Raw genomic sequence first — 72,089 nt, 5'->3', positions numbered from 1 at the left:
GGAATATCTCTTAAAAAAAAAAAAAAAGAACAAGACAAATCTCCAGAAAACAGCCTTAATGAAATGGAGATAAGTAATTTACCTGACAGACAGTTCAAATAATGGTCACAAAAGAAGTTCGCTGAGGTCAGGAGAGCAGTGCGTGAACAAAGTGGGAATTTTAACAAAGAGACTAAAACCATGAAAAAGCAGCCACCGAAAATCACAGAGCTGAAAAACATAATTCAGTGGAAGGGCTCAGTGCAGACTCCAGACCCAATCAAACAGAAGAAAGGCTCAGCAAACTCTGAAAACAAAGCAATGGAATTCATCCAATGGAAGATCAAAAGAAAAAGAGTGAAGACAAAGTAAAGGACTCAGGGTATATAATCAAGTAGATGAATATACATATCACAGAGGCCACAGAAGGAGAAGAAAGAAACAGAAATTTTACTCAAAGAAATAATGGCCCAAAAGTTCCCAAACCTGGAGGGGAGGAAAACAGACATCCAGATCCAGGAAGCCCAGGAAGTTTCAAACAGGATGAATTTAAAGATCCACACCAAGACTCGTTATAATTAGTCAAAAGTTAAATACAAAGAGAGGATCTTAAACACAGCAGGAGAAAAGCAACTAGTTACATACAAGGGAATTCCCATAAGACCACCAGAAGATTTTTAGACAGAAAATCTGCAGGCCAGAGGGAGTGGCCCGATCCATTCAAAGAGCTGAAAGAAAAAAACTGCCAACCAAGAATATTCCACCTGGAGGAGTTTTCCATCAGTACTGAAGGAGAGATAAAGAGGTTTCTGGACAAAGAGAAGATGGACTTCATAACCACTACTGGCCCAACAGGAAACGTTAAAGGAACATCTTCAAAAGGACACTGATTAGCAACATGGAAACATATAAAAGTATAAACTTCACTGGAAAAGGTTAACATATAATAAAATTTGGAACAATCTAATATTGTAACCAACAGTGGTGACCAAACCACTCATACCTTTTGTATAAAGATTAAATTACAAAAGTATTAAAAATAGCTATAACTAAGATAATTTGTTAATGAATATATAAAATAAAATAATGAAAATTGTAACATCAAAAACAGAAAAAGGAAAGCAATATAAAAACATAGAGCTTTTATATGCATTTGAAATTAGTTTGTTTTCAGCTTAAAACAGTCTATAATAATTACAAGATGTCTTCTATAAGGCTATGGTAACCACAAAGCAAAACCTATACTACATGTGCAAAAGAGAAAGAGAAAGGAAATATGTGTAGACATCTGTGCACCTGACATCAGAGGGCCTAAATTCATAAATATTAACAGAACTGAAGAGAGAAAGATAGCAATACATTAACATGAAGACACTCTGATACCATGCTTTCAACAACACGCAGTTATGCAGACAGAAATCAGTAAGCAAACACTGGACTTAAACTACACATTAGACCAAATGAATTTAACAGATATATATATAGAACATTCCATCCAAGAGCAGTAGAATATACATTCTTCTCAAGTGCACATGAAACATTCTCCTGAATGGATCATATATTAGGCCACAAAAAAGTCTCAATAAATTTGAGAAGATTAAAGTCATATCAAGCATATTCTTTGACCAGTGGTATGAAACTAGAAATCAATTACGAGGAGAAAACTAGAAAATTCACAGATATGTGGAGATTAAACTTGCTATTGAACAACTAATGGGTCAAAGAGGAAACCAGAGAAATCAGAAAGTATCTTGAGACAAGTGAAAATGGAAACACAACACACCATAGCTTACAGGATGCAGCAAAAGCAGTTTTAAGAGAGCATTAACAGCAATAAATTCCCACATTAAGAAACAAGTAAGTTCTAAAATAAACAACCTAACTTCACACTGCAAGGAACTAGAAAAAGAAGTACAAATATACCCCAAAGTTAGTAGAAAGAAGGAAATAATAGAGATCAGATTAGATAAATGAAATAGAGACTGAAAAACAATAGAAAAGGCCAATGAAACTAAGAGGTTTTTTTTTAAAGATAAATAAAACTGCCAAAACTTTGGCTGGACTCACTAAAAAAAAAAAAGAAGATTCAAATAAATAAAATAAGAAATGAAAGAGAAGACATTATAACTAATAAGAAACACAAAGGATTATAAAGACATTACTGCAAACAAAGTTAACAAATTGGACAACCGAAAAGAAACTGATACCTTCATAGAAACATACATCCTACCTAGACTGAATCATAAAGAAACAGAAAATCTGAACAGACCAATTATTAATAAGGAGATCGAATCAGTAATTAAAACCCTCCCAACAAAGAAAGTCAAGGTCTAGATGACTTCACTGGTGAATTCTACAAAAAAATTAAAGAAAAATTAATACAAATCCTTCTCAAACCCTCCCAAAAGACAAAAGAGCAGGAAGCACTTCCAAACACATTTTATGAGGCCAGCATTACCCTGATACAAAGCCAGCTAAGGACACTACAAGGAAAAAAATCACAGACCAATATCCCTGATGAACACATATATAAAAATCTTCAAGAAAATATTAACAAGCGAAACTCAACAGTACAGTAAAGGGATCACACACCATGATCAATTGGGATTTAGTCCTGGGATGCAAGGATGGTTCAACGCATACAGATCAATCAACGTGATAAATCACATTAACAAACAGAAGGATGCAAATCATACAGTCATTTCAATAGATTCAGAAAAAGCATCTGACAAATTTCAACATCCTTCCGTGGCAAAAACTCTCAGCAAAGCCCGTATAGAAGGAGTGTACTGCAACATAATAAACATCACTTCTGATGGCCCTCTATCAATAAAGGGAAGTCACTGACTGAGGAAAGAGGTTCCCAAAAAGCTGTGGTTTTCAAACGTGAGGGTGGATCAGAATCACCTGGAGGGCTTGTAAAATAGCCTCCTGGGCCTCACCCGCCAAGTCCCTGATTCAGGACGCCTGAGGTGAGAACCTGTATTTCTAACCAGAGCCCAAGTGATACTGACCCCTCCTGGCTGGGGACCACACTTTGGAACCACCGGCCTACACAATTTTCAACTATCTCCACTCAACTCAGATCCAATTCTAATGATGCTTTTAGGTTTTCTTGGATTCTCAATGATCAGTTCCTCTATCAAACTTATTTCACCACTCACAATTCTTAAACGTGAAATCTTAATTTTCATTAAAGTGACCTGTTACTGAATCTTTAGCTCATGTTTTAGAAAAAAAGATGACCTTGAATAGGAAATTTTATTAAAATGGACTTTCTCAAAAATAAAACTTAAAAAAAACTCAGCTGTAATTCTGTATAATAATGTGAACGGTACCACCTATTGAAAGAAGGACAGGAGATACATTATTTTAAAATGACATTTTCCACAAGGCTATGTGCCAAACTATAGTTCTTGATATATTTCTAACCATATTATTAAAGGCCAAAATTATTTTTATAAACAACAAAATACACGTTAAGAGAACTGACTTTCTAGTGTCCAATTAATCATAAATGTTGAGTATGTTCTTATTACATATAAGTCTTCAATATGTTCTTATTACGTACAATGAGCACAAAGTGATACATGAGAAGAATGTAAGGTACTATCTCTGCCTACAAAAACTTTAGATCTAACCTAGAAGGGGAGCTGACATTCATGGGAAAAAATTTAGTAAATTCCTAAGATGTGGATAAGACTAATAAGAGAAATTTTTGTATACATTCATTCATTCAAAACACTTAAGTGACAGACACCGTGTTAAATAATGGAGACAAAAGAGGTGATCGCCTGAACAGCATGCTGTGTGCCCTCCAGGAGCACAACACAGCGACCAAGACCAACACAGAGGGACAGCTGCAGTCCAGCGATGAGAGCAGAGCGGAGAGCCACCACTTGGCACAGCTGAGAGGTGCCACTGAGTTCACTGGCCAAGTCTTCACGGAGGGAGTGATTTGGGTTGGGTCTTGAGAATAAGTATGATCTTCCCAGATAAAAGATGGGGGCAAAGGTGTTCCCACCAAGAGGAAGAACACATGCCAAGTCAGGAAGCAGTGAGACACCTGGGAGGGCTCTGCTGAGGGCGTTGCAGGACAGGGTCAGGCACTTTGGGGGAAGGAAAGAAGGTCGGAGGCTGCTCTGCCCTTTGTGACAGCAGCGTGGTCAGATCTGCATTTTTGAGGCTCTCCCTGGCTGTAAGAACACTCGTTTACATGAAAAGGGGAAAATGCAGACAGCAAAACCATCTAGGAGCCTGTAGGAACTGTCCCTGACAAGGTGATAAGCACTGAATAAAGGTGATCCTGGGGAGTTATGGAAAGGGAGCAGGTGGAGAATCATTAAGAGGTAAACCCACATCCGAACAGCATCCACCAGGAGCTCGTCTGACTGCTCCAACACGATCTCGTTGTCAAATACCGGCTGAGCTTCTTCTCCGTGCCAAGTACTAGGAACCAGATGCTATTACCAGGATAGAGGGTCCAACACCTGCCCTCAGGGAGTTCACAGTATAACAGGAGTTACGCAGATAATTAAATAATCACACAAATAAAAATAAAGTTGTTGGGGGTGGGAAAAATAGGGGAAGGGGATCAAAAGGTACAAACTTCAGATTATAAAATAAATGAGTCCTGAGGATGTAATCACAGTTTGGTGATGACAGTTAATAACACTGTCCTGCAAATTTGAAAGTTGCTTAGAGAGTAGGTCTTAAAAGTTCTTACTAAAAGAAAAAAGTTCTGTAACTACGTATGGTGACAGAGGCTCACTAGATTTATTGTGATGATCACTTCACAGTATACAAAAATATTGAATCACCATGCTGTACACCTGAAACTAATACAATGCCATATGCCAATGATGCCTCAAAAGAAAAGGAAAATAAATTTGCAACCACCAGTACAAGGGATTATGAATTTTATGAGCGTGGGGTGGATTTTTATCGCTCCAGAGACATGCACCCCTGGAGAAGCAATGTCTGAACTGAGATCTGAAAGGAGGAGGAGCTCTCCAGGAAGCAGGCCTCCTGGGCAAGTTCCCTGCATCCAGCAAGTTCACGGCAAACACGAGGCTCGAGGAAGACCTGGTTCCCCAGGTCTGCACTGCCCAGCCCGCAAATAAGTGAACTTACTCCCAAATAAGTGAACGAGACTCTGCAAGCACAAGATCTTCGTAGCATCCAGCATCAGGGGCTCTTTCACACTCAGAATGAAGTAAGAAATGATTCTTTCAAACCGAGGTCCCTCAGCCAGAGTTCTCTTGACATCACTTGGTCTTCCCCCAAATTTTACCCACTTTTCATGCACCTGTTCAGTTCACACCCCTGCCTTCCATCTTACGCACAAGGGAGCGGAGGGCAGTCCACTAGGAGAGAGGCTGCCTTACCCTGGCATCTCAGGCACCAGCTTCCTGGACAACACAGCAGTGGAAGGGTCAGGATGACGTCACCCCTGTTCTTAATCCCGCGCATGGCAGGCACACACTTAACAAACTGTTTGCCAGTTGTTTATTTCTTCCCTCGTAGAACTCAGGCTTACAGAGTCATAATTAAATTACAGGAAACACAGAAAATCACACATGTGGTAGACTTGGAAGGCAAATAACACACTCACTAGGTTAAAAGAAAGTTTCTCATTCCAGCATTATCTCTGTGTACTTTCTACAGAAGCATGGCATGGCTGTCCTTGAAACGCAGGGGCCCGATCTCGTAAATGAAAAATGAGTCTTCAGGCTAAGGATATAAAAACCTCAGGTAGGCCTTTCCAAATTGGTGTGGGAGTGTAAGGCCTGGAGGCATTCCAGTCCAAGCACAGGGGAACATTTATCACACACCGCCCAAGTTCATCTTCACTGCTCTGTTAATATGAAGTGTTCAGCAGTTATTTTGGTGGAGCTAGATTTATGACTACTTTTAATTTAAAAGAAAACAATCAAGCAGAAAAGCATCCATTCTTCTCTCTTGCCAGGACACTTCTCTTCCAGAGACAGAGCGGTTAACGATGGAGAAATGAGAGCTCCGTCCATCAGCTGGGAGGAGAGCTCGACCTCCACGTGCAGAATTTCAGAAAGATCCTGAAGCCACTTGGAGATGCTTCCTGTGGGTTTCATCCCGCTGACCCCTCATCAAACACTCGCAGAGCAGTTAGAGACTTGTTTATGTAGCCAAAAAATAAAAATAAAAAGAGGGACTTCTGAAGGCACAGCAAAACCGTTGTGCTTGTTTCCAAATACAACCAGAGGTAAAATTAGATGCTACCCAAAGGAGCGTGTTTGTGCCAGCTTTCACCGACTTCCGGCCGATTGTACCTGCAATTTCACTGAGGACACGCGGCCCAGCAGACGTGCCACGGAAAATCTACGCTCTTCAGGACCCTGTGTTCTTAACGACATTTTCTGCTTTGAAAGCCTCCGACCCTGAAGGCACAGAAACCCATCGGTCATTCCTCACACCACGTTACAAACACCCCCGCCTTTCTGGCCAGATGTCAAAGGGCCCAGCCAAACGGCTACTTTTTCCAAGTACCACCGACAGCGATGACAATGTCCAGCTCTTCTCGGGGTTCTGACAACTATGTAACAACAAATAAAAAACATTCAAATGATTTACTGTTTCAATTCTACATCGTTGAGCTCTGTGTTTCTTTAAGGAAGGAGCAAGTGTGTGAGAGAGTCGTGAACGCTGCGGTTGCCATGGTAATTATCTGTGTTTAGAGAGTGCGTGGAGTAAAGGTCCCTGTCGCGGCTGAAGAAGAGTGCATGTTAACGACGGCTTTTCTCCAGCCTAAATCATGTTAAGTCCCCAGTTTCAAAGAAATGTTAAAAAAAAAAAAAAAGAATGTAAGCTTTTATCTGGAAAAGCCCTAAGTGCCAAAGTGTGCTTTGCTCCAGGGGCGACTCCAATCCCAGCGGTGAGACGGTATCTGAAGACCGGAGTGAGGACCAGGGCTGGTGTGCCGGGGGAGGGGGATTTCTGACCAGAGAGCTGCCCTCACTGATGATTTATGGGGGGACCCACTTGCTCCTGTGCTTCCCACAAAGGGGTGTCACCACTGGACACCCCGCGGTAAAGCCCAGGCCACCAGCCTACGGGAAACCGGCAAGGCCTGTCACCTGGCGGCCACCACCGCGTCACCACCTGAACAGAAATCGGCGCCAGCTGAGCACGCTGCTGCTCGCACAGAGGTTAGGAGACGCTGCATGCCCAGCTGATGGAACTGCTTTCACCCTTTCAGGTCCAAAAAAGCAACTGACAACCACCACCAGAAGACAAACCAACGTGATTCAAAAATGAGCAAAGGGCACTGCTCCAAAGAAGACATACAAATGGCCGACAAGCTCGTGAAAAGACGCTCAACAAGGCTGGTCATTAGGGAAATGCACGTCAAGACCACAGCGAGGCGCGCCCTCACACTCACTAGGATGGCCGTTATTGAAGGGAAAACACAGAAAACAAGTGCTGGTCAGGACGCGAGGGGACTGGAAACCTCGCGCACCACTGAGGGGGACGCAAGATGTGCAGCCACTGTGGAAAAGTCTGGAGACTCCTCAAAAATGTAGTAACAGAATTACCATATCATCCAGAAATCCCACTTCTGGTTATGTATTCAAAGACGTGAAAGCAAGGATTTGAACAGACATTTGCACACCCGTGCTCACAGGAGCATTATTCGCAAAAGCCGAACAGTGGAAGCAACCGAAGCAGCCACCAGCCAGCGAGGGTGAACACGAGGCGGGGCGGCACCCGGTGGGAGACCACACAGCCCTGAAGAGGTAGGCGTCCTGACACAGGTGCCTCAGCAGGAGAACCGAGACCCGTGCCGAGTGAAACGGGCCAGTCACAAAAGGACCAACGCCCTGTGATTCCACTCATAGGAGGTACCTGAGGGGTCAAATCCACCAGACAGGAAGCAGGAGGGGGGGGCAAGGGCAGGAGGGAGGTGGGAGCAGGGAGCCAGTGTTTGGTGGGAACAGAGTTTCTGCTCCGAGGAGGGAAAACTTCTGGAGGTGATGGTGGTGATGGTTGCACAACAATGTGAATGTGGCTTAATGCCACTGACCTGTGTCCTTTAAAATGGTTAAAATGGTTAAATCTGTGTTATGTATAGTCTACCACAAGCTTAGAAAAGCAAGAGGCCCATGGTGCCCAAGGACCCTGGGTGAGCCATGTTTGCACAGCATTGTTACCGACGCAGCGTCGCTGGAGCTGTCTTGTTTGTAACCAGCTGGTCTAAAAATAAAATATGACTTTCCCCAGCTCATGGCTTTCATTATAAACCTCCAAAAAAAAATGCTTGCGGTTGAGCGATACTCACAAAAAAATCCGTCCTCCCAGGTCCTCAGACCAAGCTGCCGGCTAGACAAAAGCGGGGACCTTCCGGCAGGGTCACCCTAAAGAGAGCAGGTCCTTAGCACTGCACCGGACTCAGCTCTGGGAGAAGCCGGAGTTCCTTGCCTGCTTCCAGGGTTTAAAGCAAGGTGGATCGGAGCTGGCCTTCTTTAGGGGCGGGGTGGGGAGACGCACAGGAAGTGAGGAATTGGAAGGCTGCTATAAGATTAGTTTGCAGGACTGGACTGGAAATACAGGAACTAAGAAACTAAAAAGATGCAAAATATTCAGGACCCAGTGAAAACAGTAAATGAAGGATGGGAAATGCCTCTTCTGGGCATCTGTGTGGGCCTGACATCTGAAGACATCCAAGCACAGCCTGATCAGAACACAAGTGATTTGCTTACTGACATAAATTCTGCAACAGGTTGTACACAAATAAACCATCTCTACGAGCACCAGGAATGTGTGTATGCACTGATTCTGCCTCCTGCCCCGCAGGTGAACTACAGGGTCATAGCTCTGGGTCCCACCCCCACCCCCAGGACGGGGACCATCCTCATTCACTTGCGGCCCCAGGAGAGCTGCACACGGGGCCCCACAGAGAGGCCAGGAGACTGGGCTTAGAACAGTATTCATTGCACGTACTTAGCAAATCTTCTTGACAATAACCTTTGGACTGACAATCAAAAAGCCAGTTTTCATGAGCAACTTGAAGCAGGGAGATGTCTCCGGAGACCCGTGCAGGTGTCTCGAGGGTGCTCTGCTGGCTGAAGAATGACCCAGCACACGGCACACAGCAGGTGGAGTTCCAACCACAACATGGACCTGTTCAACTACAGAGGTTTATCGCTTCCTCTCCATGGAACCAGCAGCTAACATGACTGGCTGGTGGCTTCTTTTGTAGTTGACGTTGGAGGGAAACACTTCAGCATGCCGGTCTTCCCTGGAGTAATACTCACCAGTGAAACTGTGCCCTCAGCACGGCTTCCTGAAGCAGCGCCCCGAGGTGATGCTGACCTGGCCGGCTGAGCGCCTGTGGTGTGACCCGCACTGTACGCCTTGTCCCTGCACGGCTGTCTACACCCTAGACCTTCCCAGACACGGCTAACACAGTCTCCATCACGCTGGGGAGGAAACCAAAGTCTGGACTACTCGTAATTTACGGAAGCGCACAGGTATTGCGCTTCAGTCTGAACCGCAGATCCCGGCTCCTGGGCCCCGGACGCAGCACCGCCTTCTCTGCATCCGTGGAAAGAGACGCCCGGGACTAAGACCTTCTCCATGGTGGAATCTAGCATCCTCACTCCACGCAAAGCTCCCTTTCCACAGATGGACCAGCTCTTCCAGGCAGTGAGTAAAAGTACGTTAGAACGTGGCTCCACCCTTGGGGGTCTGGTTAAGATGCAGGTTCTGATTCGCGTCTGGGAGGGCCTGACGTTCTGAGTTTCCGAGAAGCTCCCAGGGGACGTGACGCTGCCAGTCCCTGTCCACCTTCCAGGAGCAAGGGCTGGGGGCTCACGGAGTCAGCATCAGACTGGGGCGGGACCTCAGAAACCAGACAGAGGCAGGGCGTTCGATAAGACACAGAAGGTGTACTTCAGCCCTTCAGGAAAGCTCTCCAGTGGCACCCTGCTTACAGCCCTCCCCCCACAGCACCCCCACCCCGCCCCCATATCCCCCCACCCCACCTGGCCCCCCAGAAGAGACAGCAGCAGTCCCAGGACACAGACAGACACGCAGTGGTCAGAGTAATTTGGGGCTAAATCCAAATAAACATTTTGGACATTGGGTTTGTGATTTTCACAACTCATACAAAAGTAGTCCATTAATTAAATAAATTATGACTCCATCATACAAGGACTAGACAGTCCGATATTGGGAAAAAAATTCAAGACACAAAAAGACATTCGCAGTGAGCAGAAAGAGACAGTTATGATAAAATTACGAGCCAACGCTAGAAGTTTCCACACCAGAATTTCAATGGCAGTTAGCTTGGACTAGGATTTTAAGACAACTTTCTTTCTTTCGTTTATCTGTATGTCATAAATCTTTTACAATTAATATGTCAATTTGGAATGAGAATAAAAATAATTTTTACTATGTATTTTTAAAGATTTTACTCTGAACCCATAATGATTACTGGCAACACTGAGACGGGACGAGGAGACGTCAGCGACAGGAAGCAAACAGAAGCAGCTCTGAAATATTCTTCCAAGAACGGTGAGCCTGCACGGAGCTGGTCCTGAGAGCCGCCTCCACCTGCAGGAGCGTGGCCGGCAGCCGTCTGCGAGCCCAGGAGAGGGTCTCCCAGACCCCGGAGTGGCAGCACCTGCATCTCGGACCTCCCAGCCTCCAGAACTGTGAGAAATCAGTGTCTGCTGTTTAAGCCAGCGTCTACGGTATCTTGTTAGCACAGATCGAGCAAAGACACGCAGCCTCAACTCAATGGAGCAAGCAGGAGTAAGAAAACATTCTTGAGCCAATCAGGGAAATTTAGTTATGTGAGTAACACTAATTTTCAGGTGTGCAGCTGGCCTTGTGACTACAGAAGAAAAGCCCATACTCTTTAGAGATGCCGTCCTAAGCACGTAGGAGCGAAATGGAATGATGCTCCAGGCATCTTCCTCAATTGTGTAAGTGGGTAGCGCCGGCAAAGCAGGAAAATGCCAGTCAGTGTCGCATCTGGGCGGTGGGCACGCCCACGCTCACTGCACCCTCTGTCCCCTGCCTCTGTGTGCCAGACACTGTTCAGAGTGACATAGTTTAATGTGGTCAGGGTTCTGAATCCTCTATACTCGAGCAGAAAACCAGGGTAAACCAGGACCAGGGCCACCTGAGACACACAGGTACCTCCAGGCTGGAAAGAGACATTCTCTGTGCAGACTGAACTGCAGCTCTTTCAAACAAACTCACCTGAACCACCGAGATGGCTGTAGGAACATCCGGATTTCGGGAGCTGTGAAGAGGGAACTACACGCAGGAAATGAACCTACAGAGATACTGGAAAAGGCTGGATTGGGAATTCAGAAACAATTGGCCCGGGCTGTCAGAAACACGGAGGGAGAAACGAGGAGGGTGATAACCAGCGCGTGTGCTGGGCTCCGTGCCGCGTGTGTCCAGGGCCATCATTTTATTTCAGCTACATTCTTCATTTAATCCCCCCTTTACTTTGATTCTAAGGTGCAAGATTACTTGCCACCTTTCATAGACACTTCCACGGACAGTCGCTCATTCATGCAGCCGGTATTTACTATGTGCGGGCGCTGTGCTAGGAGGTGGGAATTCATGAGACAGACACGGCCTGCTGGGCGCTGGCAGCCAGGGGGCTCCCCTGGGTCTCTAAAATGTCAACCTGACACATGGTTCCCCAGGTTCAAGTCCCTCACCTCACAAGGGCCAAAAGGTGGAAGCAGCCCCACTGCCACAGACAGACAAAGGGATAAACAAGGTGTGCTCTCTCCATGCAGTGGAATGTCATTCAGCCATGAAAAGGAAGGAAATTCTGACACAGGCCACAACATGGGTGACCCCTGAGACGCTATGCTGAGTGGAGTAAGACAGTGGCAGACGTGTGACCCGCTTACGTGAGGCCCGCAGACCAGTCGGAGGCATAGGACGGGCGGCCAGGGGCTCGTGGGGAGAGCAGGTGGGGGGCTGTTGTTGAAGGGATCGGGGTCTCAGTCTGGGAGGAGGAAAGAATCCTGGGGATGAATGGTGCTGACGGCTGCACGATGTGAATGTACTTAATGCTGCTGAATTGTACACTTTAAGATGTTTAAAGTGGTTAAATTTTATGTCATGTATGTTTCAGGTCAACTTTAAAAACCCTTCAGTGACAATCACCTAGTGAGAACAGTGAGCTCCCTGGAATCTGAATCAGGACCCTGTCCCGACTGCCCTCCAAGCTCTGTTCAGAAGTCACACTACCTGACTCACAGTTTCCAGAATGTTCCAGGCTCCCTCGCTCCCCACGGCCGTACACAGACCTTGTCCTCTGCCTGGAGGGCACCCTTGTTCCCGGGCCAGAGCCTGGCACCGTGCCTGAGGACCGGGATCCAGGACTGCACTCCCTGCGCTCAAGCCCGCCCTGCCCAGGTCACCACCTCTGGTCCTCGGTTCCCTGACCTGCAGAACCAGCCGCCACCATGAAGATGGCACGAAGAAGTCACACCTCTCTTTTAAGAAACAAACAGTGTCACTGTTTGCTTAAATGCAAGATTGCCACTGAACTGTGAGCCTGCAAGTGAGGCAATGTCTCAGACCCCCGCCCAGCACGGAGCCGGGAGACCCCGGGCAGCCCTCACTCGGTGCCTGTCCATCAGCTCTGAAGGTCGCCTTGGGACCAGGAACGACAGCCCCGCACCCCCGGCCGCACCCCACCTCAAACAAACGTTCAGGTCAGTAAGTGAGGCAGACAGCTTAGCCCCACGCAAGCCGAGCGCTGCTGCGCCTGGGCGCGGAAACGCCGGTCTGGCTGGCCGGGCCTGCGCCCGCGGCCCTGCCCCTCCCGGCCTGGGCCTGGACCTCGCCCTCCCAGCAGAGGAGTCCGGCTGGGACCTCGGGGCGGGGACGGGGGAGAATTTCGGGCACCAAGTTCCCTCGCTGAGCAGGCTGTCGCTGACCCCCCGCGCGTGCCACAGGGTCTCCGTGTCCAGCCTCCCCGGAAGAGGGGCTTCCTCACTGAAACCTCTAGCTGTGACATTACCTTGAACCACAGGCAGAGCTAAGGTTTCCACTCACCCCCTCGCCCCACCCCACCCTCCTCACAGGATATGTTAAGCCTCAGGAAGAATGCCTTAGTAAACACCATTTTCTGTTTAAACACGTTAATAATTGTCGAATTTGGTTTGAGGGAATGTTTTATTATAATGGCTGTTAACAGGAAGGTCTCCAGCTGTCAAATTACCTCACATGCTTCATAGAGAAAAATCTAGGTGTCCCAAGGGTGGTCCAGGACCTCTCTGTGGATCAACAGCTAAGTAGACGGGAGGGGAGGGCGGGGAGAGGGGAGAGGGAAACATTCAGGACAGAACAAAGAGAGAATTTTAGATTCAGGACACAGAGGTACCCACTCTTTTCCAGGCTCCGCTTTTACAAATCCCCTGGGATCTCGTCAAAGGCAGAGTGTGAATCAGCCGTCCGGGGCAGGGGGCTACGGGGGGACCCTCTAACCCCCTCCCAGTCTCCAGTCCAACACCCACACTTTGAACAGCGAGGTTCTGCAATGGGCAAAACTCTCCAGATACATTAATAAGCACTGATCCTTTCATCCTCTAAAAAAACAATAACCAGTTCTGGGGGTGGTTTGAAGAGCTCTGGGGAAAACTGCTTTAAACATCTATTTCCTCAGTGATAGCCCCACTGAGGCCTCTAAAGTAGGACCCAAGTCTTGAATCTTGAGGGAGCCCCTTAATGAGAGAAGAAACTGATCTGGGAACAGGTGCAAGAGGGCTGCCCAAGGAAAGAAGTGAGGTTTTGTGTTAAAATCCAGTTAACAGACACTTTCCCTGTGTTCACACCTGCCAGGCTTCTCTCGGTGGCCCCCGCCCAGATGAAAGACGGCCCCCCATTTTCCAAACCAGATGAGCACCTCAAAAGCTGTCAGATAACCTCTACTTAAGTTTCCCAGCTTCTGGAAAAGCCTAATTATTAGAAGATTCCTGTTGCAAATACTTTTTGTTAAATAAATATCATTCTTGATTTAACTTTATGTACATCTGAGTTGTCCTAAGTTGAGCTGGATGATTTTGAATGAAAAATCACTCTCCTTTTTCCTGTCAAATATTCAAGACCTTTTGACTCTCTCAAACTTAAGATTCCACTAAATCCAGACATACGTTCCCCCAAGTATTTGGCTGATGTCCCAGGAACCGTGAAGCCTTCCACAGCCTGGCCCTCATTTCAGCCCACCCCCAAATGAAATATGAAACATGTGAAAGCAAACAACAGACAGAGCGTGTTTCCTCCCCTCTGTGAAAAAGGGATCGCAGGGCCTCCGCGCTCACCCAGCCGTGAGCACGCGGTCCAAGGTGCCGACAGCTCCTCCCTGGCCCAGGTCGCCACAGGCTCCCTGCCACCCACGTCCCAAGTCAGGCTCCCACCCGACTCTTGCTCCCTGCTGCACCATCCGGCTCACAGGGCCCCCGCACCAGTGGGTGTTCAGCAGGCTCCCCGGAGGCGGAGGCAGGGAGGCTGGGCCCCCCAGGCCCACGGCCTCCAGGCTTTCACCAGCTAATTAGCCTTGGAGCCACTTGCCTTTTGTTCCCCGGCAGTCACGGCAGGAATCTGATGCCAAACGGGGAGCCCACCAGGCAGAGCGCACATTCCAGAAACCTGGGCCGCCTGCCAAGGCCGCCGCACCCGCGCAGAGGTCCCTGCCCCCTGAAACCCAGGCCCGAGGTGCGAGCCCAGGAGCCTGGCCTGACGGCGCGCTGGCACGGCGGGCACAGGGGCTTCGCTCGGGCTATGGACCTGACGCTGAGCCCAGAGGCCAGAGGCCCACCGGGGGTCAGGGGGGCCACCAGGGGCTGCGCAGCCCTCGCCTGTCCCCCAACTTCCGTGGTTTCCCGAGTCCTGGCCCTGAGAAGAAAACCAGACCCCGCTGGGCGCTCGCATCCACAGTTCAGCTGAGACCTTGCCGTTGTCAAGCAGTCCAGGTCTGCTCCTGGGGTGCTGCGTTTGGGGGTCTCTCCTCTCGCTGACATCTGCTCCAAGGACCTGACCCCGACCCCAGGCAGCATGGAACCTGCACCCTGCCTGTCTGCGGAGAGTGAGTTTCTGCTGCTGCTCCGTCCCACCTGCCCTGCTCTTGGTGTGAGATGCCCCAGAGGAGCCCTTCCTCAGCTCCAGGCACCAGCGCAGCCCCAAGATGTTAAGAAAACAATACAATGAGAACGGGAAATTCTCCCAAAGATTCCAACAATTCGTGTCTTTTCCCACATCGTTGGTCTCCCTTCTCTCTCTCTCACTCTCTGCTTTAGCTGAATTTCAGTGAACCCAGACCTAACAGGAAGGCATCTGGGACCCAGTACCCTTCAGGGGTCTGTCTCATCTCCTGTGAGCTCCCCAGGATCCCGTCTCCTTGGGGACAGCGCTGACACTGTGGAGGGTCCCCCTCTGCCCTGACCACTTTCTACTTCTCCCTGGCCCTCCCTCCCGCTGCCCGTCGCATCCCCTTCCTGTCCCTCCCCCTCTGCCCTCATCTGTCTGCATCCAGGCGCCAACACGCCCTGCGCACAGACCCGGGCCTCCCTCTCCAGCCTCAGTGCCCTCCTGAGCACCTTCTGACGACGTGTGAGACACATCCACGTGGACCTGAAGCAGCATGTCTCAGGCTCGATTCACCTTCTCCCCTCCCCACTCCACGGGAACCCCATCCTCCCAGGCAGCAGGGCTTGAAATCCCACCCTGGTCACCCTGTCCTCTCAATCCCAAGCATCCCCCAGCCCTATCTTCCCACCTTCCATCCCCCACACAACCCAGTCTCCTAGACGGCTCCCCAGAACCATGGACCAACCCCAAGTTGACCCCTGTCTTTTTGAATCTGAAAATAGTAGAGCAGAGTTGGACGTGAGGAGACACCTCCTGTCCCCCTCTGTTTACGGTGAGGGAGGGGATGGAGGCCTGGAAGCGGCCTCTGCAAGCAGTCAGAGGTGCCGTCTGGCTCTTCCACTGACTGTATGACCAGACTGCCACCAAGCCCCCGGGGAAGTCAGCCCTGCCCCCATCCCTCCCGCCCCTGCTCTCCTTTCCCTCTTCCACGGAATGCTGCCTCCCCTTACCACTCCCACTTTTCCACCCCCTGGGAAGCTCGTCACATCCCGGGAACCACTCCCCCGAAGCCCACGCTGGCCCTCTGCTGCCCCTGAACCCTGACACAGACTCCTCCAGACTTCTCCCGGGCGCAGCCTAAGCCTTCATCCCAGCACTCTGTGGGACTGGACGCCCTGCTCACTCCTTTTCTGGTGACATGCCATATCTTTTAAGCATATATGTTTCTTGCTTAATCAGGATAATGATCTTTGAATAAATGAAGGATGCGTGGAAAATGAAGAATATTCTCCTATAAAATTACAAAAAGAGAGTGATGGATTGGCGTTAAACTGCCAATCAGCACCTACGAGATAAAGGAAGCGGGGGCACGGAAGGACCCCTGAGCCCCGCTTCCACTGACCGGACGTCTCTAACACACCGACAGCAGTGCCTCCGGGTCGGGAGCGAGCACTGGGTCAGCGGTGCGCCACTGCGGTCACTGCACCATGATCTGGGTTCAAACCCCAGCTTCTGACTTACAAGCCGTGTGACTGGTCAGGCTGCTGCGTCCTGCTGAGCTCAGGGCGCTGACTGTGAGACGGCGTAACAGTGGTCTCACAAGTGCCCCTTCTGTCCTCGCAGGCATCACAGGGATACTCGGAAGTCCCCACCTGCTGGCATTCACTCTTGTTGGCTCTTTTGTGCTCCTTAGGACTGTGGTGAGAATTAAATGAGAGACATGACACCCGGCACAGAACGGCGTTCAGTAACAGTGGCCCTTGTCGGGAAGATGATTACGAATACAGAGGCGGGAAGGAGGAGGGCCCCGAGCTGCCTCAAGCCCAGGGAGGACACCACCCATGCTCTGGGACGAAGGTCGGGGCAAAGGCTGTGACCGCCTAGCCCAGGGGGCTGCCCTGCCGGCCCTGTCACATCTCCGGGAAGGCCTTCCCAACGGGGAGAGGGCTGGGGGGCAGGACTCGTGTCTGGCGTGGGATGTGGGCCTGGACCTGCTTCTGGAGGGTGCACGGGGGTGCCCGCCCCCCGCCACTCCTCTGCGGACACTGGAGCATACAGGATGGTCCACAACCACACGCAGCACGGGACCACACAGCAGGCCCATCCAGCCTCCCGGGCTGTTCCTGGGGAAATATCATGCACCACTGAGTATAAACAGAACCCAGGCCACCAGGGATTGCCTGTCTTCTTTGTCCCTCTACAGAAGCCAAAGACATTCATGCCACACGAAGGAAAGCAGGCGGAGAATAATTTCAGGCACCTCTGAAACACCTGCTTGGGCTATTTTTACTTTTTCTCATTCCACTAAGACAAAAAGTTCTAAAAATGGACGTGGAAAAGCCAAGTTTTAACGTAGCCATTTGGTGCGTGCCTTGAGTGCAGCGCCCACATTGTGTTTCCCGGTGTCCCCCGCAGGTGTCGCGGACAGAAGTGGGTGTAGGGACGGGTCTGGATGCAGGAGGGGTAATGAGGACACGCCCCCCCAATCTCCCAAGAAGCAACCACTGAAGTGGACCAGAGGGAACCGATCGTTCACAAGAGGGAGGACCTGCCCTTAAAGTCGGCAATGAGGGAAGGTAGGGGCTGACTCTATGATGCCAAATTCTAGAAGAGATACTCGTCAGGTCAGGCAAACTCCAGAGTCTCCGCTCCCTCTTCCCCCCAGCGATGCCCCTGTTGCCTCCACACCTGCTCAAACCATCCTCCCACTGGAGGCGTCCTCCCCTCCTCCTGATCACTCTTTCTGAAAATCCACGGAGACGCTCTCGTATAAGGCCTGGATTGCTGCCAAATTCCAAGTGCCCTGTCCTTGTAGGAAGCACCGACTGCTCTGAGGATGGCGATGATGTCTCATACTCCCCCAAACGCCTGAAACAGCGCCACACATAAAGTACTGGTCAGCCAGTGTCCAGCAGACTGGAAAATATGAGTGACTGCTGTGCCTGTTACCCTGTGTACTGGGAACCATCGGTGCCCCCACATCTGACATCCCCCCTTGGGGCACACGACGGTCCTGCCTCCAAACCCAGGGCAGGGCCACGGGGTTGAAACCAGCCAAACATACATCATTCCCAGGCTGGCTCATCCCCTGGGGCTGACAGCGGCGGCTCCTGCAGACGCGGACAGGAGAGAACCTCAAGATCAGACGGGCCGGAAGCACCGGCCCACATGGGGGCAGCCACTCTGGAGAGTGGCCTTGACCCTCACACACCAGGCAGAAGTCAACTGTGCTGTGTCGCGCTCGGGCCCTTAAAAGCATGACTAATGGCCCGTAGAGAGGGCAGTTAGGGGCGGTGGAAATCATGTCAACTGAAACATTCGTGCCCTCAGGAAAGTATAACTCAGTGGGGGAATGGGACACGACCCCACGTAAAGCAATGGTAAACAAGCGTGCTCAAGTTTGTGGGCGAGCGGTACGCCCTACAGAAAGAGACAGGGTCGTTTTCAGAGTTTCAGGACAAGTGGGTTCCGTGAGGAATGTTCTCTCCCGTAAACCCAGGAGGATGAACAGGACTCCAGGCTGAAGCGAGTGCAGGAGAAGGGCCATCCCAGGAGGGAACAGCACGGACAGGACGAAGACCTGAACGTGCTGGACAGTGCGGCCCGAGGCTGAGGCAGGAAGGGTCTCTGGGTTCCAGCCCTGGGTGCAGGAGCTGAGGGAGATCTTCCAGTGGGGGAGCTGCGGTCCACGCTAAGTGCGGTGACTGTATGCGGGGTAAAGGGGGAGGCCAGACAAGCAGGGAGTGAGGAGAGCGCTGCAGCCAGGGTCCAGGGGAGCAGACCCACCAGCAGAGAAGGAGGCAAGGCGCAGATGGCAGAATCAAGGGGAAAAGCTTATGGGATTCGGATTCTGCAGCTGATGAGATGTGAGCAGTGCCGGGGGGCAGGAGGCAGAGAAACCGGAAGTTGCCAAGCAAGGCTGTGAACAGAGGAGCTGGTTTGATGGGAAGGGGTGGTGTGCTGCTCTGCACCTGGGGTCCCTGGAGGAGCTGCAGCTTCACAGGGGGCAGCGGAGCCAGAGCAGGGCCACTGGGAGCACAGCATGGGAGTTGTCAGTGGGCTGGGAAGTCATGGAGGATAGAGGCAGAGGCTGGGCAGAGGGAAGGGAACCAGGGGTCACCAGGGGTCTAGCCACCTTGGGTGGGTCCAGCTCACCCTGAACCTGCCTCTCAAAGTCAAAGCCCCCTGGACCCCAGACCCCAGCTAGCTTGTGTAAGAGCACCTGCAGCTGCTGCTCACTGGCCCTTGGTCCTCCTGCCGCCAAAGCAGCCAGCTGCCCCCAACAGCACCAGAGGGGAGACAGCTCAGTCTGCCCTCCAAGCTCCCTGATCTCAGCCAGACCACCTCCATCGGGGCACGAATACTAAACAGGGGAAAGAATGAAATTACACGGAGCCAGTGATCTCTGTGAAGCCCCACGGTCCCTCCCCTATTCGGTTAACCTTTTATAGAGTTAGAAATTGCCCTTGTTAGCCAGAGCTCCCAGTATTTCCAGCCAATGTCAAATATTCCCTCAGCAATGATCACTTTTACAGGAAAATATTTCCTACCCGAGGTCTTTCTGAGATGTGCATCCTGGACTGTGACTTTTAATGCATTTAGACCCACGTCTACTGAGCAGGACGTATCAGTAGAAGGACCCGGCTTCCAGGATGGAGAACCAGGACCCAAGCGCCGTCCAACAAGCCCGGTCCCGGAGGAGCCCGACAGGTGTCCCACCGCAGAGCAGACAGACACACCGCCTGGCCTGAAATGCGACGGCATATTTGACGATGAGAACAAGACCCTACGGGTCCAAATTATGGAATAAGTAGTGTATGTGGAAGAATTCTTGAAAACTGTAAAATATTATCCAAATGTTAGCCAACTTTATCCACATAATCCTGGTTATCTATGTTCTTAAAGCAGTAAAAACTGAGGCTGTTTTCAAATACTCCAGCATTCAGACTGTTCCCTTACTTTGGACAGGACTTGCTCTCACTCAGTTTTGTTTAATTCTGCTGTGACTGTGTGCCTAGAAGGCATCTGAGGTTCTGGGATCAAAGCACAACACTTCAGAGCTCCTGAAGCACGAGCCCAGGAACGCTGAGGGACCCGCCAAGGTCAAACTGCGCGCTGGCAGCCAAGTTGCCACAAAAAGTCAGTCTCCTGATGGGCCAAGAAGTCTTTTTTCCACAGACTCTGGTTCATGCTCTACTGGAAAATCACTCCGAATGAAGATACTTACAGTACAGATTGCCAAGAAAGGCTCTGTGTGCAGAACATATAAACATCCCCCGCGAGTAAATAAGAAATGGTCAAGAGAGAAAATAAAAACAGGCAAAGCTATCAGCAGACAAGGCCCAAGACAGGGGACCTAAGCCGCAGAGAAACACGTGTGATGTATCGCATCACCAGGAATCAGGAGAATGAAGAAGGAAGCAAAACACAGCTCCGCGCTCTCAGGACAAGCCGGAGACACCTCGTGAGGGCTGCGGCGTGGAGACCACCCCATCTGCAGCGGGACGGGGGCGTCCACAGCCACGCCAGACGGCACCCGGCAGCGCCTCGGAGAGTCGGAGCTGCACCGGGGGTTCCCCGCCCAGAAGGCCCCCAGAGAAGTCTCGGGCGCAGGTGCACAGGAAGCGTGGACAGGAACGCTCCCTGCAGCATTTTAACAGGGAAAACGCGGAAACAACTTAAGTGCATCCTGATCCGCTGGAAAACCAACGGGGAAAGAATAAATAAGTTCTGACTCATTCATACAGTGGCAGAGCGGAGAACGTGCACGATGAACTGACTAGGTCTACATGCACCTACATGACTGGGTCTCAAAAGCATAGTTATAAGGCAAAACAGTGCGAGACATAAGCTGTATGAGGGATACTGTTTGCGTGATTTTTAAATACCCCCCGAAGAACTGTATGTTATTTTCGTTTTCTACATACTTACACAGTAGAGATGAAAAGAGGGGTTTGCTTTGCAGGGGAGGTGCTAAAACGCAGGTGTAAATGGCACAACCTGCGTCAGGGGCAGGCTCCCCCTGGAGGGAGGTGAGAACTTGGCCAGAGGCTGGACCAGGACTGGGCCGGGCTTTCCACTAGACCTCCGTTTTCATTTCCTTCTGAAAAGACAGGGCAAAGGGTCATGTTTTTGCCTGTACCCCTCTGTATGCTTTAAATATTTTACAACCAAATTCAGTTGAAAAAAGAAATTCTTGTTTGATTAGTAAGAAGTTCTTATTTGAGTAACACAACCTGACACTCATTTGTATATAAAACCCAGTGTCCCAAGCCGATGTATGTCTACACAATGAGCGGTGACTGTGGGGGCATCTCTCTCACATGGGTCTCTGCCTGTCTCCCACTGGGGTCCACAAAAGGCGGGATTTAAGGCAGGGCCTCCAAGCACTCCTGTGATTAACTTGAAAGACTCCTGGACCACGTGGCCTTAGTGACTTTCTTTTCAGAAGACAATGTTCCTGGACTCTTACCAAACATGGCACACTGCACTTTCATTCTTGTTTCATGGGTAGACAGACAACAGGTGACGGACCAATGATGGACAGGTAGGTAGTAGGTAGTAGGTAGGTAGACAGACAGACAGGTAGGTAGACAGAATGAACCACCTGTCCCAGGATGTGCCTGCCTAGCTCCTCGGCCTCACATGGGCTCTGCTCCCCACTCCCGGCTCCTATGACATCAGGACTGGCCACATCCTGCCCTCTCCACCCCAGAGCCTTCGAGCCACGGCTGTGCTCCATCTGCCCCTCCCTGGACAGCTTCTTTGGTCTCAGATGCTCATCTCTTCCTCAGAAAACCCTCCCCCGGCCAGTCCCACGCCATGTCCTTGAGCACTGGTCCTCTGTGTCCCAGGTCATTACAAGTTAACTACATGTTCAAGGTCTGCCTCCCTCCACAGGCTACACCTCTGCTTTGTCTAGCCTGCTACCCCAGGGCCACACGCACCATGCACCAGGCCCAGCATGTGACAGATGTCCAGCAAATCACTGTGGAAGGAAACAACTGACCCTCTCTGGGCAGGACGCCCTCAGTACCAACGAGCAGTCGGGGCAGACCACGGAGGCGGGGGAGGGAGGTCATTTCAGGTGAGGGGCACGGGAAGGGCTCACTGACTCAGGAGGGCTGAACTTCACGTGGGAGAGAACACAAAGCCACATCTTTGGGAGAATAAATTAAATGTACCAGAGCTGTGACGTCCCCGCATTACGATCAGATGCCTTAAATACAGATCATAGAAAAACAGGTGGGCAAAATAAGGTAAACTCTTCCCCGTGACCGTGCGCCCCTTCAGGACACCAGGTCCTCTGAAACAGCGGGTGAGAAAGCCGCTCACAGAGAGCAGAGCAGCCGACTGAACCGGACAACTCACTGTCCAGAAGCCTCTGTGCGCCGCCTCCAGCCACAGCTCCTGGCTCCCGGGAGCAGCATGAAGCCCGGCTGGGAATCTAGGCTTTGAAAAATGATCGGAGCCATGAAAACAGTTCCTTCCAAATATTTTGTTTTCTCATACAATTCAACAGTGTTGTTTACTCTGAGAAAAAACTGACACGTTTAGCCTGAAGACCCGGCCCCGTGCATCTAAACACACGAGCCTCAGGTACGTGGAGGCTGAGGAGGCGCGCGTCCGGCAGCAGCCTCTGCGGCACGGGGCGCGGCGTGCGCGGCACCAGCAGTAAGCAGCTGTCCTCGGCCAGGCTGTCACCCATCTCTCCTCCTCTGCCACAGTCGTCAGAGGGAGGACCAGTTCTCCGGGATTCTTACCATGCACGGAATCTGTGATTCCAAACCCCACCCGCCAAACCCCACTTTGGTTAGAGAGGGTCGTTAATATTAACCAGCTAACGCGCCCGCTCGCATCATGTGAGGGAAAGACATTACCTGTTGCCCAAACAGCCACATACCAAATGGATGAATTCACTGTGACTCTCAGAAACAGCACTCGGAGAAATTTCCATCGCTGAGCACAGACTGCTCCATCACTCCTGCCAGGCTCGGAGGACGCAGCAGCTCGCCCACCACCGGGCGCCCCAGGGACACCGGGCCCTGCTTCCTGCGAGGCCTGGATGCCTGGGGTGCCATCTATGTCCCAGGGACTGACCGCAGAGTAACAGACTGTCCCCATCGGTACCCCTCCCTAAGTATCACTGCGCACAGTTTACTGACCTATCACTTCATTCATCTTGCTGTGACTTTCCCTGTTATGATCTGTTACGATGTTACCTATTTTGCTGCGAGGACTCGGATCAGAAGCCAGCCTCCCTGAGGCTTCCCTGCCTTTATCAACACCAGGGCTCCCAGGGTGAAGGAATTTTTTAAAGTTACTGGGTTTCTCTGAACTTTTTTTCATTGAAAAAGAGGACTTGTCTTTGGCCTTCTAATTTACGCATCTTCAGTTCCCATCCCAGCTGTCAGCCCTGGAGAAGAGAACCTGTGAATCTTGCAAATCTGATAAACCACAAACTGATCCACCAAAGCACTTTCCACTCCTGGATGATGCTGCCCCAAATGGAGAAATGATTGTCACCGCTGACCTCAGCTAAAAGCCCTTGATGTCTCCAGCCTCAGTTTCCTTCCCCGTAAAGTCAAGGCACTAAGCCTTCTTAAAGGACTTCACAGTGAAGATTTTAAAAGAGGACACACTTGAAAGCCCAAAGCAGGACACAGAGGGCACTGGACACCTGTCTCTCCTTCACCCTCCCACCCCCAATTCTCAAAAGGACTCTCTCCTAGGAGTCAAGAGGATTCCAAGAAATGCTCAAGAAATCTCACAACCCAAACACAAGTCAAATGAATGTTTTTATCCTCATTTTATAAATTTATAAGTTCACTTGGACTCTTTTAACTCACATGCTGTGATCACTTCATCAAGGACCTTCCTCAGAGAAGACCTGCTTCACAAATAATACGAATCACAATGCCAAGAATATCAAATAGGACAGTAGTGGATCCTGGCAGCACTTCGCAGGATCTCTCTGCCATTCGGAAGCTCTGCTCACACACGCTGACTGTTGGTCCCCTCATCCACCCACGGACACAGGGCAATGGGTGAGCAATGGGTTAATGACTCAGCCAGGTGACCGAAGAGCAGTGAAAACCCATGTCCACAGTGAATTCTATCGCTGGACTATGTGATAACTTGGTCTCAGGCTCATTACAAGCACTCCAAATAAATGCTCACACCTGACAGCTCAGGCTTCCACGGAAGGACAAAGAAACCAAGGGCCACCTCTCACCATCACAGCGCAGCTGGTGTCCCATCCCCACTGGCTGGGAGCTGATGCGGCTGCACCCGCCACGCTGCACCTGAGCACAGGTGCGTGTCACCTTCCCCACCACAACCTACTTGTGAGACCAGATCATCCCGAGATGTGCTCTGACACGCATTCTTCTCTTAGGCAAAACCCTCTGTGATTTATGGGAAACTAAAATCACGTGTTTCCAGTTTATACTTTAAAGCACCAAAATGTTATTCTGTAGAGCTATTTCAACGTCCAAAGAGTTTTTCAAAGACTTTTTTCTTGGAACTATAGGTCAGTATTTTGCCTAGAGAAACAATCCCCATCTAGACCCTAAGAAGCAGGTATGGCTCAAGATCTCAAGTCCTCAGATGAGCAGAAGGCACGCAGTTCAGCCAGCTAGATGTCACACTCCCCCAAAGTACCCCGGAAGCCAGACCCGGGCGCCACGAGGGAAAGTTGACCGTGCCTGCAGGGGCCACAAGGAGCTGGTGTCCATCCCTTGGGGAGCCTGGGTTTGGGCAGCCATGTTGCTCACAAAACCAATAATCCAGAGCTCATTTGTCCACTCAAACACACATCTTTTGAGCACTGCCAGATAATGTTTGAAAAGATGTATCTGAAGAGATGCACATTCTGTTTTGAAATTTTAAACCTGATTACAAAATGTTTTTACTTCAGAGTGCTCTGAGGTTCCTACGTGTTTCTGAGTGTGCTCCTCAGAGCTGTCGGACAGTGTCACCCTGCGTGCCCCTCGTGCTCCGCCTCCTTTACGTCTGGTCGTCGCTCACCATCCTGCCCTGATCATCTCCATCAACACAACCTGCCCCCAGAGCGTAAAGAGGCCATTGCGCACCAGGGAATCTCACAGCTGGTGAACCTGGTGCCCCCGACTTAGCGCACACTGTGGATATTGCCTATACCATCGCTATAAACCAACAGCCTATCGCACATTGGAATCTCTCATTTCTAAACACAGATTCATTTTCAACACACAACAAGTGATTGAGGCTACAAGGTGCATCTCGGCATGTTAAAGAAGACCGTTTCTCTCGGGAACGATTATCTAACGCAAAAGTACTACTATTAACTCCATGCAGGAGCTGTTACAAAAATCAATTGACTTCCCTCTTTGACAAATGCCACAGAATTCACAGCGCATCCCTCGAGGGAGCCACAGGAGGCGCCGAGGCAGCGATAAAGAGCAAAGACGCAGTAAGGCTGCCTCGAAAGAGGCAGGAGACTAACAAGGACACGAGGGACAACCCCATCTGAGAGTGCTCTGCAGCTCAGAAGCGAGGGCAAGGCCAATCTGCAGGGTGTCACCTTACCGTCCAGTGACACTTTTAGACCTGTGCCGTGACACCACGCTCTGCGGGCACTGTCACCAGGGTAGTCCACTTATTTATACTCTGTCTTTTCATAGCAGCGGCTAGCCCTAATTTTATACGTAAGAATTTCAGATGGAGAATGTTGATAAAGGTCGCCATGGTGATCACACATTTTTATCTCCATGGTTGACACTCACAAATGGTAAAGACTCTTAAATTCAATTTTATTTAAAGTTCCAAAAGATTTTTTTTCTCCTCAGACTCAGTCATACAACAAGACTGAAGCTGTTTCAGCTTCTATTACCGCCTATTCTGATGAAGCCAGAGGGAGAAGGTAACAGGGAGGAAGCAGTGAACATTCTCTGAACAGCTGTACTGTGGATCTGGTTTTCCTGACTGGAAAACAAATAAGTGGCCACAATAAAGAATAGTGACAGTGTCCAGTAATGAAGCACCGCCTCTTTTACACCTGTTTTCCTACCGAATCCTCATGACACACGTTTGTCCTGTTCTACAGAGAAGGAAACCGGGCAGCTGAGTTTTCATCTGCCTAGGGTCCCACGGCTGGAGAGGGGCGGGGCTGGGGAAAGGCAAAGCTCTCTGACCCCAAGACTCCTGCCACCCGCCCATCCGAGGGCACTAGCCGCGTCATCGCTCCTGCACCCCACCAGAGATGGGGAGTCAGTCATGAACTTCGCCTCCCAACCCCCAGACAGGAACGCAGAAAGATTCGGTCAGTCACACGAATGCTGGGGAAACGTAAGCAAATGAATGGAAGTTTACAGGAAACAACAGGTCTGCACTCAGAAGCACACACAGCAGGCCAAGACAACCAAAAGGCGACGTGCCAGTGACGTACGAGCCACAAAAATCAGAATCCCCAGGCTGCAGTTCCGGAGAAGCTGAAAACACAGCTTCTGGAAATAAAATCCGATTTTTCATTAACCTTATTTTTCAAGTTTAGCTGTCTTACCCCAAAGTTCCTCTGCTGTTCAGGGGAGACCTGGATGAGCCACAGCGCCCCAGGACAGAGGCTGACTGGGCGAGTCCCTGAGGCCCCTCCACCTGCTCCAGGAGAGCCAGGCCCCGTCCAGAAACCTGCAACCTGAGTGTCCCCATGATCACTGCCTCCACCACCTCTGAGCCCCAGCGTCACATGCACGGTTCCCGGCTCTGTTCCCTGCAGATCCTCTCCACGTTGGGCAGAGCCCCTTGTCCGTATCCCCCGGAAGGAGGAAGGGCCACCTTTCATGATGTGTCCACTCAGGACTTCCCATCTAGGGAGCCGTGAGTATGGTCCACCCAGCAAGTTCTGCAAGGGTCACGTCTAACTAGAACAGACTCACTTACAAGGAAGGACACCTGAAGAGCATGTCCCTGTGCGTCTGAACCTTTCCCTCTGCAAGACTGTTTCGTTCAATAAACAACCTTCAGGAAAAAAGCAGAAGCAACAGGAAAATGGCCGAGGTCCTCACAACCTCCCTTCTCCTCTCCAGCTGTAAGGTCACCCATTTTCTGGTCTCCGTAACAGGGCCAAGAAAATGTGATCAGTAAATGGCAAGAGAGAGCTACACACACGGGTGGCCCTCGGAACCACGGCTGAGGGGTGAGTGACAGGGCCTGGCTAGGGGCACGGGGCATCAGGGGAGAAGCTGTGTGATCAGCCAGGGTAGTAAGTGCACCGGTGACTGAGAGCTCTGAAAGTTACTGGACAGTAACAGGCACAACAGACTGGCGACAAGCGCTTTCCTGCTGTGTCATCAAAGCTTGTGAGACTGTGTGTCCAGACACTTGAAATACGGTGTATCGGGGGCTCCAGAAAAACAGAACAAACAGGAGACACAGACACAGACATGGATATGGGTGACACAGACGCAGACACAGATGTGGATGTGGGTGACACAGATGCAGATGTGGATACGGGTGACACAGACGCAGACGTGGATACGGGTGACACAGACGCAGACACGTGGATATGGGCGACACTGACGCAGACGTGGATACGGGTGACACAGACGCAGACACACAAATACAGACATAGATGATGCAGATATAGATGTTCAGAGAGAGGGGGACAGATTTAGTTTAAAGAACTGACTCATGCAATCGTGTGATTATGGGGCAAGTCTGGAACATGTAGGGCAGCCCAGCAGCTGGAAACTCAGGCGGAGATGCTACTCCAGTCCTGAGGCAGCAGCCTTTCTTCTCCAGGAAACCTCAGGTTTTGCTCTTAAGGCCTTCAACTGATTGGATGAGGCCCACCCACACTGTCAAGCATAATCTCCTTCACTTAAGGTCAATTGACAGTAGAGGTCAGTCACATCTACAAAATACCTAGACTAGTGTTCACCCAACCAATTGGGCACCAAAGTCTAGCCAAGCTGACCCAGAACTGACCACCACACAAGGAAAAATTCATTTTCTTTCAAAGGAAAGTGAGCCGAGAACACAGGGCCGTGAGTGTGCAGGGAGCGTGGTGTGCAGGGGGGGCAGGACAAGACACGTCCTGGTCAGTTCACGAGCCTCCCTTGGAAAGAAAACAAGGACAGGAAGCCGCCGGTGGCCGGGAGGTCAGTAGGACAAACAGCCACACGAGGCGCTGCAGAAGTGAGGTGCTGCCCACCCATCTCCCACCGCCCGCTGCATCTTTGGTCAAAACGAAGACAGCCTTTGAGCCAAACGGCTTTCTGTTTTCCACGACAATGTCTTGACCTCTAATTTCTCCGCTTCTTTCATTTTTATCATGGTGAACACACCACAGAAGACCCAGGGAGCTGCTCTAAGCAACAGATGGCAAGGCCGAGTCTCAGAGTCGGCAGGAAAATGGGGGGCGGTGGCAGCTCCGAGAGGAGACAGGCAAACACGTTCATGCCTTACAGGCTCTTCTGTGGGGATTTCACTCAGTTCAGGCAGATTTAACTAGAAGTGACTGGAATGTATATATTCCTGAAAAGAATAGCTGCATCACAGTAAGAATGCCTTTATTGTCCCAAATTAGCTGCGAAAATCCCTTTAGAGACTTGACAGGAGGTAAAAAAGAGATTTCTCACAGCCTCACAGAAGAGAAAAACCCCAGGATGGGAATGTTCATACAACATGGTTTGTTTCACAACACAGTCACTCAGCCCGTTCACACCCAGCAGTTCGGGCCACAACACAGGCACGGCTGCGGGGAGCAAGGACGGCGCTGCAGAGGGTGCTCGCAGACGTTGCAGAGGAGCACTGGGCAGGCTCGGGGTCCAGGCCGTCCAAGGTCGGCAGAACAAGGTCCGCCCCACACACAGGGGCGGCTCCCCACTCCCGGGGCCTCAATAACCCAAACCGTGCTGAAGCCCCTGCACAGGGCTGAACAACACGCGACTTGCGGTCCCTGCCTTCAAATAGCTTAGAATCTAGTAAACATTCTCTTTTTTTCTGAGCAGCCTTGTAGCTTTCATGGGGTCTTCTCTCTTCCCCAAAGTGATTTAAAACAAAACCCAGGCAGAAACGACATCTATACAACTAGACGTCAGCTGACCTACAGCCACGCACATGAGCCGCACAGACGGGCCCGCCCCCCTCCGGCAAGCCCCGGGCGGCCCCGGGCTGTCTGCGCGCGGAAGGGAAGGCGGCACCTCTGATGACCCCCGACGGCGCGGGTGCCGCCGACACAGACGCGCACACACAACAGTGCTGCCGGCAAGGGAAGAGAGACAGCATCGAGGAACAGGAACTCGGGGGCAAGGGTACCCCCCAGCCAGGAGCCAGGAAAGTTCTCCTGGAGGATGAAGGGCAGGAAACTCACGCTGACTGCCGCTCTACCCTGCTGCTGCCCTTTATGCTGGCACGTAAAGGGGGGCCTGAATTTCAAAGTAGAAGAGGGTATTCCAGGAAAAGGACAGGCCACACGAAGGCCGCAGGCAGGAGAAGATGGGCTCTCAGGACAGACAGACGCAGACGGCAGCCCACCTCGGGGGATCATAGGTCCTCTCCTACCCTCGGCTTCCTCCTCTGCAGACGGCGGATCGGAACACCTACATCCGCAACGGTGAGTCAAGAAAGGCTGGCACGCTGCCTGACACCTCATCAGTGCTATGCGTTTGTTGTAAAAATTAATAAAAATAAATAAACTATGCTACCATCCAACAGATTTTTTGATTAGCCAAATTAAACTCCACTAGCTTAATTTCATTTTCTCCCATTCACTGTTCAACACACCCTGTGTTCTCCATCTGCCACAGTCACACCAAGTGCCCAGGAACATTAGCGTGATCTGCACATTTCCAAACTGCACAGCCACTTCCCCGGGGTCCCGCCATGAGGCTAGCTAGCGTCCCGACATCCCAGCACGTGCACTAAACGCTCAGGAAGATTTGCTCCACCTCTGCTGGGCAGCCAGGGAAGAGACAGGGAGACCGTGAAGGGCAGCCGGCCACTGTGCCCTCCTCGGATGTAAAGATCTCTGCACACAAAGTACTGAACCGCCACAGACAGAGACCTCTGCAAGGTGCTAACAAGGTCTCTGAAAGCTGAGGACGCTTCCCAGGCCAGTGTCCAAACTTACACTCAGGAAGAGCATCCCCTGGGTGTAAGTCACCAGAGCAGCTGCCGCAGTGACAACGTGACAAGTGTCACCAGCCTGTGCTGGCAGCTTTAACAAGGCCTTCACCTTACACGTGACTCTTACAGTATTTGCTCTAAACTCTGGGTGGGAAAATACGAATTTTACTCAACAATCTACTTACGTGCTTGAATGAAGATGGCTCTCAGTTAGCCCATAAGTATGTTTTAAAATAACAAAAAAGATATGAGGCCTGATGACTTGGAGAACGCAAAGCAGCCTAAAGCCTCTTTTTTAATTTAAACATTTTAAACTGCTGATTAAGAACAACAAAAATTTCTCCTGCCCCTTCCGAAGGCGACCACACTTATCTTCCTTCCGAAACTCCATTAACACGCCCTGCTGTCTGAACCACTTCCCTCCTCACACCCAGCAGAAGGGGCCTGCCTTTATTACGACAGACAGACACATAGACACATAGGTAGGTATTTTATAAACCATGGTTTTCCCACAAAAGTTTATACCGACACATCTCCGACTACACGAGTGAAGGTGTGATGAGGGTGTGGTGAGAGTGTTTGCGGGCGTGCAGGGGACACACACTGGGCATCGCCCTCCTCACACACTCGGACGCCATCCGCAGTCTAAGGAAAGAGTGAGGCCAGTCTTCCCCAAAACATGCAGGCGGCACCTCCTCCTCTAGGACCTCGCCTGCATGACGGCAGAGGAAGGAAGGGCCATGACCCAACAGCAGGACAGAGCAGAAGGGGGTTCGGTGGGTTCACAGGAGTGAGACGCTACAGGTGGGAAGACAGGACAGGTGGAGCAGGATGGGGGGCTACAGTCGCGGGGGCAGAGGCGGCCATCCCCCAGGTGGAGCCCAGAGGCCCTCTACCTAGGAGTGCCAGGGCCACGAAGGACAGAGCCTAGGAAACAGTGCAACCAGACCAGGAGAGTGGCGGGGGGAGGGGGTTGTTGAGGGGAGGGAATGAGGAAATAATTGACACTTATTGTAAGAAGTCATCAATTCCGCATACTTTGATTTCCAACCAGGAAAACAAATCTGTAAGTTCACCCTAAAGCATCTGACCACCACAGAAGAAAGAACCACACGCTACAGTACATAGACGTCCCAGTGAAACCTGCCAGTTCACAAACCTCACTCACGTGTACAGAGCTCACCATCAGGGTTGAGGGCCGCACTTCAAAACAAAAGGTCCATTAAGGACCACCAGCGTATAAGCCTCCACCACGGAAGAAAAAAAAAGGCCAGGATAAATAAATAGGAAAAAATACTAGGGGTAGTCAGGAATAATTTGAATACTCCAATCTGTATACTCACTATAGACAGTATCGTACGCATAAAGCAAAAACAGAATGCAATAAGTAGAAAAATCAGAGAAAATGAAACTTTCAGGGATGAAAAAAAGTGATAAATTAATAGAAAGAGTCGAAGATAAATTAGGAAAACCTCCCTAAAATGAGAACTTAGACACAAACTTAAGAAAACAGACAAGAAGCATACAGAATTAGTCCAAGAGGTCCAAGATTCAATTAACAGGGCTTTCAAAAAAAGAATGAGGAAAAACAAAGGGAAAGAAATTATCAAACAATGCATTTAAGAGAGTTTTCCAGAGTCAAAGATAGCAATCTCCAGATTTAAAAATGCTCCAACATGCTAGAGCAGCAAGTGAGAAAGGACCGCACCTGTGCCACACCTGGGTACATCACCGGGAAATTCAGATGCCAAGGATGGAGAAGAAACTGTCTTCAGGGAGAAAAGTCAAGCACAGTGTAAGACAAAAGGTTCCGGGTGGCCTTCTCAGCAACACCGGCAGGCGCCAGTGACGGTGGCGATCCTCCCAAAGCTCCGAGGGGAGCCGCTTGCTTCCTAGAACTCCACTGGTAACTGCCAGTCAAGAGTGAGGATAAATTATCAACATCTTCAGAACTGGAGGAACTCAGAAATTTCTCCCAGCACCCACTACACCCAAGTTATTTGAGGAGGGGCTAGAGCATACAAAGGATCAACCCAGGATAAAATCTCAGGATCTAGGAAGCAGTGAAACCAAACCAGGAAAGCACTAAAGAACAGTCCCAGGACACCAGCCAGGAAGCAGGCCTGGAGGCAATTAAGTCCAGGGGGAGGAGGGAGACCCTTCCTCTGGGGTTAGGGGAGGCCTCTGGGGAAAATAAGATTTAACAGCTGATTAGACAGATTGGGCAAAGTTGGTTAAAACTGAGAATGTGATAAAGCAAAAGGACGAGACAAAAGTAAAAGCAAATATAAACTCCAGGAAAAACAAAGGGATGTACAAGAAAGGGAATACTTGGTTTACCTGGTTCTGAAATGAATAATATTTGCATAGTCACAACAATGAACCATTTATTAATTTCAACTTAGATACTTATAAAGAATGAATGGATGAGATACTTATGGTTTCAGGACAAAATTAAAATTTTATTACTCTTGATATTTTAAAAGAAAGAAATGACAGAAGTGAAAAGGAGAAAAGGAAAGAAGAGAGCCCCACACTGGGTGTAGTGCTCTGTCTCCGTCATGATATTCATGCTCATTTTTAAACAAGCAGCTCTGCGTCTGCATTTCCCACTGGTCCCTAAAACATATGTAGCTTGTCCTGGGGCTGAGTGCACAGCTGGACACTGACATACTCTCAGTATTTGATGCAACAAGAAATCAAGCTCCACTGCTACGCCTTAAAGTTACAAAGTAATCAACAACGAAGGGACCCATAACGTGGCATGACTGTATCGAGGTGTGGGGAGAAATGCAGATGAGGATGTGTTAATCTCCATCTGTCCCAACTGAATAAAGAAATAACTGTGTGACCACAATAGTTAGGAACTGGCAATAACTCAGAGAAGAAACAGCTAAAAGAGATCAAAGCAGCTCAGCCTGAGTGAAGGGACTAGGGGTGAGGGAGGATGGCCCAGGGACCACTGCTTGTTTCTATAGGTCCCAATGTGCTGTTTTTTTAACTGTGTACATCTACTACTTTCATTTTATATTAACTTTTGAAGGATGATTATAAAATCATAATATAGCAAAGATACATTCTATAAACATATTCTAAAAAGGAGTTCTATAAAGCAACTAATCATATACATAAACTTTCTAATTTATCTAATACAAACGTCACATGATTTACATCTTAAAACAGAAAGTGGCAAGCTCAGAACATGTATGACACAGTTTCTGCCCTCTAGACATTCACTCCTGTTGTAAATCACGTTGTCTCAGTCAAGGTCAAGGCCGTATGGAGAAAGAAGAAACTATCAAAGCCGAATGGCTTACAATGGTCGTGTTTGCTGAAAAGGGCTGCTTGTCGCTCCTCCCCTCCCCTTTTTTTTTACCATAACATTGATTTCAAAAGATAGGCATTTGCGAATAACAACACAGCCTTCAGCAACTGGTCCCTATTTGGTTAAGGATAAAAGGAGCAGGACTCTTCTCCTTGGAAAAAAACGACCGCTTAGTTATTAGTGTCCTAAATAGAAGGGGATGGCAGGAGGTTTGAGGAAGCCAGTGAGAACCCGGCCCATCAGAGCTTTCCACAGACTTCCCACTGCAAACACAAGGACTTCATCCCCACCCAGGCTGGGTGAACGGCCATGAGCAAGTAGGTTGCAACTGCTGACGTAGATACAGGGTGTGAAAGATGAGTGTCTGGAAGACTGAGTTGGGTAATGTACTTACACCCACGTCATGAACAGAAGTTGTAGCGGGTCCTGCACCATTACCCGGTCCTGGACGTTCTGCCTTAATGGGACAAGTAACCAGGGCACTTCCTCCACCCCAGCTACCAGATAAAGAAATCACACAATTGAGCCAAGTCTTAAAGCCCAAATTCCCCTTCCCAGCACAAGTTTAAAAAAAAAAAAATGACAAGCAAATCCCAGCATCAGAGCCACAGCTCATCAGGTGCATATACCAAAACTTAGCATTTCCGTGTTCTGCTTAGTTATAATATTTTCCTAAATTGCCTTAATGCCAAGATGATCAAACTCCCTTAATGTGAAAGAGCTATCACCAATCACATGATAATCTTTTGAAGTTACTTTAACCTAGTTGATCTCATATTCAACTAATGAAGGAGTGACAGAGCTGGGTGAGGGCCTACAGGGGCCAAGCATGATGTCAGGGGCAGGGAAGAGCACAGCTCTAAAGCAATGGCTCAGCCAGCCCTGGTGGCCTTGGGAGTTTTGAAGTCCAGCCACACACCTCAATGTAAGGGACACTTTTTGAGGAAGAGGAAGCCCACAGTAGGTGGTGCCTGGTGATTCCTGAAAAAGTCACTCCTCATCTCACCAAAATGACAGTTTCTTGGGGGAAAATAAAAGGTCTGTTTCCTAGGCATGGTCAGGAAAAGATGCACCACAACCTCAGAGTTGGACCATCAAGTGACGCCCAACTCCAGGAGCCCAGAGCCTGTGCTGGGAAACATCATGGTGGAGAGCGAGTTGTGGGGAGGAGGGAGCAGGCAGGGGTCTTCTCATCCGCTGGCCGGCAGGAGGGAGGGCGGCCAAAGCAAAGGCAGGTGAAGGAACCGAACTGAAGGAAGGGCAGGATCTGGCGGGGCAGCCACTGCCTGTCTGGGGTCTGGGGGCCTGGCCACCCAGCGTGGAGGCAGGCGGGCTCTAGAAGGAAACCCCAGAACATCAAGAACATACAATGGAATAAAGACAGTCTCTTCAGCAAGTGGTGTTGGAAAACTGGACAGCAGCATGTAAATCAATGAAGCTAAACACTCCCTTACACCATACACAAAAATAAACTCAAAATGGATCAAAGACTTAAACATAAGACAAGATACAATAAACCTCCTAGAAGAAAATATAGGCAAAACATTATCTGACACACATCTCAAAAATGTTCTCCTAGGGCAGTCTACTCAAGCAATAGAAATAAAAGCAAGAATAAACAAATGGGACCTAATGAAACTTACAAGCTTCTGCACAGCAAAGGAGGCCATAAGCAAAACAAAAGGACAACCTACGGAATGGGAGGAAATTTTTGCAAATGAAACCGACAAAGGCTTGATCTCCAGAATATATAAGCAGCTCATATGACATAATAAGAAAAAAACAAACAGCCCAATCCAAAAATGGGCAGAAGACATAAACAAGCAATTCTCCAAGGAAGAAATACAAATGATCAATAAGTACATGAAAAAATGCTTAATATCACTAATTATCAGAGAAATGCAGATCAAAACTACAATGAGGTATCACCTCACACCAGTCAGAATGGCCATCATTCAAAAGTCCACAAATGACAAATGCTGGAGAGGGTATGGAGAAAAGGGGACCCTCCTACACTGCTGGTGGGAATGCAGTTTGGTGCAGCCACTGTGGAAAACAGTATGGAGATTCCTCAAAAGACTAGGAATAGACTTAAACCATATGACCCAGGAATCCCGCTCCTGGGCATATGTCCAAAAGGAACCCTACTTCAAAAAGACACCTGCACCCCAATGTTCATAACAGCACTGTTTGCAATAGCCAAGACAGGGAGACAGCCTAAATGTCCATCAACAGATGACTGGATAAAGAAGATGTGGTGTATTTATACAATGGAATACTACTCAGCCATAAAAACCAACAACATAACGCCATTTGCAGCAACATAGATGTTCCTGGAGAATGTCATTCTAAGTGAAGTAAGCCAGAAAGAGAAAGAAAAATACCATATGAGATCGCTCATATGTGGAATCTAAAAAAAAGAAAAAAAGAACATAAATACAAAACAGAAACAGACTCATAGACATAGAATACAAACTTGTGGTTGCCAAGGTGGGGGGTGGGAAAGGACAGACTGGGATTTCAAAATTTGTAGATACTGACAGGCATATGCAGACTAGATAAACAAGATTATGCTGTATCACACAGGGAAATATGTACAAGAACTTGTGGTAGCTCACAGCAAAAAAAAGTGACAATGAATATATGTATGTTCATATATAAATGAAAAATTGTGCTCTACACTGAAATTTGACACAATATTGTAAAATGACTATAACTCAATAAAAAAAAGTTACAAAAAAAAAAAACCTGGACTGAAAATGAGAGCACAAAGCCATCAAGCATTATCCCCACCTAACTATGGCACTCAAGCTCAGGCATGTGATTCCAAACACTCCTAAGAGGGGCTCTGTTGTTGGGTTTAGAGGATGTTGTCTGGATACAGAGTATGTATATATTTTACAACTTCCCTTAAACTCAACAGTGAATTAAATAAACTATTCAAATTAAAAAAAAAAAAGAACAGAGAAGGGATGGAGATGTGAATTCGACTTGCTGGCTCTCCTCCAACCCAAAATGTGGCCATATTGGTAACTTCTTTTTTTTTAACTCTTCATCTTGAAATAGTTTTATAAGAGTTGCAAAAACAGTATAAAGAACTCCCACATACCCTTTATTCAGATTTGAAGTCTAGCACTTTGCTTTATCGTTCCCTTCCTATAAGTGACACATTTTATATATTTTATATAAAACACACAATATATAATCACATTTTTTCCAAATCTTTTGAGAGTTAGCTGACGATCTCCTGCCTCTTCACCCCAAAATCCTTCAGCAGGCATTCTCCAAAAACAAGAACATTCTCCTGCATTACAGTAAACAATTAAAAATTCAGGAAAATTAGCTTTGATTTAATAGGGTCATCCAACCCACAGTCCATGTGAGATTTTGCAACTGTCCCAGTGATGTCTTTTCATCAGTTTTATCCGATCCAGAACTCAGTCCAGGACCACACATGGCTCAGCTGCCCCATCTCCTGAGTCTCCTTTAATCTGGAATGTTTCCTCCACTTTCCTGGTCTTTGAGACAATGGCTCTTTTGGAGATTTCAGGCCAGCTGTCCCTCAGTTTGAATTAGATGCAGCTTATGCACTGTGGGCAGAAACACCAGGTAGAAAGAAGATGCTTCAAGTGCACCACAGCAGGACCTGCAAGTGAGTTTGCCCCGTGGTCGGAGACAAGCGACTGACTGCTCTGACTGCTTTACTGCACTCCGGGGTCCCCCAGGTCTCTGCACTACGAAGTTACCATTTTTACCTTTGTCATTAATAAGCAGTCTGTGGGGAAGACTTTAACACAAATGTAAACATACTTTCTCCTCCCAGCCCTGAAACCAGCCATTTCTCCAAGGAATGTTGGTTTATTTAGTGGGGCATAATATTTAGAAACCAAGATCTAAACACACCGTGTGCTCACATATTACAGCTTCTTACAGGGAAGCATTCAAGGCCAATCTAGAGGGGTCTGGGGGGCAGGGGGAGGAATGAGCTTTTCAGATGGAGTTTCTAACTGGCTGTATGATATTTAAGTTATATTTCAGCAAGTCGAGGGGAGATGTGACCCACACTGTCTTTGTTTTAATATTCAGATAAATGTTGTGGTGGAGGTTGCCGTGTGGCTGTCGTTCTGAAACCCCAGGTGCAGTCCGATGCACAAACACTTCCAATCCAGCTGCGCCAGCCACTTCTCTGACCACTCACGCAGCCTCTGTGTATGTCAGTGAGGGTAAACGAACCCAAATTGGCTCTTCCTGTACGTCAGCTTTTTGGCAAGAACATCGTAACCCAACAAGCACAGGTGCACTTGTCCCGCAACAAGTATCCGTGTAACCATGGAATCCACCAGCAGCCAGGAGACTGCTGGCTCGAAGCACCGTCCTCACACCGACCCAGCCTGCTGTTTGAATAAATGGTCCATGTCCTCTAAAAGCATCTTCCCCACTCCTTACAGCTGCTCAGTCCTTTCCATGTCAACCCTAAGTACAGCTGCATTCCAACTCATGCTTTCATTGGCTGAGCCTCACCACATAAACCTCAATGTTCGGCAACATGTTGTTTTAGCATACTACAGTAAAATTAATTTGGGGGAAATAAACAAAATAAGCAAAACTTCATGGGAGGAGTTTTCTACTGTTACACGCCAGTTTCAAGGCTCAAAGTGGAACGATTAGTCCAAATTTCAGCAGCTAGGTGGCACGAAAAAAAGAAAACATTTATTCTGCACAGTTAATTTTTTAAGCACTGTAAAAATTTTGCTTCAACAAATTGTATATCATGCCACTTTATTTCTAAAATTCTTCACCCAATTGAGGGCAGTAGAAGAAACTGAAGAGAGGTTTCAGTGGGAAATGGTCTCAATAAAACAAACCCCTTCTCAGACATCCCTGCCTGTTAATTAAGGAGAAACTAGAACAAGTATTCTCAGCTTGTTATAAAATAAAATGTTATCTGAGTTATATCCATAAAAAGATTTTCTGCCAACACGTTCATAATTTTTATCACTGAGTGATGAAATTATTTTCATATTCTCGTATCTTTTGCTACTAGATTTTCTACAGTGTACACAAACTTTGCCAGAGACTCAAAAGGTAATAATAAAGGTGAGTTTAAGATGGAGAAAGAAAGTACCAGGCACTTTAGCAGCAGTTAGGCGCCAACAGGAGATACTGCTGGTGTCGTCCAGGATGGTGGTGGAAAACGGCATTTAATCACAATATCCGTAAGAAGTTCCAAAGCTGAATTTAAACAATTGCAAAGGGATAAAATTTCTTTAGACAGTAACTAGAGAGAACTCATCAGTTTTTCACTTACCAAATTTTCTGCCAATTCAGAAGAAAAAGTTTAGATTTGAAAGACTATTTCACTTTGCTGAACCCCAAGAAGACGTCAGCTTCCTTTGGACTCTGTACACCTGAGGCTCCCTCTGCGTGCAGAGTGGAGGGGCCCCACAGCACAGGGAGAGGGGGCCACCAAGTGCCCCAGGCAGTCCCCTGTGTTGCCCTACTTCAGTATGTCGAAGACACGCATTCATTCAACAAACGTTTCCTTAGGACAGACCCTAGGCCAGGAACTCTGCTGAGCATCAGTAATACAAAGATCAACAAAATGTTGGCCCTCAAAAGTTCAGGACAGAGAGCACAGGATGAGGAAAATAGTATATTTAAAGAAGAAAAGACTTTCTGAGTGACAGTTCTTGTAAAGAGAAAGAACAAGAATGAATGATAGAAAGAGCAGGAAGGAGGGAGAGGGAGGGATGGGGGCTGTCGATCTGGGCAGTGCCCACCACAGCCCCACAGCACTCCCGTAAGCCAAATGCTTTAGTCCAAAGCTCTTCAAAGCAGAGGGAAAGCACACGTCTTTGCCTTAATCGCTTCTAATGTCAAACCACTACTGACAGCGTCATCTCTTGGGTTACCGCACAGGGTCAGCGCTTCCCACAACGCAGGAGACCCGGAGCTGGTGCCTTCAGAAGCACGTGGGTGACAGCCCGTACCTCTGACAGCGTGTGGAGGGGGCAGGCATACAGACCACCTGGGGTCTACTGACCTCAAGGCCTGTCTAGTAACCTGGCCAGTGTAGTGGTAGGTGTCTGTAGCAGACACGTGGGTGTCCTGCCCCTATGTCCCAGCGTTTACTCTTTTCCCACTGGCCAATTGCCAGCCCCATAACTCTACCCTGAGCACTTCATCTGACCTAGACCACCCACCCTCCCAGCAGGCAGCCAAGCTGTGCCGGGAGCAGCCCTCAACCACGGCACAGAGGAGGCAGTGGGGAAACATTCACTTCCCTGCCTCGGGGTTGGGGAGGCACCAGGAGGCACAGGACCTGCACTGGCCCGAGGTCCCGAGGTCCCGCAGGAGTAAGGCCTGGTTGCCCTCAGGGTGCTTGCCTGAGACCACGCCTCACTCCCTTCCCAAGTCTCCTGGGATCACCTCCCAGGTAAACTACTTGCCCTGGAATCCTTCCCTCCGAATCCACTTCTGGAAGAACCCACAGAGACAACATCCAGCCCCCACTCCCATCAGCTGCCAGCTCACTCCCCGGACTCTGCCATCGACCCTAAGCAGGGCGGGCGTTCCCGCCAACCACAGGAATGCCCACAGGATCGCAAGGCCTGCTCCGAATATTCCTCAAGTCACCAGAAACTGATAACTAGTCTGGTAGATCCTTTGTTGGTTTTATATTTCCTGCATATGGATGGAAGAGAGGCAGGATTTTGGTGTGCCTTGATCATTCAATTTAGGTAATACGTCAATTCTTTTCAATTTTTTTCTTAAACACGTAAACTTTTCTCATACACCAAGCCACAACAGACAGCATGCTCTAGACCAATTACCTATCAAAAATAATGACATTAAAAAAATTACATTACCTGAAACTAACATATTATTTTAATTCAACTATACTTCAAAGAAAATTTTAATTAAATTTAAAGTTACAATATGTAAATCACTTCATTGTTAATACTCATCATAAGAAAAGAACATGCTGCTTTCATGTAAGAAGTTAGTTAAGGTCAGCTTTACCCTTTTGCGAAGTATACTGCTTTCAACTATAAAACTGCTACATATGCCCTTAAAAATCTCATGAAAGTGTCAAGCAGAAAAACAAATATTTACACACACATGTAAATTTTGCATTTAATAGCCAGGTCTAAAAATTGGGTGCATCTGGAACCTCCACATTAAGAATCCAGGCCTTACAATAAAGCACCTTGGAAGCAAGGTAAATAGTACGACTTGTTTTCCCCATAACTGTACCCATGAAATAGACGCTACCAGACTCAGCCAGAAACACAGCCCCTCTGTGCAGCTGTAGGACCGCACGCTGTGGGTGAGACTGGAAACCCACATGGTGAATCCTGAGGGCGCACCAGCCGTCACCCCTCCACGGCCCTGCGGGGACGACAGCTTGCTGCCATGTTCACACGGAACAGCCCACACGCCCACCACTGCCGGCAGCCAGGTCACCTGCCACCTGCTCCCGCCACCACCGCCTTCTGCCTGGGCCCCCGCTCCTCCCAGGCCCACGCAGGGGGTGCCCACTTCTGCTCCCCTTCTAGACGAAGCCCATCTGATACCCATAGCACAGAGCAACGTCTTGCATCCTAGTTCATAAATATTCCGTCAAGGAATGAACTAATTCAGCGATTTTTGAGGCCAGCCTTCGGACAAACAGGCCAAGTAATTCCAAACAGCCAGTGCCGCTCTCTCCATCCCTGGACCCAGCAACTCCTGACTGCCTTCTCTGACCTGCAGAACACACCCCACAGGCTCCTCTCACTGACACAAAGAAGGCTTTACAGTACCCGCTGGAGCAATGCGACGAGAACCAGTGTCAGGCACCCCCATGCCCTGATCCAGATCCCAAGAGCCCGGCCCAGGCAGCACTGGAGGCAGGTAGCCCATCTGTCTGAGTGTCCCGGCCTCCACCTCCACCTACACATGCTGGGCAACCTTGGCCTCCCCCCATGACGCCTGGGGGGTCCTCATCCACAAAGCAGCCACCCCAAAGAACACACCACTGCAGGCTGGCAGTCGCTCTGGTCCATGGCCCAGCCATGGACCCCACACCATGCGCCCCACCCTCAGAAACCGGGTGCAGCCCCCATCTACTGAGAGGTCCTTAATTCGGCTCCAACCACAGTGCCCTTCAAACTGACACCAGAAAACAGTCACCGGCTAACGCGTACTTACTGAGCATGGACATGCAGCAGGCAGGGTGCTGGGCGCCAGGCACCCACACAGTGCCCGTGGCCGGGGTGCGTGCCCTGCAGAAGGACAGACAGCAAACTGCAGCGGGTGGTGTCTGTGCTGCCCAGCAAAGGATGCGACAGAATCCGGCAACGAACACAAAGCGCCTGGGGCCGCTCCAGGTGGCTGGGCCCATGTGTCCAGGCCCGAATGAAGCGGGTTTCCAAGCAGTGGGCATTCACAGTCCTTTTCTTCCACCAGGGGGTGGAACAGAGGTGGGAGGTGTCGGGAGGTGGGCTGGAGCCCAAAGCACCACCAGGTCCCAGCAGCCTTGGAAACCTCTTCGGGGAGTTCAAGCCCCGGGACAGCACACAGGCTGGCAAAGCAGGTGGGTGAAGGCTACGGCCGGCGGGACATGTCTAGTGGCCGCACCGTGCACAGCGGGTGTCCAAGACAGACACCTCGAAGGCAGGAGTCTCAGCGAGGGGCCTGCGGCAAGAAACCAGGTGGGAGAGATGCCCTGGGGTCAGGTCTTAGCAGACAGGAGAGGCGCTCTGGGAAACTAACAGAGTTTCAGGAGATGGAGTGACCAACAGGAGGGTGCTGAGGGTGGCCCCTGCATTTCTGACTTGAGCAACCGGGTGAATTTTGTGAGATGGGGAAACCAGGAAGAGAAGCAAACTGGAGGAAAGGGTCACGAGTTCTGTTTCGGACCTGGAGAGTTGGAGGGGCCCGCGGACATGTCGCTTTGCATCACCACTGAGCAACCACGGAGATGAGTCAGCGCTGAGAGTCTGGGGCAAGGAATACATCTGAGTGTGTCAGCTCCGGGTAGTAACTGGACCCCAGGAGTGAAGAAGGGGCCAGACTGCCCGGTAGGGATAGTAAGCACACTCCTAGCGTAGCAGCAAGCAGGAACAAGAAAAGAAAAGATCTGAAAGAATTTCACATTTCCTATTTCAAAACGTGCAAAAAACTAGTTCTTCTGGGGAAAACCAGTATTGTGTTAAGCATGAAGTGGTCGCTACGTCTGTTTCACGGTTTAGAATGAATCTGAACTTGGATTTCTGGTGGCCGGGAAGGGGAAGGTGGTCAGAACGGCTAAACATCTTACTCCAATCCTGAAGGGCTCTCTCCACAGGTGCTCAAGGGGACCTGCAGGTGACATGGGCCTGCGGTGGCGGGAGGGCCCAGCCCTGGTCAGAAGCCTGCAGGGCGACCACAGCCCCTTCCAGGGGCCCCGTGGTGAGGATCTCTCAGGTGACTCTTCAGCTCATAGTATGTGGTCTGGATGCTGACAGGTTATAACACATTCCTCTTTTAAGCAGAATTTCTGCATTTTGCAGGCGACGTTTTGGAGACCAGGCCTGAGCCAAGATGCAGAGATCTCCCGGTCTAAGTTTCAGGCTCTGAGGTGGGTCTTCAAGGAGAGAGGCCTATGTCCCGGTCAGGGGCTGCTTTCCTGGCAACTTCCAAGTCACACTACATAGGTGGCCCCTCTCCTCCACTCGCTGTGTGGACGGAGCCGTGGAGCGGCCACCACTCCTCCACTCTCTGGATCCGAGACCTGGATGTCAATCAAATTCACCCACTACCAAGGCCCCAAGCCACTTCTGGCTCTGGAGGGGCTGGCTGTTTATAGAAGCCCTGAAAAGCCCGAGCGAGGGCCAACTTCAGCAAGAGCTTGAGGTTTGCACTCAAGTAACAGCCCAGTGTTGAGAAGGTCGGCGCTGGCAGGGGAAGGCCCCCAGAGCCCATAAAGCTGCTTTTCCATAAAACCTTCTCAGGCCTTGTAAACACTCTGTCCTCTACGGATGTAAATGTTCTCAAGGTGTATTAATGAAACTGAATCACTTCCAGTTCAGTGGGTTATTAATAGCTGCAGATTGTTTCCCCCCAGTTTTTAGATTGGTGTGGAGAAGGGGGTGGGGAAGGCAGTTCTGTTTACCTGCATAGGGAGAGTTACTGCTTAACCAAGCCGTGCTCAGCATGTGTGATAAGAGACCAGAAAGTAAGAAACGATGTTTTTTTTCTTGGAGGTTAGCAATTAACTTATGAAAAGCAGAGAGATGTGCTGGGTTGATTTGACAAAGGTTCGAGAAGGTGGCATTCACCTTCTGCTAACCCCACCTCGGAAACTTGCAACCCTGCAAATGGAAAAGACAAAGGAAACCTAACTGGGATGAGTTCAGGATGGGAGCAGATCAACTGGAGTAAATACAGTTTAGCTGCTGGAATGAAAGACGTGTGGAAGCCAGAGCTCATGGGCGGTCATCCGTCTGTGCTCCCTTACCAGAGGGGGCAGCCTCTCTGTCCTGTGGGAAGCTCAGTGCTCCCACATGTGACACAGCCTGGCCCCGCTGTGACAGGATGGCAGAGACACAGGAAGACTTCTTCCATGGGGTGTTCAAATCCTCATATGAGAAATCAGGGAACCCAATACAAGGATATTCTTTTCAAAGTTTACTTCTTGGGAAGTAAAAGGGGAAACTTTTCTGGCACATTTTTCTCCTATGCTGCTTTGGAGTCTGCACTCCAGGTGCTAGGATGTCAGTGGACAAGCAGTGAGGTGTAACCACCGCTCTCCAGGATGCATACCTCCACTCTCCCGTGGGCACCCTGTGGGAGATGCATGTGCTGAGAAGGAAGCTGCTGGCCCACGTGCACGTGTCCCCTGGCATGGCCGGGTCCCCGGTGGCTCTACGAGACGAATCTTGGGGATGACCAGTTGTTTTTGGCGTGAGGCACTGCAGGCTTCATTCTGCTTCAAATATCCACACATATTTTCCTTTCCTCCTATGTTTACAACTGTTTTTTAAATTCAGCTGTGTTATCAGAACGGCTTGTGAACTCCGTCAGCGTCGGGTTCCATCTGTGCTCCTCCCTTTAACTCCTGGGTTTTAATACACAATGCAGCGACGAGATCACTTCGCCAACCTGCTTAAGCCGCTGTTACAGCATCTGTACTTCTCTGTTTACCTGGGTGTGTTTGTTTCCACGGTTTTTTTTAAAAAGGACATTTTAATACAGCATTCTACTAGTATGGTGTTGAGACCAGTAAAGTCCCACAGTCTAACCAAGAATATTATCCGTGTGCCTGTGATAAAAATCAAGAGCAAACAAAAACCCGGGTGAAGGGGAAACTGAAGTTGAAATGTGCAACCCGACGCTGCTGTTGACGGCGGAGGCCGCTGAGAGTCCGTTCCTGGGTCCTTCCCTCGCTCGGCACACCGCCCTCGCCCTTCTTCCCTCCAGTTTGCTCGGAGGAGAAATTGGGGTATTGGGGGGAAATGAAAAAAGACACGGCATTTATCTTGAAAAAGCAATCAAACAGCCGTCTCTGGAAGGACACCCCACCTTCTGGGGGTTGGTGGCTCCACACCCGGAACCCTCCGGCTGAGCCTGACCTCGCCGCTCCGCCCGCCCGCGTCCGGTCTGCTCGCCCCCGTCAGCCAAATGCGGGAAGATCGGGTAAAGGCGACGGTCCACCGCTCCACTTCAGTCCTAACGAGCTCGAGGCGCCAGACGGCTGAGGTCGTGCGAGCGCGGCGGCGTCGCCCCCTCACGTCAACTCCGGACACTCAGCCCACAGAGCTGGCGGCGCGGCGGTCAAGGGTGTGAGGCCCGCGCTCCTCGCGCCCGCAGTCCGAGTGTGCGGACGAGGGCGGGCGCGGAAGTCCCCAGAGCTCACTCCACCCACCCGGGAGCCTTCCCGTTCCCGCGGCTCGTGCGTGGGCAATAGCCCCGCCGGCGTCGGCCACAGCCTCTCCCGTTCCGGTTCCACAAGTACCCGGTCTTCTACTCCCCGAGCGCAGCGACCCCTGCACCAGGCACACGCCCCAGCGTGCCCTGCGCGCACACGCAAGGTCCGCACGCACATGCGCACTCGCACCACGCACGACAGGCCCATGCGCCCAGGCGCATGCACGCAGGACATGCGCACACACGGACACACGCAGGCACGTGCGCACATGCGCACACGCGTCGTCCCCACGGCCTGCATCCGCCAGCCCGAGGCCGCCGTCCCGGACACCGCCGGCCGTGTCCTACCTCCCGCGCCCCGCGCCCCGCCACCCGTACACGGGGCCTTCACCTCGGGCCGCAGGTCGGAGACGGTTTCCGGCTCTGAAGCCTGGCCTGCGTTTTCCTCCTGAATACATCATTCCTGCCTTTGTGTTTGTGTTTGATTGGGGGCGGGGGGGGGGTGCTTGTTGGCTTTTTTGGTGTTCCTCCAGTTTTCCAAGCTCCTGGGCTGTACACTCGTCTCTGCCGGCCGGGCTCCTCCCAGCAGCCATTACCTCTGCCCAGCCCGCGGGGGTCGGAATTGTCTTCAGACTCGGCCCCTTCCAAGAAACCCAAGGATGTTTGGACCCGAGCCCCTCGGACCCCCAGGGCCCCCTCCCGGCCCTGCTCCTGCGAGATCGCAGAGGGCAGATGCCCCCCGCCGTCCGCCCCGAGGCTGGTCCAAGGTCCCGCGGCTGTCAGCCTGCGGGCCTTGCCTCCGGCCGCCAAGGCAGGTCCCCCGTCCGCTCCTCCCCTGCACTGCCCTTGGTGGGCGCTCACCGCTGACCGCTGGCGCTGGCCTGCTGCGCTCATGCCCTCCCACTGCCGTAGGGCTACACACAGGTCAGGCCAGCCTCGGGAGCAAGACCCCTCCCTATGTGGTCTTGCAGTCTTGAGTCTAGCCTTGAAGGAAGACTCTTAAACGCACTTCCCAGAGTCTTCCTGACCTTTCTTGAGAGCAGCCCCCACCTGAGGCACAGCTACGCCCTTGCTGGACCACAGCCCTACTCCCTCTATGGCCCTCGCCTCCCAAGATGCGGTGCTATAAGGGCCTGGCTTGAAGGCAGGAGAAAGGTCTAGTTCCTCCCATGTTTTTATGATAATTTAAAATAGGTTTCTAGCCTTTAACACCATGGTTTTCTAGGAGCGAAGGAATTGTGGTTGAAACGTAAGTGAAACTAATGAGCAGAAAGAGGCAACACTGGGAAAGGAGAGGGGCGCCCTCGCACCACTCCTGGGTAGCGCTCACTGCGTACCTCTGACCATGATCTGCAGCTCTGCAGGCCAGACCCACCCGGGGGAAAGTCAGGTCCTCCGTCTCTGGCTCACCTTGGAGTTCAGTGCCAGAGCACTGGAGTGGGTAGGAAAGGACTGGGGCCCCAGTGGGTGGGGAGGGGTGGGGGATGGAGGGGGAGGAGCCTGACCTTAAGAGACACCACGAAGCACCAGGCCACACACCCGTGGCCAGTTCATCCTTATTGACTCCAAGTATCCACTTTCTGACTGCATTTTACAGACGAAGGTAGCAATGCCCAGAAAGGACAGAACTGCCCCACATCACACAGCTAATGGTGCTGGTGACAAGATCTGGATTCAGATCTGCGTGACTCCAAACTCCACACTCTTCCATTGAACTGAAGTTTCCCGGAAACCAAGATGTAGCCGTCCAGAGAAACCCAGACCAGGAAGAACAGCAAGAACATTGGGTGAATGTGACTGCCACGTTTGGCACCTAAGCTCCCCAGGAGAGGAGGGTCGGCCTCTTCTGTAAGGACCGAGCATCCCAGTTGGTCTTGTGGTTAAAACCTCCTACTGAGACAGTCCCCGCTTGTCTGTTCCAGGTCCTCGGCACATGGTCCCGTGGCTCAGCTCCAGATCACCCAGGATCCAGTGACGTGTGGAAGAGCCCCAAAGCCCTCTTCAAACTCACATCTTGTGGGGAGTGAGCCTCTGTGACTCACGTCAGCGGAATCTCCCTGCAGCCCTACCAGAAGGGGAATGCCAGTTAATTTAAAACCCTTCCCTTTGATGAGAGGGAGATGCAGGTCTCACTGCCCTACCCTCTCGCTCCTAGGTAGATGCTTGGGCCACCCGCTACCTGGGTGATTAGAATCTGACCCCACAGCCAAAAGTCTAAACTAAAATACTTGCAGATTTTTCACAAAGAGTTAATTAGTTCCACCTAAAGCTAGTTCTCTCTCTAGTCCCGATGCCTTAACTGAATGAAACAATAAACAACGGCTTCTATGCAGTAAAGAAGAAAATCTGGGGTTAGAAAGGTGTTTTTTTTTTCCAGGAGGTAATCCTCATAGACAGTCTCTTAACAATTAGTTATTTCAAACAATGCCCCCTTCTATTTAGTGTTTTGTCACATTTACTATCTCTACAATGAAATATCAGACACATGCAAAAAAATTATATATACTGTCAGGGTCCATTTTACTAAAAAAAATCACAGCTGTTTCACTTAAGCTTTGACCATTCTAATTCTGGTTCTTAGGTACCACAGGACAACAAAAATGTATCGATCTGCGTGAATGGTTCTAAATTTAAAATGAACCCTGCCCTCCACACACAAACACAACTTGGCGTTTCCCTTTACTCCTCCTTTTCCCATCCTGAGCTCTGTCCCTGTCAGCTATACAGTCTGCGCAACCCCGTTCAGAGCAGGGTGCTGCGAGCATCCAATACAACACTTCACAGACTCCTGTTTTTCTAATACTAGTCCAGCTTCTAATCCCCGCTCAACCAGAGAGAGACAGAAAGAAAGACACAAAGCACTGAAGAAAGACTCTATTAATTGCACAACCATTCAATTAAACCGTTACTTCTAACCTCGAAGTCCTCATCTGGCCATCCCAGAGAGCATGCCAAGACGTAGCCCTAAGACAAACAAGTACAAAGCTTGTTTGCAGTTTGCAAAGAGCTGGAAGTCAAATACATGTTTACTGTGAGCTAAGTTCCAAGAGTGTCCTAACTAAACACTCTATAATCCTGTACCTGTATTCCAGCCCTCTCCTGAGAGTGGGAAGGACATTTCCTTCCTCCCCTACCTCCCCATTGTGTGAAAATTCTGTTCAGTTTAAATTCTGTTCATCAACAGCAAAAATTTTTGAGGCACAAGACAGCATATTGTTTAAGAGCACAGATTCTGGGCCAGACCTCCCAGGCCAGAATCCCAGTTGTATCATTTACTGTGTGACAATGTACAGATCACTTAGTATCTCTGTGCCTCAGTTTTCTCACCTGTAAAATGGGGATATTACTGGATACATACCTCATAGGAAGCTGTGGAAATTAAAGAAATTAACATTTGTAAAGCTTTTTTTAAAAGACCCAGAAAAGTGTTTGACAGAGAAAAAAGAAAAAAGTAAGTGCCACCACCAGTCACACAGCAACTCCTTTAAGGAAATCAACAACTAGTTAGGAAGATGAGACAAAGGTAAATACAAATACAAAGAAACATAACAATTATTACATAAGTATTGGCTTTTGATAGTGGCTATGGGGGAAAATGACTAGACTATTTGCCGAAAAACAGACAACAGTCCATGAAGTCCCTGGAATTGATAAGGTGATGTAATATTTATACTGTCAGTGGTGAAAACAAAAGTCATTTTATTCATGATGAGGGTTAGGTTTAAAGATAGCATAAAAGGAGAAATAATGCATCTTCCTGGAGCTTCCAATTCTGGGTCCCAAATCTGGGCTATTAATTTTACTTCTTCACCTTTTTTATCAGTTGAATTTAAGAATGTGAGTTTCTCAGCAAACAACTGGATAAAGAAGATACACACACACACACACACACACAGGAATATTAGCCATAGAAAAGAAGTTCTGCCATTTGCAGCAACGTGGATGGACCTAGAAAATACGCCTAGTGATGTAAGTCAGACAGTACTATATGATATCACTTATATGTGGAATCTAAAAAATAAAACCTAAAAAATAAAACGAATATATATGCAAAAGAGAAACAGGCTCCCAGAAACAGCAAGCAAACGAGTGGTTACCAGTGGGGAAAGGCGGGGAGGCTATTAAGAGGCACAAACTGCTAAGCACAAGGAAGACGAGCAGCAAGGCCCCACTGCGCAGCACAGGGAGCTGCAGCCAACGTCTTGTAACAGCTTTAAACGGAGACTGACGTTCACAACTACTGAACCGCTGTCCAGCACACATGAAACTCACACATCACTGTAAATTGTAAATTCTACTTCAATTAAAAATACTTAATAACTACTTTTTTAAAAAAGACCAGACAGCAGATCCAGAACCTGGGGGACCCCAGGAGTAAGGGCAGGGCCAAGAAGACAGAGCAGCGTCAGGACGGCACCAAGAGCCAGGCCTGGTCAGAAGCCACCCAGGACCTGGCGGGTGGAGGCCCACGCAGGGAAACAGGCACTGGGCCCCGCAGACTGGGCTGAGGGCAGGGCAGTGGCCTGGGGCTTCACACCAGGATTCCCATCAGATACTCTGATTTCAGGTAAGGCTCAGAGTCACTTCATTTTTTAATCTACTTTTGAAAAATAAAATACTTTCGATTATGACTTTTATTTTGTTGGATTTTTATCAAAATGACAGGTGCACTTACGTAGTTCATTGTCAAATTGTTCTACGAGACTTGTTAAGAAAAAAAACCATAAAAGCTCCTAGCCCCATGTTTTGCTCCCCAAAGGCAGCCACTTTCACATCTTTCAGCTAATTGTTTTCATGTTCGCATCCATGTCTCTAAACAACTTACACATATTGCTGTTTCCACGTTTTTTTATCTCAGGGATCGTCTGTTGACTGTCTCCCCCATCTACGCACACATACGCATTTTCTTCCCACCAGGTCTCCTGGTTAGCTATGCTCTCTCTCAGCTATGTTTGACTAGTATTCAAGGATGACATCGTTACATCTCTGCAAATCCTATTTGCAGGTCATTCGTGTTACACAGCAGCTTCTTTTCCTTGCTGATGCAATAATTTGCTTCGTCTGGTTTTCCTTTACTTGCATGTCTGTGTTCTTATTAATTCAGTTCCTAGTTCCGTAGACCTCCGCACAGCCCGTGCAGGCGCAGACGTGTGCCACGGGGTCCCCTTTGCCTGGTGCCCTGGTGAGTCCGTGCCTTTCTAACATCACCGTTGTGTCGTCCATTTAGCAGTACTTCCAGGGAGCTGCTTGAACCTAATACCTGTACGTGCTGATGGCTTCGTCGGGGTGAGGGCCCTTGGGAAACTGAAACACACACAAGGAGGAGGAGAAGTTGCTGAAAACGGAGAAGAGGGAGGCCCTGTCAGCGCCCAGGCGTGAGTTCCCCAAGCCGCACGGCAGCTGGGTCTGCAGGGCTGGGGGCAGCGAGCCCCAGCCTTGGGGGAGGGACGCCTGGCTCACGGAGACGCGGGCACACGCTGCCCGGCCCAGCCCTTCCGCCTTGGCCACACCTGTCCTGCGAGTGACCCTCAGTCAGACCTCCCAGTGGGATGTCCTTCTCCAGGTCGTCCCCATGTGCACCTGCGCCTGCCGTCTCAAGAGACAGGGGACTCAACTAGCACAGACCTGAGGAAGGACCGCTGCTCTCTGCCTCTGCAATCCAGCTCCTCTTCCCCCCCAGCACGCTGTTTATCACTTGAGGACACATTTTTGGTGCCCCAACCCTACAGCCCTGAAATGACTAGGGCTTCCGATCTGGTCCTAGGGAGTGTGGGAAGCAGGGACAGTGTGCACCAGCAAGTTCCCAGCCCTCCTCGTGGCCAGACTCCTCCCACCCAGAGCTCGCTCCTCACCCCCAGCGCCCAGCCCGTGTGTACTGGGAATAGCTCGAGAAAGACAGGCCTGGACTCCTGTGTTTACCAGCCGTGTGACTCTGAGCAAGTCATTAAACCTCTCTTAAGCACTTTATTATTTGCAAACTGGAGATAACCATGCTTTCCTTTAAGAACTATGATTATATTTATAGTTAATAAATGGAGGACTTCCACTTCCAACAATATTAAGGATTTAATAACCTGGAAACTTTCCCACTATAACACAATTTAAGATACTACATAAACCATGAGATTCCTTTTACATGCCTAGCTGAGTTCTCAAAAAAAGAAAAAAAAAATAGAACTCCCCAAAGGCCAGAAATGAAACTGAAAACCAGAGTGAGAATTGTGTGAGGCCACACTGACAACAGCAGGGAGAGAGGGGAGGCAGCCTTACTTCCCCAGAGGGGCCAGAAGGTGAAGCGGAAGCTCCCACACGAAATCATAACTCTTAAAGAATCGGGGAAACAATGAACTAGGGGCAATTCATCACCATCTCAGGCAGAGAAAGAGAAAGCCTTTCTACCTCTGATTGGCTCTTTTCCCTCTGAGAATTCAAAACCCCAGGCCAGATCTCACGCAAGTTTGGCAAGATCTTGCTACCCAAGGTGAGATCTTGGCTCACCTAGAGAACCGTGTAGAGCCTCTCTGGAGGAACGTGATTGTCCGACTCGGGTTCACACACAGCACAAGAAGCAAGAAGCCAGCAGCCAGGAGGGTCGACAGACAAAGTCCACAGCAGGATCAATTCTTAAGAACGTCTGATAATAGAACTGGGGTGGAGCAACTAAGAAAATAGAATTTTAAATGATTTAAGACAAAAAAATTCTTGAGAAAGATAAAGCTGAAGGCAATACACTTCCTGATCGCAAACTATATTACACAGCCATAGTGATCAAAACAACATGGCACCGGCATAGAAACAGACACACAGATCAATGGAAGAGAACAGAAAGCCCAGAAGTAAACCTATGCACGTGTGGCCGGATGACTTACGGCAAAGGAGACAAGAATATACGATGGGTGAAAGGACAGTCTTCTCAATAAAGAGACTGCTGAAGAAGCTGTGCACCCACGTGCAAAAGAACGGACTTGGCCGTGGTCGTACACCACACACAGAGGGTAACTCCAAATGGGGTACAGACTTGAACGCGAGACCCAAACCGTAAACCTCCTAGAGGGAAACGTGAGGGCTGAGCTTACTGACATCGGTCCCGGCAATGATTTTTTTGAAAAGCAAAGGCAACAAAAGGAAAAGTAAACAGACGTGAGCGCATCACACTAAAGGCTTCTCCACAGCAAAGGAAACTATCAGAAGCATGAAGGCCACCCACGAAATGGGCAAAAATATTTGCAAGTCATGTATCTAATAAGAGGTTAATATCCAAAGACTCATACAATTGAACAGAAAGAAAACAAACAACCCAGGTTTAAAACTGGCAGATGATCCACAGAGACATTTTTCTAAAGACATACAGGTGGCCACCAGGTGCCCAAGAAGGTGCTCAACATGACTAATTATCAGGGAGATGCGGATCAAACCGCAGTGAGACACCACCTCACACCTGTTAGAATGGTTATTCTCACAAAGACAAGCAGTAACAAGTGTTGGTGACGGTGTGGAGGAAAGGGAACCCTTGTGCACTGTGGGTGGTAATGTCAATTGGAGCAGCCACAATAGAAGACAATATGGAGGCTCCTCCAAAAATTAAAATTAGGCCTGCCATATGATCCAGCAAGTCCACTCCTGGGTGTACATCCAAGGGAAGTGAAAACGGGATCTCAAAAACATATCTGCGTTTCCACATTCCTCGCAGCATTAAGGAGCCAAGATAAGGAAACACCCCTAGTGCCCTTCAGTGGACGCACGCATAGCAGAGGCAGGAGGTACACAGAACGGAACGTTGCTCAGCCAGAAGGAAGAGCGGAATCTTGCTCCTGTGACAACATGGATGCACCTTGAGGGCATTATGCTAAGTACATTACACAACATGAAACACAAAGAGAAACAAGGCTCAAAAAAATAAAGCAAGCGGGTCATCACTGAGCTGCAGGACAACTTCAAGTGGCCTAATCCGCTTATTGGAATCTCTAAAAGAGCGGAGAGAGATGGGGGCACAGAAAAAAATATTTGAATGAATAACGACCAAAGTCATAGCTTCAAAAACAACTATACACAGACCCTAGGTGTCCACAAAAGTCCAAGCAAGGGAAACATGAGGAAAACATTCGATTTGAGTAGTCAGAATGCTCAAACCCGTGATAAAGAGAAAAACCTAAAAACAACCAGGAAAAAAAAATACATTACACATAGAGGACCAAAAACAAGAATGTCAGTGGACTTCTCATTGGAAACAATACAAACCAGAAGCCAGTAGAGCAATGTCGTTAGAGAGAAAAAGACTACCCAGCTCGAATTCCACACCAAAGTAAGCGAATACACACATTTCTACATGAGGAGAAATAAACACACTTTTAGACATACAAAAGCTGAGCTAATTCAGCAGCAGCAGACGCTCACTGTGAGAATATCGAAGCCCTTTAAGCAGAGAGAAAATGATACAAGATGGAAATCTGAACGCACACACACACAAAAACAAAGAACAAAAATGGTGTGTGAGTAAATATAAAAGACATTTTTCTCATTTTCAACCCCTCTTGAAAAAATAATGGATTATTTAAAACAAAAATAATAACAATGCATTATGGAGTTTACAACATAAGTTGAATATATGACAACAATAGCACAGAGACCAGAAAGGAAGGACTAGACACACACTGCTGTGAAGCTCTCACACGTGAAGTGATGTGGCGACACTTGACTGTGGGAAGCTAGAGAGGCGCACACACGCCCCAGACAACCACAAGGTGCTGAGCAAACCCTGCAGCTGCTAGGCCAGCAAAGAGAACAAACACCGTCTTTTTTAAAAAAGCAATCAACCCAAAAGAAAGCAGAAAAAGAGAAGAAAAGGAACAAAAAACAGGACAAATAGAAGTCCTGTTTCTGCCATGTCAATAATCACATTAAATATAACCGTTTTAAATGCCCCCAAATAAAAGACAGAGATTGAATTTTTTTAAGCAAGACTCAAATATAGGGTGCCTGTGAGAAATGCATTTTAAATAGAAAGAAGCTAGTTGGCTAAAAGTAAAAGGATGAAGAACGCTATACCAAGGTTCTGCTAAGCAGAAAAGATGCAGAGTGATTGTATTAATATCAGACAAAGTAGTTTTTGGAGCAAAGAATATTACCAAGAATAAAGAGAATCATTCCATAATAAGTAAAGCTTCAATTCATCCAGAAAGCATAAAATCCAAAATGTTGGTGTACCTAAGAAATAAAGCTTGAAAATGCATGAAGCAAAGTGATAAACTGCAAAGAAAAACAGGCAAATCCAAACTGCATTTGTACAACTCAACGTTCTCCTCCCAACGACCGACAGAACAAGTCAACGGGAAATCAGGAAGAATACAGGTGTGGGAGACTCGAGCAATGCTGTCAACTAGCTTGGCCTAACTCACATTCACGACCACGCCACCCAGCAGCAGCATACATGAGCACTGACTCAGACTGTGTTCTGAGCCAAAACCAAGTCTCCGTCACTTTAAAAGGATGCCAGTCATGTAAAGCGCGTTCTCTGTCTAATATTGAATTAAGTTCGATATCAGTAATTGAAGGATATCTAAAAAATTTCCAAGTATTTGGAGACTAAAGAATATATTTCTATATAGCCCATGGGTCAAAGAACAAATCAAAAGGGAAATTAGATGCGCAGCAATTTCCTGGATGTGACAATGAAAGCACAACGGCATATGGGACCACATCAAACATAAACATCATGTACATCAAAGGACACAACAAACAGAGTGATAAGCAACCTATGGAAGAAGAGACTATGATTGCAAACCATATATCTGAAAAGAGGTTAATACCCAGAACATATAAAGAACTCCTACAACTCAACAAGAAAATCAAATGACCTGATTTTAAAAATGGGCAAAGGACTTGAATAGAGGTCTCTCCAAAGATGTCATACACATGCCCACCAAGAAGATGAGAATATGCTTATCAGTGATCATCAGAGAAATGCAAATCAAAATCACAGTTAGATGCCACTCTGCACCCATTAGGATGGCTACCAGAAAAAAAAATAAAAATAAAAATAACGTGTCATTGAGGATGTGGGGAAATTGGAATCCTCGTGCACTGTTGGTGGGACTGTAAAATGGTAAAACAGCTGTAGAAAACAGTATGGAAGTTCCTCAAAACTTAACAGCAACACTCCCATCTGATCCTTCAGTCCCACTTTGGTGATACATCCAAAATTAAGGCAAAATCGCAAAGAAACATTTGCCCACCCACGGTCATGGCATCACTATTCACAGTAGCCAAGAGGTGGAAGCAACCCATTCGTTGGGACGTAGAAAGGAGGAGAAAGACAGCAAGGAGTTAGGAGAACTGCTGTCAGTCCCTCGGACGGCAGGGCCTCTCTCGGTGCATGACAGGTGTGGCATGGGGGACAGCGGTGGCATCAGTGAGTGGGGAATGGCCTCACTGCCCACCAGGTAGGAAGAGGGGCAGTTTGAGGCGCAGGTTAGAGTGTGGGGGCTGGTGGTGAATTGCCATCACGACGGTGTGACTTTCTCCACACTGCTTATGAGCCCCAGCCCAGGACGAGTGGAAAAGGAGGAACTGGACTCTGCGGCCGACCAGCAGCCAAGATAAGGCCAAGCAGTAGCACTGAGAGCCTTTGTTTCACAGACACCAACTCAAAAGCATCCACTTCCTCCTGTGTGTCAGGTACTGGGGTAAACACGTCCCTGCCCTTCAAGAAACCACGGAATCTTAGTCAACTCGGCTGCTACGAACAGCACAAGCTGGGCGGCTAAGACAACAGCACTTCCCACAGCCCTGGAGGATGAGACGCCCAGGACCAGGGCACCAGCCGGTCTGGTAAGATGCTCTTCTGGGCTTGCAGATGGTCACACAGTGCAGAGAAGCAGCTCTGGTCTCTCTCACTTTCTACAAGGGCACTGATCCCATTGGGGGCCCATCCTTGTGACCTCACTTTGACCTCATCGCCCCTTAGCGCCTCCACATGCAGGGTTAGGCCTTGTCCCAGTCTGTCCCAGCTGGCACCACAAAATACCACCCCCTGGGGGCTTATAAACAACGGAAATGTATTGCTCACACTTCTGGAGTTCAGGGGTGCCGACGTGGTCAGGTGAGGGCCCCCTCCCAGGTCACAGACTGTCCTCACATGGTGGAAAGAGTGAGAGGCTCCAAGGGGTCTCTTCTATAAGGGCACTAATCGCATTCCTGAGGGCCCCACCCTCCTTGTGACCTCACCACCCCGAAGGCCCATCTCCCAACACCATCGCTCTGGGTGCTGGGCTCTCACCATCTGAACCTGGAGGGGGACACACTTTAGTCTGTAACACACGGATTGGAGGAAGGAGACAGGAGCAAGCCTGCAGCGTCCACTCACTGGGATTCTGCAGAAGCACACCGGTGGAGGGTCTCGGGGAGAACAGCCAGTGAAATGGCCCCGGGAGAGCATGGGAGGAGGGAAGGTGCAGAAGACCCAGCGATGAGCTGTGGGGACAGGCTGGGGAGAAAAACGGGCCCAAGTTGCCAAGAGCCCCCTGCTGGGCTAAAGCACTTGAACTTGAACTTGAACTTGAAGAGCAGGTGCCGTGGTCGGGGGTCGGGGGCTGAGCAGAGTAAGGAAGTGTCAGGCGTGGATTCAGAGCAATTCCTCTCGCCCCAATGGACAGATGAGCAGAAGCCCAGAAGTCCAGCTTGAAGTCATGGAAAAATATTTCCACCTCCACAGGGTTGTATCTTTTGGTGCAAAACCACGCCCCACACCCACCCCTGCATAGGTCAACATTCGAATGTTAAAGATACAGAGAGTAATAAAGATAAGACAGGTGTGCACCTGAGGGCTGGCCTTCGAGCCCAGAGAGGTGCATGGACAGCGGGGCCTTATCCGGACCTGGTCTCGAGGCACATTCCTCTTACGCCCTCTCTTACAAAGCCAGCGGCCAGAATTTTTAACCCTTCTTCATTTTTCATTTACAGTGATAAACAGCTTTCTGTCCTAGGAAATAAACTTACAAAAGACTGTGTAGTTTCTCTTCTTCTCTGCTATCCTCGATCACAGAGCTCCTCGTAAATCCCACGTCACTGAAGCCCGTTTTCGGCCGCACGTCGCTATGCACGTAAAGAAGCAAGAAGATGCAGCACGCCAAACTACAGCGTCAGTGCAAGAGCAGCGGCATTGGATGGAGGCGCCGCATTTCCGTTTTCCCTCGTGTCCCCCAACGATAGTGCTTGTCGCTAGTCTTCACTGAGGTCACGAGGCGTACACCTGTGAGCCGCGCGCGAGTCAGTTCGGCGCAGCCTCCGGGCCGCGTCGCCCGCAGCGGCCTTCCCCGCCAGCAGGCCCGGCGCCGCGCTGCGGAAGCCCTCCGGGGCTGCCCGGGGGCCGGGGCCGCGCATTCCAGCCAAGGCCCCAGACCGGCCTTTCCCGCCGCCCTGACGAGGCGCCCCGCGCCGAGGGGTCTAGCGCAGCAAGGGTTCCCCTCTCCTGGCCAGAACGCCGCGCGCTGGCCGCGCTTCCCCGGAGGGCCCTCGCTTGCCCCACTCCTGGCTTCCGGGGAGAACTGTTCCTTGGCTCATAGACACATCACTCCCCTCCCTGCCTGTGTCTTCACATGGCCTCCCCCTCTGGGTCTGCGTCCAAACTTCCCTCTTGCTGCGGGACACCAGTCATTGGTGTAGGATCCACCCTAATCCAGCATGACCTCATATTAGCTAGATTCCACCAGCAAAGACCCAGGGTCACATTCGTAAGTGTCAGGAGTTAAGAACTCAACAGATTAGGGGCGGGGTGGATACAATTCAACCCGTGACAGTTCCCAAGTGAGTTTTATAGCCCACAGAGTCTGGAACCTCTAAAAATTTGGATGACGGATTCATTAAGGCAGAAGGCCGCCACAGCCACACGGGACCCTGACAGCCTGGGGTTCTGCCTCCCCGCTTGGATGTGGGATGCAGGAGGGGAAGCAGTGGGTGCGGGCGGGAGGTGAGACACCCAGAGCTCCCCCCGCGGGACACACACAGGTCTCCAAGCAGGGACCCGCCTGCCCAGGCCCCAGCAGAATACTCGAGCTACATGGGGTCACAGGAAGTCCGCGGACCAGACATGGGCACCTCACTTTCACCTAAAGACCGAACCCCAAGCGGAGGCCCTTCTCACCCCGGTGCCGCTGGCTCCACTGCGGATCCGCGTCTGGGCTCGCGAGGAGCGTTTTTGCAGGCCCTGGAATCAGATGACCCAATTCAGTCCTGGCTCTGTCACTGAGGGATCCAACACAGCACACGGAAGCCTCGGTGTCCTCACCTGGGGACGGGGATGATGAAAGGAAGGACCAGTCGGGTTGAGTGAGCTAACTCAGGGGGGTCTTGTCACAGCATCACCTTCGAATACCTGTGGGCTCTTCCTCGGTCACGTCAGCACCGCGGCTGCTGGTGACAGACTCTCATCTGATGGAACTGACCTTCAGCGCTACAGCACTTGACACCACTGTCCATGCGATTACCTACCTCGAAACCTAATAAATTCGTGAGCCAATGATTTCCTCTGATACCAGTGAATGAAGACAAAAAATCTTGAGGCCATGAAGTGTGTTTGGTGCAGACTTCTTGATAAACCAAAGCACTAATATGTCTCCTCAGGGATGACAGAGGGAGGCTCCGTCTTGGAATATATGTTCATTATATTCTCAGCAGCGTACTTAAATTTGCTATATATTGAAAAGTTTTATTAAATGTCCCCATGAAATGTACTATGATTTACTCACTCACATAAAAATAAAATAGCAATGTTGCTTTTTAAAAAGAGGCTCCTCACGGAGTCTCTCTTCTCCCCAAACTCAGAGGAATCCAGTGACCATGTCAGCAGGTGGAAAAGAAGCTGGTCTGAAACAGGAAATCACCAGTTGTGAACCAGAAACAGAAAGCTGCCAAGGCTCTAGGTCTGTCTGCTTATCTAAACTCCCGGGGGTCAGCATTTGAGAAGTCCGTGAGGACGGAGAGCAGACAGCCCCCCGGCAGGACTTCCCCAGAGGCGCCATGGGGAGATGATGTGTTGATCCACTGCATCTGCAAGCATAAAAACCAAAACCGACATGTGGGGCAAAGGACCAAGGTCTCCCGGAAGGCTGCTTCTCGTCCTTTTAACGCTGCTGCCCACAACATGGCTCCGTGGCCTCCAGTGTCAGCGCACCGGAGCACCGGCATCACCTCGTGGAGCCTGCCCACCCGTCGGCGGCCCACTTCCGGGGGGACAGGATGGCGGCTGGTTACATGCAGCACAGGCGTTGATCTCCCCGGCAGCTGTTTGTGCCAACTCCTGCCCCTCACGGACGTGAGCTGCCGGAGGCGCGCGCTCCACAGCCAGGGCTCAGCGCGCAGAGCCAGGCTGGCTCCCGCAGGTGTCGCCCAGGGCGCGAGGCCGGGCTGCAGGCACACCCACGAGGAACCTGCATTCCCTGCCTCCATTTACAGCTGCTAGCAAGACGCTGTGTGCGTCACACAGTCACCTGTCATCGTTTGGTCCTGGGGATAGTAAAGGGGGGCAGAGGCGCCACGAGCATTCCCCGCGACCTGGTCACACCCACAGCCCCCTGCCCCCTACGCGCCTCTGCCCCCACCCTTCCTGCAACCCCGCGAACCCTGAGGGGAGCTGTGGAGCCTGGGCTCCAATTTGCCGTGATTAAAGCAAACATGCAAATAAGAGTAACTAACTCATTTGAATGAATTGACTTAGAAGCGTATTTTTGTGCCCGCTACACAGTGGGCATTTTGTGGCATCACTGCCTCAGAGCAGAGGTACCGCACAGGGTGCACGAAGGTGGGCGTGAGCAGCTCCAGAGCCAGGGACCCGAAGAGGGGGGCTGCATCCAGGAGGGGAAACCAGGGGTAGGGGAGCCAGGTTGTCTCCAGGGAAGGGAAGCGGGGCAGTGAGCAAGCCTGGCATGCAGATGAGTGGACACCGGCCGGAGACCAATCTAGAGACGGACTCCAGCTTCTGATGGGGTGCAGATGCCTCCCAAGAACAGACCACCCTGACAACAGGGGAGATCTCATTCAAGGCACTGGTCAGACTTTAATCGTAGAAAATTTTCTACAGGGTGAAGGGCGGATCAGAGCTCAGATCAGGTCAGGAAGACCCCCGGAGAGCGAACCTTCACAGAGCCCTGGACTGGGGGTCCCCTCGAGCTGGAGATGGAGCGAATTCTGCAGTTCCCTGGTCTCCTAGGGACCAGTCAGATGTGCATGAGAGCCCTGCTGAGCATCCCAGGTTAGAGGTCAAGCAGGAGACGACCGCCGCCACACCACCCCTTCCCCGGGAGGAAGCTCTGGACCTGGTGTGCCCGGTGGGGGGTGGGGGAGCAGTAGTGTGCAGCTCTGCACTCTCCCCACATGCTGTGCTCATAAACACCGTCTCTGTGGTGAAGCCGCGGCCGCGTCTCCAGCACCTGCCTCTGCTCCTTGTCACCTTGCCTCAGACTCGCTCCACGCAGGGTCCCCTCTGTCTCTGCTCGCTGTGGCCAACCCAGGCTTGTCCTGCTAGGCAGTGACCAGTCCTCGCTCCCAGGACACACAAAAACTGTGGCTTCGGGCGCTGGCTCCTCTGCCGTCAGCAGCGTGCACCCTGCGCTCGGCCCAAGTGTGTAGCTTTAGCTGTTGGCCCAGCTGGAGTGGGGCCTGACAGTCAGGTCCATTCCCTGAGACAACAGCTACTGAAGACCTACTGTGTGCAGAGTGTCACCCAGTACCATGTGTGCAAGACACACAGAGGTAAGTCAGACCATCTGCAGGAGTGGGACCGGTGCCATCCCAAAGGGGTGTGTGAAACGAGGCCTGGGAAGACCAGCATGGCACAGACGCTGGTCCACAGTAACCAGGGACCATTTCAAGGGCTCATATGTAGCTTTCGGTGGTCAAATGTCCGGGGCGGCGGTAGGGGGGTAATTAGATTTACTTATGTATTTTTAGAGGAGGTACTGAGGACTGAACCCAGGACCTTGTGCATGCTAGGCACACACTCTACCACCTGAGCTATGCCCTCCCTCTAATGTCCAGGAACTTTCAAAGCAAGCTGTTAAGCCACGCGTAGTTTGGAACCAGCCAGGATGAGAGGACGTACACCAGGGAAATCAGCAAATCCCATAAATCAGGCCTCCCCCATCCCACCACCTGGCCTATCTCCGTGACAACGGCGGCAGAAGCTCTTCAGAGCCCGCCCCCTCCTCCCTCTGGTGCTGGGATCCATCAGAGGCGGGTAGCACACCAGCCCACACATCCCAGTGGAGTCTGGCAAGTCTTGTGCTTCGATGTGGAGCCTGAAGTCCCAGCTTTCTGACCCCTGCTTCCAGCCATAGAAGTGGGCGGGGCCGGGGTGGGATTCAGCTCGGTGGATACAGATGGTGAGTAAGGGGTTCAGCTGCTCAATTACAGCCCAAGAGGAAACTGAGGCGCTCGGGAAGGAGGGGCTGGCCAGGGTCTCTACCACCTTCTAGAACATAGCTGTGTGCCCCCAGGGGCAGGTCTGACAGCTCCATGCCTCGTTCCCCGCTTTATAAAGTGGGGACACTAATGCCTGCTCAGCGATTGTTAGGACTAAGGGGTGTGATGCCTGGACCGTTCCCACGGCCAGGCCCCCCTCAGCTGCTGCCCACCTTGTTGCTGGCCGCTCCCAACGTCCTCTCGGAAGAAGCAGGAGAAAGTAACACGACTCACCAGGGTCTCCTCTGCCTTCCTCCTCTCTGAAAACCCCAGTTACTGTCATCCCACGACTAGGCTGCGTTTCCCCAAGTTCCTTGCCGAGAGCTCCCACAGCTTCTCAATCATGGAAACCTCTGGGAACCCCCTTCAAGCACAGATTCCGACCCACGGAAGAAGACCGCCTTGGGGAGCACGCGAATGAGCCCGTGTCGGAAGCTCGGGGTCCTGCTGCTGACGGAGGCCGGGCAGCCCCGCCCACCTGGGCTCCAGCTGCCAGACCCCACGCCCACTCAAGACAGTGGGTGTCTGAAGATCCCAGAGTGGGTGAGCCCATCATTTAGAGGATTTTTTCAGTCTGGGACTCAGGAGATCTTTGCAAGAAACAGCATGTGCCTTCTCACCAAGTAACGTAAACCAATAACAGGCTCCAATCATGCCATTTTTAAAAAAGCTTTAAATAACTTTCTCAATGCAAAACAACCCACTTAAGCAAACTGAAGTCATTTTACGGGCCAGCTGAACCACATGTGCACCCAGAACCACGCTGAACCATGAACCCGGGCCGTTTCATCCGCCATCACTCGGTGACCAGCGCTACGAGGTAAGACGGGTGAGTCCACATGGCTCCCACCACAGGATGCTGCCTGTCAGCCGAACGCCTCCCCTGCTTGGGGCCGGCTGTGGGCCCTGTCCGTCTAGATTTCCCTGTGCTTTTAACCACATCTCGTATATGCACCAAAAAGAAAACGGTCTCCTTCTGAGCCCCTGCCTCCTGGTGAACCTGGAGATGAATTCAGCTTCTGTTTTCCCCAATAAGTCAGTGTCGCAGCCCTCACCACGGCCACCTCAAGCCCACACTGCAGTAAGCCGCAGCTCTGCCAGCGCCACGAGCCTGAGAGCCCGCTCGCTGCCTTTTCATTAAAATTCCAAGTTGGTGTTTTTGTTTTCAAAGGAAGGACAGAGCCCATCAAGGTCACTGGGAAGGATGCCTCGCTGCACACTTACCCTGGGCAGCTCCCAGGGGGGCGGCTCGCTGCAGCGGGAGGGGCTTCTAGCAACTTTCAGCACATCCTCCAGATACAAATAGCCTCTATGGCAGGAGAGGTCCCAGCAAGGAAGACAGCGACAAAAGTAGGTTATTGCCTGGAGATGCCGGCCTTCCCCCGGGCTCCAGAGCATCAGAGGTTGGGTTCTTTCCAGCTAAATTTAGCATCCGCATTAATGTGCTGGAGAACCGTGCCCTTTAGAAAAGCCACATAAAACAGTAGAGGGAAGATTACTAAAATTTGTGAAGCAGTCGCAGCAAGAGACCCCTGGGCACGACGACTGTGGTAAGTACCTTGTTAAGCCCCCGGCCCGGCCCCACCTGTTTCTTGTTAACACGAGGGGTCCATTACGGAGCATCACCACTTTCCCAAGGGGCAGCCATCTGCATTTGGAGCTGGGCAGTGATCTGGGCCCGGGCCAGCCTGACAAAGCCCTTCCTAGAGTTTCAGGGACGGAAGAGCCAGCCCAGCAAGCAGGCTCCCCAGATTTTCCAGGGTGATCTCAATTTCTTTTTGTCATCTTATTCTTTTCAATAGCAAAGCCATTCCGCATAGAGGCAAAAAGGCTTCCATGTTTACTCCTGGCAAAATTTTCCATATAAGCAATGGCACAAGTCAGAGAACAGTCCTCTGCTGGACTGTGCATCCTGGTTCTGGGGTCAGAAATCAGGGTCCATCATTAGTTTGAAACTCTGCCCCCCCCATTGCAAGTGAAGGTGAAGAGACATCTCCCGAAGGAGAAGAAGGCAGCATTCGAGAAGCAGATCTCGCCCAGGCACCATGATGCCTGGAAGAACGGCTGATTGGTAGCTGCCCTAGTTGACTCTGTCCCATTGTCTCTCCGGAACAGCTGATTCTGTGGTGGGCACACGGTGACACGGGGAAGAGGAAATCCAATTCCAGCTCAGCGGCTGATGGTGTGACCTTGGGCAGCATCTGCCAGCCCTCCAGCCTCTCTTTCTCTTTCCCGGTAAAGTGTAAACCTAAGCATACCTACCAGGAGGAGCTGTTGTGAAAAACAAAATGAGGGCATGCAGGTCAAGGTGTTTCTCGCGGTGTCTGGCACATGGGAGGCGCTCGAGGAGTGTCAGGTAGTGTTATGCAGGTGCTGATGACTTCCCAAAGGGATAAGAGAGGGAGGGAATGAGGAGATGTTGAGAACGTGGACTCTAAACTCTGTCTTCATCTCCGCAGAGTCAGAGGATGCAGAGCGGGTGGGATTAAGCAAGCACTCCGACCGGTTCTGAAGTCCAGTCCACTGAGGGTGACAGTGTGGGTATTATTCATGGCACACAGTGTTCAGAGATAAACTGAGCCCTCGGAGATGTCAGTGTGACTGGGACAAAGCAAAGGCCTTTCGTGTACTGAGCAGTACAAACAAGCTCAAAACAAGTCATTTTCTCTTTAAAGCCTAACGTCCTTTGACCACTTGGGAGCACACCCAGCGCAAGATGCAGCGAGGAGGACCAGTGCCAAGAAGCGGCGAGAAAGGTCTCCTGCAGCTGTAGGCATGACTGTCACCTGCCAGGCGGAGGCTAGGTGACAGGAGAGGGGCTGCCTCCGCTCTGCCCCGGGCGACGTGAGTGGCTGGTGTGTGGCCACGTTCAAACCCTCCCTCTTCAGCTTGTTCACTGTTTAAATCACTTGGCACAAATCCTGTCAGCTCTGTGAGCTTTAGTTTCCTCATCTGTAAAAATGCAAATCACGGGACCTTCCTCCAAGGTTTTTGTGAGGATGACATGAGAAGCTGGCCCCGAGTAGGTGTGGAACACAGACGCGCCCTCCCCATCGGAGAGCAGTCCGCCCGCCTCGCGTCCAGTCCCCTCCGGGCTCTCACCAGGTGAGTGAGAAATTTAGAGCCAGCCAGTCCCAGGTGTGCCCTGCCGTCCTCTGCACCCCGGTGTCTCTGCGCAGATGAACCCAGACGATTACGAACATCAAAGCGGTATTTCAACGTGACTCCTGCCCTCCCCATGCTGCCGAAACTCGCAAGAACTTCTGATCTCCAGAGCAAATGGCCTTTGGCTGGGGCTCCTCTTCCTCCCCCTGCAGCACTGGCATTGGCTGCTTTCCATCTCGAAAGCCTTTTCCCTCCTGGTTTCTCTGGTTTTTCTGCTCTGGGTTTCCCCTCCCTCTCTGCCCTTGCCCTCCAAGTCCACGGCACCGGTCCCCTGGTCCCCTTGATTCCTGTGTGTGGGTGCCCCATGCTCCCAGCCCCATCTCTCCTCCTCCCACTCTGTCCCCATCCTGAGTCTCCCTCGTGCCAATGACTTCAACTCACTCTCTAAAATCATGGGTCCCAAATCTGTATCTGTGGTCCCCATACGTCTTTTTGAAGAACATACATCTTTTCCAAACCTTAGACTAGGGGTCGAACACCCCAATATCTGCAGGGGCTGAGCAGGTCCCATTAATAACCTCCTGGACTCGAGGGCAGGAGGGAGCAGGGGAGACCGCAGCAAAGTGGGGACCCTTAACTCCAACCGACTGTAGTCCTGCAAGCATGAGAGCTCAGGGACCCAAATCTTAAGGTTTTTCAAGAGGAGTCAGAAATGCAGACTTTCATAAGCAATTAATGCACAATCTATTCAGTTTCTTTTTAACTGTGTGGGGAAAGCCCATACGAGGCAACTATACCTGAAAGCCAGATGTGAGCTACTGTTTACACGTTGTGCTGGACCCAAAGGTTCAACTGCTCATTTTAAGCCTCATTGTAAAGGCTCCTTGAGGGGGAGGGTAGAGCTCAGTGGTAGAGCATGTGCTTAGCATGCATGAGGTCCTGGGTTCAATCCCCAGCACCTCCTCTAAAAATAAATGAACCTAATTATGCAAACCCCCAACAAAATAAAATAAATAATTAAATAATAAAGAAATAATTTTTAAAGGCTCTCTGGAACCTCAAATTTAACATATTCAATCCACCATAACCCTCCCTGAACCAGCAATTCTCATTGGTCTGTATTTCAAATGTTGCCAGTCCTACTCTCCCAAGCATTTAGGCTTCAAACGGTTGCATCCTCTTTGACTCTTTCTTCGCTTTCCCTCATCTGGCCAGCTCTGCTTTATTACCTCTGCAACAAGTCTTGAGTCCCCATCGTCCAGCGTACGCCCGCATCGCCCTGCACTCTCCACGGCAGTGCCACACTGGACTGGCCGGCCTCCCACCTTCTCCTTCTCTCCAAGCTGGTCGTCTGTGCACAGCGGGCTCATTAACCTGCCTCAAATACTTCTTTTTGTATAACTCCCCTACTCAAAGTTCCGAGCTCTCTATAGCCCCCAAAGCGCGGCAAGTCCTTCTCAAGCTGCATGCAAGGTCCCCAGCAATCCGGGGCGGGTACACTCGCTGCCCCTGGATGTCCATCCCCTCCTCCTTCCCTGGTGGCAGAAACCCTGGTGCCTTGCCCGGAATCTGGGCATGGAGACCAGACGTCCGTGGGACTAAGTTCTGGCCGACAGAACGAACGTGCGTCCTGGTGGTTGACTCTGGGAACCTTCTCAAAGAGATGGAACAGGTGTGCCCCTCCCCCCCTTCTTCTTTGTCCCTTTCTGCCTCCTGATTCTAGAACAGGATGCTACAACCTTGGACCATCGGCAAAGAGCCCACAGCGCAGACTAACAGGAGAGAGGAACGTGGGTCCGCGACTCAGCGGAGCGCCATGCCGGCCCGGGGGCCGCGCCACGCCAGCTGCTGGGCTCCACATGTTTCTATCTTGTTTAAGACGCGGTTCCTTCTGGCTCCTGACGCTCAGTCAGCCTTGCCCTTGCCCGTCACTCACAGAAATCTCCTCTCACACGCCTCTCCCCGCCCCCAGCCGCCCCCGCCCACCATCCCGACGAGGCCACGCGCCGGCCCCCGACGCGCGTCTGCTTCCCCGCCTCCCCACCTAGTCTCGTCATCCCCTGACCGCTGTCCTCTGCTTGGAACTCTGTCCTACTCCCAAGGCCCTCCCAGAGCTCGTGTGTCACTTCCATAAACCCGCCCCCGCCCCCACTGGCCCCTGCTGCCTCCCCCTCAACCCCGTCAGCCCCTCACTGCGCCCCCCTCCTTGTTCGCGCGGGTACTCAGCCCGACCCCCGTGTGCGCGGCCGGCACTCTGCCCGAGCACTAACGGCCCTGCGCACAGAACTGTGGATCCTGGACCCAGTGCGTGTAACTGAAAGGGGGAGGAACGTCACCCCAGGAGATCGACACATGGGCCGAAGGGTGTGAGCAGAGGGTCCCCCCACAGGGCTGGGGGTGCCTGGGGATGGAGGAGGTCCTATGGGTGGGCCGGGTCTGCAGACAAGCTGGAGGTGCGGCTGGACTCACCCACCAGTACAGCCACCTCCACGTCACCTCTCCAGCCGCATCACCCCCAGATCTACGGACCAAGCAACTGCACAGAGTTCCCAACCCCTGCCCAGGCTCTGCCCCTGCCTGGCTCCTTCCCACGGACATGGATGGTCAGTGGGCCACTGTCTTTGTATTTGACCAGAAGTACATTTTACACCTTCTGATTTGGGCAGAACCCCCACCACAACCGATTCCCACAAACCCGGCTAGATTTGTCTTCTGGCACCTGTCTCTGAACAAGAGGCAGTGTGTGGCTTGGCAGAGGGTCCAGGTTAGGATTTCATGACATATGGCCCTGTTGGATGTCAGCCACGCAGGCAGCTCGTCCAGGGAGCTGGTTCCTGGGCCGTGAGCTGCTCACCTGAGAACCCCCATCACCTCTTCTCACCAGACACCTTTGACAAAGGATAATGTCTGAGTGCAAACAGCAAGGAAAGGGGCTGGGAAAGAGGACAGCAGTGCCTGCTCTCCCCAGGCCTCAGGCCCCTCTGAGAGCCGGCCTGCCAGGGCTAGGATGCTCACTGCCCACGACCCGTGTCGGCCTCTCTCCCAAGCGACACGTGCTCTCTGAGAAACGCGCGGCCCTGACGGAGCAGACCGGGGGCAGATCCGCACCACCTCTGCCCGGCCCCATCCCCGCAGCTGTGCATCTTGGGTTTCCTAAGCAGTTTGGCACTGAGGGTGACCCCAGACAGGAAGAAAGGAGAGTGTCTGTGTCACAGGCTGGATGCAGGGGACCCTGCCTAGTGAGTGGGCCAAGCGGGGAGGAAGGGCCCGGGGCCCTGGGGGCAGAGCGGTGAGGACTCATCCCTGAAGCTAAAACACACACTTCTCCTGCGGCCCGAAGGCCGGCCTGCCCGCAGCACCCCCACTTCTCAAGGCCTCTGGTCCCGACCATCGAGTCAGCCGTCATGACAAACACACAGCATTTCCCAGGCACTTTCAGAGGGACGAGCTCAGACGCGGACCTTGGCTTGGACCTTGGGTCTGTTGTTTTTAACCCGTCCTTCGCTTTCACTCTTTCTATTTTCCTTTTCGTGTGCTACTTCCAACTTACTCTTTATCTTGATTAACGTATCATTTCATCTTCCACTTGCTTTTTTTTAGTGGAGCGTGTGTGTGGCTTAAAGTGTCAGCCCTGCGGGACGGGACCTCGAACCCGTCTCAAATGGGCGTCAGCAGACGTCTTCTGCAGAGGGCGAGAGAGGACATGTCCTTGGATCTGCAGGCCACGTGGTCTCCATTGACAGCGACCGGCTGCGGCAGTGGTGTGAATGCAGCCGTGGACAACACATACAGAAGGAGGGTGTCTGGCCCTCAGTACAACTTTATTGGCAAAAACAGTCGCAAGCAGATTTGACCTGTGGCTTGGATCCAGAGCTGACCCAGCACACAGACCCCGAGAAAAGAGCCAGCGGAGGGAACTGATCTCATCGGTCTTGCCCAGGGGGCACACTCCATGTCCCAGCCTCCAGAGGCCCATGGAACCTCTTTGCTCTCATCCGAGCCTCTCAGTAACCAGATTTTCTGGTCTTCAGGAAACTCCCAGGGCCCTGCTAGTCAGACTGTGGGCTGAACCTTTTCATCCTCGGCCCTCACCAACACGGACCTCACAGGCTCTCGTTTTCACCTCCCCCCAGCGCCGGACCATGGCTCTTACTCCTGGACAGAATGCCCCCGGGAGTATAAAAGGGCACAGCAACAAAAGTGTGTGTGTGGTGCCCCGAAGGGAGCCTCAAAGATCAGGCAAAGAAGGGGGGAAGCACGTTCCAGGTTGAGGAGGGGAACACTTCAGTAGGGGAGGAGAGAAGGGGTGGACTGGAGGGAAGGTGACAGAACCCTGAGCTCAGAGGCCAGGCAGGTGGGGAGGAGCTCCCAGGGCCGGCAGGGCAGCTGCTGGCATCGTGGGCTGTGTGTTTGTGTCCCCTTCAAACTCAACCCCCAGGGTGATGGGATCAGGAGGTGGGTCCTGTGAGGTGCAGAGGTCCTGAGGGGGGACCCTCACAATGGGTCAGTGCCCTGAGAAGGAGCGGCCCCAGAGAGCTTGCCTCCTCTCTGCTCTCACGTGAGGACACAGGTATAAGTCAGAGGTCAGGATGGGCTCCCCAGACCCCTCTGCTGGCACCTTGACCCTGGACTGTCAGCCTTCAAAACTGGGAGGAGAAACGTTTATGGTTTGAACCATCCAATCTGTGGTGTGTTGTGAGGACAGCCAGAGAGAAGGCAGCTGGGACATCATCTCAAAGAGAAAGAGTTTCTCGTACGACATTAAAAGAATCAAGTGCTCAGCCCAGTGGGCGAGGGAAGAGACAGGAGGACTGGGTTACGATTAGATTAGCCACAGGGACACCAGAAACAGATACATTGTGACTGACTGTAATTCAATTTTTTAAAATAAATAATTAAAATTTTAAAAAAGATTACGCTAGCCATAGGGCTGGGTAGTATCCAGGTTAGGCTTAAGATGAGGGTGTGGCTCATAATTAAGGTACCACTGGTTTGCTTACGATCTGAACCCACGATTCCAGAGGTACTTGTAACCCATTGTAACTCACCACTTCTCAGACACGTTATTTTTCACGTCACGCATCTACTTTTCACACGTTTATTTTTCACATCCCCACGTCCAGAAGGTGTCTTACAAAGGTTCCTGCGTGTCTTTGTTTAACCGGCAGTATCCTTACTTCATCGCAACAGCAGTGCAGTAAGTAATGGTGTATCTTCCGAAAAACAGCAGCATCTCACTTCTTCTAATATGGCAGACGTGTTCCAGACAACGGAAAATCAAATGGTTCACGTCAGTTCAGAGGACACGCGGCCATGGCGATGTGTGTCGTTGGTAGCTCTGCGCCCAAATCTCGTGTCCCCCGGAAGCTTCTAGAGACTGCGAAGTACTTTCCTGAGAAAAGCTAGTCGGGTCCACATCCGTTCTGTGCCCCGGGGTCCCTGGAGGGGCCCCGGAGGGCAGGTCGAGCGCTGGGGCTGCTCGGAGGCGGCAGCAGCACACACGGAACGTGAAGAACGAAGGGCGCGCTGCCGCGCAGGAGCCGCGAGCTGCTCCTGAAAAGCCTGAGACAGAGCAGGGGCGCGGAAACGCGAGAGCGGGAGGTACGGCGTTTCGGTGAGGAATTCAGCAAGCGGGCAGGTTCACTAAGCAAAACAGCTACTTTTAAAACAACCCGTGGCTCATCACCAGCCCACTCCGCGACGCGAGCTCACTTAGGTCCCGGCCGTTGCTGCAGCCGGGCCACGCGAGCGCTGCGGGACAGACGGACGGGGCCCCGCGGGCGCGCCGGCCGCCCAGGCTGCGGGGGGGCTGGGGCGCCTCAAGGCGCCTGCGCGGAGAGCCTGCGCCGCTGCGAGGGGCGCTCCTGCCCTCCTGCCCGGCGCCCCGGCTCTGCACGTCATGACTCTGCCTCCCTGGTTCTGTGTTTTTCATTCGTTTTCGGAGGAGGGACTGGGGATTGAAACCAGGCCGTCATGCGTGCTAAGCACGCGCTCCGCCACTGAGCTCTACCCTCCCCCGACCCTGGTTCTTCTTAGACTGTTTTCACGGTAGACATCTGTTGTATTCCCACACCCCTCATGGCTCCCTTGTGCCTCAAAACTGTTGTCCACAGTCGCTGCTTGACTCCTAAGGCCGGATTGGGTGCACAGAGTTGGCTCGTTCCCCATCCCTCTCCTGGTACCCTCTGCTGCCGCAAGCTCATTCCAGGCCACCCTTTGTGTCTCCTCTAAGGCTCCTGCCCGTCAAATTCCAGTCCTCCACGGAGGCTTCCCCAGCTGCTGTCAACAGGCCACACCTGAGCTCCTGTGACAGACACCTGGTGACACAGCTGTCCAGAGGGCTCCTTCTGCAGAGGTGACCAGGTGCTATGTGACCAAGACACTTCAGCCAAAGCTGCCTGGACTAGGATGGGCTTCTGACCTGGGCGGAACCGTCACGGGCAGGCCAGGGGCCGGAGGGTTCACCAGGTGCCAAAGCCCTGCTTAAAGAAGGATGGAGAGGACCAGGCAGAGCCATGAGAGCCCCACTGCTGGAAAACTGAACAGGAGGGCTGGGGAGGGGGGAGGGAGGGAGGGAGAGGGAACTTACAGGAGCAGGGCTGAAAACATCAGCAAGTCATCAGGTTTCAGCTACAGCAGAGCCTCAGTGGAGGAGCCAGACCGCCTGCTGCTGCCAGGACATGAGGTTGCCTCGTCACTAGAGCAGACCTGGGTCCAGCGCAGCTTCCCAAGTCCAGTTTCTGTGCTGCTCGGTCTCGCTCCATTTCTGTTTCCCTAAGAAGCCTGTGGGCAGAGTCTCCTGGGCTCCTGTGAAGTCGGAACGACTGTCTGAGGTTCCTGTGTCCCACGTGTACCCATACGGTCCTCCAGAGAATCCGAATAAGTGTTAACCCCATAAAACAAAAGAACCGTGCGCACAGTGGCCTTCACCAGTCCCTGCCCCCAAACATCTGCAGCCTTTCTAGCCTGAACCACGCGATTTGGCACTCACTACAGGATGCCTCGCCAAAGCAAGAGCACTAATTTTGCGTGGGCTTTAATTTCACTTCCCAGCACATCACACACTTCCTCGGGGCAGGGCTCAGGGCTCCTGTTTCTTCTTTATCTCTCACACCCCGTATAACCT

General features: G+C 50.8%; 2 long non-coding RNA genes across 2 annotated transcripts; one reads left to right on the top strand and one right to left on the bottom strand.

Annotated features, from left to right (window-relative positions):
* The first annotated feature begins 46,753 nt into the window (after nt 1-46,753).
* LOC140685471 (uncharacterized) lies at nt 46,754-47,722 on the top strand. The gene is made up of 3 exons (XR_012058708.1): nt 46,754-46,847; nt 47,004-47,193; nt 47,329-47,722. It is a non-coding gene; the product is annotated as an uncharacterized lncRNA (long non-coding RNA).
* Nucleotides 47,723-50,031: 2,309 nt separating this feature from the next.
* LOC140685470 (uncharacterized) lies at nt 50,032-66,583 on the bottom strand. The gene is made up of 3 exons (XR_012058707.1): nt 66,193-66,583; nt 58,545-58,688; nt 50,032-50,710 (listed from the first exon to the last, which is right to left on the bottom strand). It is a non-coding gene; the product is annotated as an uncharacterized lncRNA (long non-coding RNA).
* Between the last annotated feature and the right edge of the window lie 5,506 nt (nt 66,584-72,089).

This window comes from Vicugna pacos, chromosome 14, assembly GCF_048564905.1.
Source record: "Vicugna pacos chromosome 14, VicPac4, whole genome shotgun sequence".
Classification (NCBI taxonomy): domain Eukaryota; kingdom Metazoa; phylum Chordata; class Mammalia; order Artiodactyla; family Camelidae; genus Vicugna; species Vicugna pacos.
This window is presented reverse-complemented; position numbering and strand designations above follow the sequence as displayed.